At 36.4% G+C, this 72,089-nt stretch overlaps 2 protein-coding genes across 4 annotated transcripts; one reads left to right on the plus strand and one right to left on the minus strand.

The window, feature by feature from the left end:
- Positions 1 to 20,418: 20,418 nt before the first annotated feature.
- On the plus strand, positions 20,419 to 20,814 carry LOC116257654 (stigma-specific STIG1-like protein 1). The gene has a single exon (XM_031634602.1). The coding sequence runs from the start codon at positions 20,419 to 20,421 to the stop codon at positions 20,812 to 20,814; it is 396 nt and encodes a 131-aa protein (XP_031490462.1).
- Positions 20,815 to 28,335: 7,521 nt separating this feature from the next.
- LOC116257733 (pentatricopeptide repeat-containing protein At1g11290, chloroplastic-like) lies at positions 28,336 to 40,051 on the minus strand. Of its 3 annotated transcripts, none has more exons than XM_031634700.2 (5): positions 39,684 to 40,051; positions 39,448 to 39,593; positions 31,662 to 31,690; positions 31,260 to 31,474; positions 28,336 to 31,171 (listed from the first exon to the last, which is right to left on the minus strand). In XM_031634700.2, the coding sequence occupies exon 5, from the start codon at positions 31,058 to 31,060 to the stop codon at positions 28,610 to 28,612; it is 2,451 nt and encodes an 816-aa protein (XP_031490560.1). In that variant the 5' UTR covers positions 31,061 to 31,171; positions 31,260 to 31,474; positions 31,662 to 31,690; positions 39,448 to 39,593; positions 39,684 to 40,051; the 3' UTR covers positions 28,336 to 28,609. The 3 variants fall into 3 exon arrangements, with proteins under 3 accessions (XP_031490560.1, XP_031490559.1, XP_031490561.1); XM_031634699.2 differs by having other exon boundaries at positions 31,260 to 31,479; XM_031634701.2 differs by lacking the exons at positions 31,260 to 31,474; positions 31,662 to 31,690; positions 39,448 to 39,593; positions 39,684 to 40,051 and having other exon boundaries at positions 28,336 to 30,446; positions 30,538 to 30,690.
- Between the last annotated feature and the right edge of the window lie 32,038 nt (positions 40,052 to 72,089).

The following is a 72,089-nucleotide window of genomic DNA, read 5'->3' on the forward strand; positions in this document are numbered from 1 at the left end:
TGAGTAGTTAGTTTAAGGATGAACAACAATAATATGGAATAAGGTTGTTTCATGCACATCCAAGGTAGGAGATTGTAGATGACTAACAAAACCTATCATATGCTATAAATTGAGGTCATAGTTCCAAATGGATTGAAACTATCGCTTGTTAAACCAAGTTGTACTTTGTGAGCATATGCTGCAAAAGATAAATTCATTTTATCAAATACCTTCATGCAAATCCATCTGTTAGGTGTCTTAGCACTCCATCTTCAACATAAGCATCAAAATGACATGTCATCTGTTGTGCAATATTTGACATTAAGAACATTCTCTTCAGCTGTGGTGCAATCAAGAAATGATACAAAGTCTTCATTTGTGTATACTTTTAGATGCTTTTGTGGAAGATTAATTGTCGATGTCTTTCCAACGTAAGACGCCACATTTATCGCATGTATCTTTTCATGTGGACTTGTTTCTATTTAATTTGAAGTTATGAGCACATATATATATTTTCTCACTGCATATCCCCAGTGTTGTGATGTTTTTTTTGTCTTGTACATAGTTATAAGTAACTGCACTTCATTAAGAAAAACTTTATCCAATAGATCAAGTAGCATGCTGAAGTTTTTGTTGATCCACCCACATATAATCTTGATATGAAACAGACAGACTAAAAAGTTCATTTATGTATGTCTACTACAGCCTAGATAAAGTTCCTCTTCTGCATCTCTACTACTTTTCATATATGTCATTCTCTCTTTCTTCTTCAAAAACATTGTTGTTAGCCCTAGCTAAAGCTGGTGCATCTTCATGAATGTCAAAACAATGTCTATCATAGAACATTTTCAAATTATATATCTGGTAGTTGGTTAATTGCCATAATAGTTGGCGAAATTGATTCCCCATGATAATTCTACTGAACATATGAGTGAATGAATCAATGACAGACAATTTGACATAATGCATCAAGCACCTTTTGAGACCTAAAGTTATTGCATTTCAAACATGAACTTCTGATTCTTCTATTGATAATAACATTAATAGTACAAGCAAAATCAAAGAATTTGTCCACACCATTCAATTATTCTGCACTATGTCTTCTCTTCACCATCCAATTTTGATCTCCCATATTATGAGAGCTTCAGTCTAGCACAAAAACTTGAGAGATGCTCACCATTAAATGGAATATATAATAAATTAGAGCAGCACACTTAGCTTCGGCTGGGACAAGCTGAAATCTAAGTAACTAACATTGAGCAAAGCATGATCATGCTATAGTAGATAGCCAGGCATTCAAACGGGCCCTAAGGCTGTGTTTAATAAACTAAGGATTTCAAATCATAAGTGATCTGAGATCCTTTGGGGAACTTAAATCCATGATTTTGAAGTCAAACATGGGGAGGTAATCCATGAACTTGAGGTCACACAAGGGAAGGTATGGCCTCAAATTCATGGATCTAAAAACGCCAAGGATCTCAGATCACTTATGATTTGAAATCCTTAGTTTATTAAGCACAGCCTTAGGGCCCGTTTGAATGCCTGGCTATCTACTATAGTGGAAGAAATCAAATTCAAATGTTAACAAATAAGGCCTCCTAGAGCCCCGCACGAGCCAATATATAGGTCCGTCAAATTCAAATGTTAACAAATAAGGCCTCCTAGAGCCCCGCACGAGCCAATATATAGGTCCGTCACTAGCTCAAACCTCCATGCAGCTCAGCCATGATGTACGGTGCTTTCTACTTGAATAATCATTCGAAGTAAATTGTCTTCAAGAGCAAGAAATTTCTGACTCAGCCAACATAGCTATATATATTCTTTTAAGTTTATATATGTATATATATATATATATATATATATATATAAACTTAAAAGCTTTATAAAATATTTAAAAAAATATAGATGGATTTGGTCATTACTTATGTTTCACAAGAATTGAACTTTTCGTGTTAGCTTTAACTAGCTGATGAAGAGGTGGACGAGGCTGTTGTTCCCTTGCACCTATCTCCATTTTTTGTCTATCACAAGCTCTAAAAAGCGATGCATGCGTGACGTTCAACATGCTGGGGCTGTGGTTTTAATTAATTGAAGACTTGGATTTCATCCTAGAGGCCTTCGTAGGGGTTGTGGTTTGTGTTTATGTCCTCATGGTGCCTACTGGCACAAACCATATGACTCGACTTAGGTACAGCTTCACACTCACAGAAAGTTGCCCACACGGGTCCACATGTGGCTCAACCACTGCTAACACGCTATAAAGCTTAATCTCCTTTGATAAGTTTTGATTATAAATGCGTACAGTCTAGGTCTATGGATTTAAGATTAGAACTCCCTTTTCTAATTAGAAATCAAACTTTCAGAGCAGTTAAGTTCAATAGTAAATTTTAAGCCCCACTTAAGATCTTCAGTTCCATGAACTTTGAATTTTAGCTTAAAATTTTTTGTGAGCACATGAGCAACGACATACTACATCTAAGAGGAAAATTAAACAGAGGCCCTTTTTAGCATTACAAATGAGCTAAAACTGATAGAAATGTTAATAACTTTTCTACTGTAGCGGGTTTCATTTCAACCTTGCTTAATGTACCATGAGTGTGACCATTGACAGAACCAGCCCAAAGACCAATACTGGTTCCCATGGAAAGAAAAGAGGCTCGACATGTGTGACCCAAAAACTTTCATTTTGCAGCAGGGAATTGAACGAAGTCCAAAATAAAACCCTTAGCGTCCCTATTTTCCTTTTTCACAAAAGAAGAACTCTGTTTCTCTGTTGGTGGGTATATGAATTGAACTAGCGAATCAATGTAGCCACAGATACAAAACAAGTTACCGAGGGATATATCTAAGAAATTCCCCAAAGCAAATCTTTACTTCCCAGTGAAGGAGGGTGCGAGCGTCGTCCACAGTGGCCGTGGTAGGTGGGTCGCCCTGCTTCCTTGCCTGCGGTAGCAAAGGGGGAAGGGAAAGGGGGAAGGAGAAAAGAAAAATATGGGTGAACAAAAAAAAAGGTTAACCTTCACTGTCTGGATGAGAAACCGTCAGTGACAACACTTTCACGGACCGCAAAGATACACCATCACTAAAAAGAGGGAATATCGTTACTGATTCTCCCAATAATTAGTGACGCAGGAGGAGTTTGTCAGTGATATTCCTAATAATGGATTGTCCCAACCGTCTGTAAAAATTGAGTTTCAACACAGTACGAACGTGACAACTGGCCGTCAGTAAATATGAGATCTTTACTAACGAAAATATAAATGTTTTTTGATGACCTTCCGGCACCATCACTAAAAAAAGCTATTTACTGGCAGCTCTTGGACTTCGTCAGTCAAACTTTCTTTAACAGCACTTGTAAAAAGCTAATTCATCCATATGTTGCCACTTCGTCAGTTAAACTCTCTATGGATTAAATAAACTCCATAGATAGGGAAATTAACTTTTTTATATTCATATTAATTTTATAATAACCCACTTAACAAATGATCCGCTTCCTTCTCATCTACTATGCCCATATGATGGGCATGACTCATGGCCATAACCCGACATATTCTTGTTCAGGTTTAGTTAGGGATGTCAATATATCTTATTTAGATTGGATATTCAATCGAGCTGATGTGAAAAAATCAGTTATGAAAAAAATTTAATATTCGATTAAAAAATCAGATCACATTCAGATTTAAGAAATGATATCTGATCATATTTGGGTTCGGATTCTAAGATACATAAATATCCGATTCAATTTGGATATGGATTCTGATTGGATTTATTTTTAAACAAATATCTTATATCTAATGCTTTTACATTTTGGAAATTGGAAAAATTCGGTTCAAAATTCAGATTCGGATAGTAAAAACTGGATTTTGGATTTGATTTCAAATGTGACATTTTTTTCAAATCCTAATATATGAATATCTCAAGAAGTGCATATGGTTAAGGGTATATCCAACTGGAATTCAATCTGTTGACATCCTTAGGTTTAGTGTTTACCATGGGGATGAGAGTTTGTGGGACATTCTAGGGCTTACACATCTGATTAAAATGATGAAAGCACATTTTGCTTGCCATAGTCGATTTTGATTGCCATAGATTTGGCACAGAACTACCTAATTTACGGACATTGGCTGGTTTATCGTCATGTTGATTTCCTGATTATGGTAAGTGTGGTTGAGGACATTGCTGCAGGTTATTAGCTTCAGAAAAAGCACGACAATGTGAAGTAAAGCCGTGGTTATTTCCACTCCCATTGTTATGACAGCCACATCTTTTTTTTTTTTTTTTTTTTTTTCAATCTTTGGGTATAAAATGCCACATTTTTTTTTTCAATCTTTGGGTATAAAATGCCACATTTTGGCTGGCGGTGGTGCTAATAGGAATCGTTTTTTTTTTTATGAGAAAATTTAGTTGTACCAAAAGATGCATTGGACGCTACAGGATGAACTTCGAAGATAGACTGGAACAGGCTTTCATGCCATAACAAGAAACAGAGCCAATATTAAAAAATAATATCTTGTCGTAATGGAAAATAATAATAAAATCGACTGTTTCTAGGAACTTAATATTAACAAACATAATTTAATTTCCTTGACTCATAAGCTCTAATCTAGGCATAACAAATTTTGTGTGTGTTTTTTTATTCCTCCTTTTTTGAACATTCATCTATGTGATTAAGGTCAAGCTTCTATCTAATGATACAAGTTTGTATATGTCTTTACTTTCAAACCAACTTATTTTTTTTTAAACTATTGGGCATATATTTTTTTATTTTTAAAACAGTTTACATTGCTCTAAATTTGTGGATCACTACAAACTTTACTTGGGCGATGGCTCCCAAAAGGATAACTCCTGAAACCTGATAATTAGAACTAGTTTAGAAACAAATATTTTAATAAATGAAAAATTATTTAAAGGGGGTTGGTCCAATGGGATTGAAAAGGGCTGGCAAGCGACCAGCCTTCAGTTCCATTACCCGATGGTTAATTTTCTGTGCTGCAAACGAGGGCTATGACACACAAGTTAAAGCATGGCAGGAGTGACATCTTAAGGCACCTAGGTAGGCCCTGTACCATGAGTGATGAAGGGTTGGATCGGGACTTCGTTTTTTTTCGGGCAGTAGGTCAAACCTCGCTCACCTGAAGAGAAGATAGCTAAAATAAAGAGATCTAAGAATATTAGAAGGATCTGAAAAACAACGCCTTTGCACTCTTGACGGTTTTACACAATCAAATTAGTTTGCCATCTATGATCTATTTAATTTGTACCAAATAGAGCCCAGTACAGCAAAAAATGACAAAAAAAAAGGGTAAATAGGAGACACAATATCTTGTCTAGAAGTTTTGAGTTTTTCACATTTTGAATCTTTTAACTGTCCACAATTACCAAAATCAACCAGAATTGTAAATCTCATCCTTCTCATCTATGACTGCTCAACTTTACTTTAACTGCACTTATTCTCTTTCCTACACTTAGTGTGAAGGTGGTGGTTCCTATATTTTTGTTGTACTGCAGGTAATAATAATGTCAATTATATATGTCAAGGGAAGAGGAGCTGAACTAGTACTGCCGACTCTATTGGCAAATAATTTCATTTTGGACCCCTTGGGTTACGGGAGTATGCAAGGACGCCAAAAGATTAAAATGAATATAGTTTTATTGAAATCGGGTATACATCATATGACACATGAAAGTTCAAATGGGTAAGCTCAAAACCAGTACCACTAAAAGGAAAGCTGACTTATCGACAAAGTAGACCTAGTAAACTAATTTGGAACGCTCAACGGAATGGCAGGGTTAGTTCATAAGGTGGTTGGCACAATGGGCAAGGTGAGGTTGGTAGGCAGCCATTCAATTTCAAACTCTCATAGCATCAATTTTTTGTATTGTAAAAAGGAGAACATATATGCAAACTGAAGCACAGCAGGAGTGTCATCCAAGGTACTGAAAGCAACTCTATAGAGATGGGGAGAAGGAGAAGGACTTCAGCCTTTACTTGGGTGGTAGAATTTCCTCTCGGCCAATCATCTAAAAAAAAAAAAAGGAATGGTAGCGATAAAGCATTTTCCAACAGCCTCATATGCTCTTAGAAAAGGAAAAGAAAGAGAAATGATGAATAAGCTGATAGAGACCAAACTATAGAAAGCGCTAAATAATGGTCCTTTGTTCTTGGCGCTTTTAAGCTTGTGAATATTACAGAATATTTAAAAGGAACAAAAGCCAGCCACAGATACAAATAGTCGGATGATGACTTCAACTTTATGGCTTCTATGTTTGCTGCAATTTGCGTGGGTCATGAGCAAGTCTTGCATGATTTTCCATGAAAAATTAGGCCATGATTTTGTAACCACAAGAGCAAACCCCTTTTCCCAGATTCCAACATGGTCTAGAGGAGAAAAGCGAGGAAATTTCTTTGCCACTGGACAAAGCAACAGAGGTCGAGTATAGATTCCTCTCTCTTAGAGTCAAACAAATATATTTTCCCTCTCTTTTTTTATCAAACTTTCCCCTCTTTTTAGATATAGTTTTATCATGCTCATCGTAACCAATTAGTAGTACTTTAAAATAGTTTGCCTTTTGATTTATGCCTAAACAAGGCTTTCTAAAAAGTCTTATTTAGGAAGTTTTCTTACGGAGATGTTTACTGCAATATTAACAACTTCAATCCAAAAATTCTTCTGAATTATTATGCTTTCAATGATTTCATTTGGTTCTGGTCGTTTTTGTAGCTGCTAACTATGTTTTAGCTTTGCGTTTCCTATAGTAGTTCTAAAATTTATTTGATGGAAACTCCCTAATTCATTCTACTATCAAGAATTTTTAATTTGAACTCTTATTTTTTGTGTATGATACTTAAATTATAAGGAAGGTTTTTGTCATATGAATAATATAATTATTCATAAAAAAAATAACACATACTTCTTATCATTATGAGACTCGCCGTGGGTATTGTCAATAAATACGTCCCGAAACCATCTCAAATTGACATTTTGTCGTTCATTAAAGGTCTGAAAATAGCAGTCTATGAAACTTTTCAACATGGATTTTCACATATTTTTTATTCATCATTGATATTTGGCAGCACTATCACAATCTTCTTAGTTTTGTTTCACTTAAAACTTTTATAATTTAATTGACCAACTCTTAACCATCAACGCCTTTATATTATTTATATTAAAGGCCTGCTTTTGTGTGGATTGATCTCAGCGGAAAACCTTTATTGAAACCATTTTCTGCATGATCTCATATTCATCATTGTTGAAGTGACTTGCATATCCCTTTTTAGCTCTCATCTGCTTTATCTCACATTCATCTTTGTTGAAGTGACTTGCATATCCCTTTTTGTGCAACATTTAAATGGCTTTCTGCCCAATCAAGAATATAAATAACTATATATCCTAGTTTAATTCACTTATTTTTGTCCTCACAACAACGACTTTATTGCCTTCAATTATTTGACATCTTCTATCTCTTATCCTTAACTTTGATTGGATTTATTCATCCAACCTTTGAAAAAAACCAATTGTCAATGTTATAGTTGCTACAACTATTGTATAGACATTAAATATCACGTGATTCTTGATAAACATTTAAGCATGAAAAGAACAAATGATCATTTTGTTTGGAATTTACCTCATTATGCTTAGACAAATTACAAGTATTTTAAAAATGATCTTGAATTGCAGTAGAACAGGATTGTCGAGAAAATTTGGTCACTTAGATGTTCTATTTCATAGGAATTCATTGACTACAGAGTAAGAATTTACAATGGAAAACCTCCTGTTCATTGTAAGATCACCAAAGAGAATGTTGGTCACAAAGTTGGAGAGTTTGCTGGCAACGTACACTTTTTTTTGGGTTGTGTACTACGTCCCAGTGGGAAATGCATTTGGACGTGCAACCTGTTGACTTATTCAAGGCTTTTTTGCTCAAAATTGTATTCCCTTGTTATATCTTGAGCTCAAAATTGTTATGCTTCTTCCTTGCCCCTTCGATGGTCTTTGAGGTTAATTTGCCAGCTATTCCATATTGTATCATTTGAAACCTTTTCTCTTTTCAACATTTAGATGAGATTGTAATGTTTGTTTGAAATTCTTTGGCTCAAACTTGGATATCTATCTTTCATGTGATTTTAAAGAACTTATTAGTCCATGCATTAATAATATAGATAAATATTTTGTTTTTTAAATTGAGCAGCTACATAATTCTATTTAGACTGTAAGCTGTGTAAATCATTTTCAATAATATTTATATATTTGATATTATCATCAAAACTTCTAATTTAATTTATAATTTTTGCAACCTATGAAAAAAAAATTATGCATTTGTTTGTCCTCCTATTCGTCTACAATATATCAAATTCTCTCCCAAGAAATAGGTGTTTGATTGGTATGATACTATAATGACATTTAATTTTTTTAAGACAGTTCGTGCTTCTTTGCTTTAGGTGCATTCATGAAATGAGAAAGGATCGATTCATTTAACCTGGTTAGATGTGATATGAGCAAAATTTTCATTTAGAAAGTATTTTTAAAATCCTAGCTTTTATCATCACTTATTAGTACGTGATTGAACAAAATGCAGGCATAGGTTTAGTAGCTCTTCATGTTATAGAATTGTGGAAACATATACCTTTCTTAGGCAAAACTATTGAAATAATAGAAGTATTGTGAGGAAATAATTGGAAAAGGTAGAATTTGGTAAAATAATGAATGATATTGTTTTAAAAAAATATATAAAATTAATCAATTTGAGAACAGGAGGAGGAATTGTAGAAAGAGTAGTGAACTTTTTTATTTTTATTTTATTTCAATTTCTCAGTCGATAGCGAAAAGGCCTTCATATATGTCTATATGCCGGGTGGAGTCCAAGGTTCTTATATCATTTCCGGATGCCTAGGAATTCACAATTTCTAATTGCATTTTATAATTGTGTTTGTGTATTAGTAATCAAAGTAGTTGTCCAACTTCTTGACCAAGTTTTTTTTGGTCAACAACTAGATACGGCTGTGTTATTTCTACCTAACTTGTACTTAAATTATGATACACAAACAAATTGCTTCAAGATACTGGAGATACGTCAAAGTTCTCTAAGGTTACGTCTGATCTAAAAAGTGTGTTTTGGGAGATCCTGATCTCAGTAGTATTGATTATAGGGCCGGATTTCTTTTATTTTTTTGAGAGGAGGGAGGAGGTGGGCAGCTTCGGATCTTAAATCCATGGATCTGCGGATCTCAGATCCACGTTGAAACAAACATAACCTAACCTAAAGGAAAACAGAAGGTGCATCAACTTGGTAGATCGAACAACCGACTCTCCTGACCTAGAGAATATTCCTAGAATTATTGAAACTACAAGAAAAAAAAGAGAGAGAGAGAGATTTGAATTAGTCAACAAATTCCAATAATGTTTTCCACCAATAATCATCAAGAGCTACACATATACTTCTAGATTTCTTTCATAAAAAAATGTTGTATTTTTTGTACAATATTTGAAAACTTGCATAACTGTCCAAAATACTACAATATTTGAAAACTTGCATAACTGTCCAAAATACTCCTTGAGGTCCTCCCAACTCACAAAAACAAGTTGATGGCGTCTATGGTTGTTGTCACCAGATCATAGAAGGAGCCCATGAGTAACCAGTTGTTGATATACTAAATGTGTTAGAATCAACAAAGCGTTCATTTGCAAAGTTGGGGTCCAGAAGGTTCCCAGAATATTGCACCAATTAAAGATGCTAGAAACCCTAACAATGAAAACATAATCATTCATTCACAAACTTTTTATTTGTTCTTGAAAGAAAATATTTTCATCCCTATTCTTAAGACTGAAGTCAATACGTCGAAGGTTTATTTCATTATGAGGTAGTGAACTTCTATAAAAATGTTTGTAGGTACCGAATCCAACTGAGAAAGAAAAGGAGTTCCTTTGGCTTCAACAACATGCATTTGTTGTTTTTCTCTACCGCTTCTCCTTTTTATATATTTTTCTGATCTTCAGTCTTTCTTTACATTGGATCAAATCTAGAATGTTTTTATGGGTTGTGCATATCATAGCAGGGTTCCAACATTTTTCAGCCTGCATAAAATTGAAGATCAACAACCTCTGATTTTTCACCTCATCTTTTCATTCGAGGCCTTCATCAACACATAGTAGTCAGCTAAGGAAAAGTCATTGTAGATAAACTTCTAACTAGGATCATGTAGGGTAGATAACGCTCCATCTTTTAACGTTGAATGTGAATTAGTCGTGCATATATTTCAGAGCATAGAAGTTTTGGCGATTAGATGTGAAATTAAGAGGTCGGAGTGAACAAACCAGATCATCAATCATTTCTATTTCTAACTCTTTTCTAAATGCACACAGACTATTTCGTCCAAGAAGAAAAATCAAAACTCTTAATAGATTATCAAAGAATTTCTGTGCAATATGATCTTATAAATGTGAACTTAAGAGTGATTTCATAAGAAAATATATTAAGTACCAGTCAATCATTTATTGAGATTAAATGAATTCTTTTGATCAGAAAAGGATGGGCCGTTATAACATCAAGTTTTTTATGGTAGAACATCGATATATTCATAGGAACAACTTGAACTAAAGCATGCTTTATATATATATATATATATATATATATATATATATATATATATATATATATATATTATCAGTCAGCTATCTTTGTGGCCATATCATTATTTTTTATTTTGTATTGCTAAAGATGCATTTGTGATTGTTAGTTGCTTGGCCATGGTTTTTAGCAATGGAATGCTCCTTTTGTGATCATTTTTAATAACACAAATAATGAATTACTACTCGGCAATGGAGGTAGCAGACTGATTTCAATTTTCTGATATATATGTATATATATATATATTTTTAAATATATATATATATATATTTACATTTATTTATTTAATTATACACACACATATATATTTTAGTATGCATCTTGTCCGAAAATAATTTTTAACAAGAATTTAAGTAATCTGATTTTTTGTCTTTGACTTAAGTGGTCTAGATATTCCATCTCTCTCTCTCTCTCTCTCTCTCTATATATATATATATATATATATATATATATATATATATATATATATATATATATATATATATATATATATATTCAGCAACGTTGAGTATGTTTGATTCCACTCTTCCATCAACTACTTTTTCGCCTCATTTATTATTCCACGGTGTCTGTCGGATGAAGGAAAAGACAAAAACAGTTGTCTAAAGTATCTGAAACAGTAGTTGCCAAGATCTACTGCCGTTATGCATGTATAGTTGAGTACATTTGATCTATATTGCTAACTACTATTCAAAAAAAAAAACATAAACCCCATTTTGATCTTAGAAAGAAAATAAAAATGTTGGGTTTAAACAATAAACGATTGCAGAAACTAATTCAAGGAAGCACTGTTTGATTCCACTCTTCCATCAACTACTTTTTCGCCTCATTTATTATTCCACGGTGTCTGTCGGATGAAGGAAAAGACAAAAACAGTTGTCTAAAGTATCTGAAACAGTAGTTGCCAAGATCTACTGCCGTTATGCATGTATAGTTGAGTACATTTGATCTATATTGCTAACTACTATTCAAAAAAAAAAACATAAACCCCATTTTGATCTTAGAAAGAAAATAAAAATGTTGGGTTTAAACAATAAACGATTGCAGAAACTAATTCAAGGAAGCACTGTTTGATTCTATCCTTCCATCAACTACTTTTTCGCCTCATTTATTATTCCACGGTGTCTGTCGGATGAAAGAAAAGACAAAAACAGTTGTCTAAAGTATCTGAAACAGTAGTTGCCAAGATCTACTGCCGTTATGCATGTATAGTTGAGTACATTTGATATATATTGCTAACTACTATTCAAAAAAAAAAAAAAAAACATAAACCCCATTTTGATCGTAGAAAGAAAATAAAAATGTTGGGTTTAAACAATAAACGATTGCAGAAACTAATTCAAGGAAGCACTGTTTGATTCCACCCTTCCATCAACTACTTTTTCGCCTCATTTATTATTCCACAGTGTCTGTCGGATGAAGGAAAAGACAAAAACAGTTGTCTAAAGTATCTGAAACAGTAGTTGCCAAGATCTACTGCCGTTATCCATGTATAGTTGAGTACATTTGATCCATATTGCTAACTACTATTCAAAAAAAAAAAAAACATAAACCCCATTTTGATCGTAAAAAGAAAATAAAAATGTTGGGTTTAAACAATAAACGATTGCAGAAACTAATTCGCACTGGAAGTCCGCATGCAATATCTCAATACACGGTGGAGGAATAATTGTAGAACGGGTTGAAAAGGTTAAGAATTTGGCTTAATGTGGACCCATATTCCTTCCTATTGCAATTCACCATTATTGGGGTCAAACTAGTTGTCCTAATCCACTCTACGTTACAGCCCACCTCACATGTGCCCATTACCCCTTCTTTAACTTCCTACCCACGGCAGCTGAACCTGAAAGAGATCCACTTCTCTAGCTACTTCTTCTTCCTCAAGCTCTTTCACAGGAGGGCTGTAGCACAATTTCGCCCCCAAAATGAGTGGGCTTCTCAGGTGGAACAGGAGTTCCTGGTTGTTGCTTCTTGTGTTTCTATTTGTTGCCTCACGGAGATTCACCACGGAGGGTGCAGTCACAGAGAAGCTTGACGGCTCCCCATCACCTCCGGCAGTCTTGAAGCCTGACTGCGTCCCCTGCTCCGGCTGCGAAAATCCCTGTGGACAAGTTTCACCTCCACCGCCGCCACCGCCTCCACCGCCACCAAAGAAACCAACCTCTTATTGCCCGCCGCCGCCGCCGCCGCCGCCGTCTTGCTGTTACCAGTTCCCGCAGACGTCTTGCTGTTACCAGTTCGCGCAGCCGTCTTGCTGTTACCAGTTCACGGAGCCGGGTTCGTTGTACCCCTATAAACAGTATGACTACATGTTTGGTGGTTCACAAAGGCAGGTGCGGGGACTGCCTCTGGCCATGGTATTATTGATCGTCTCCTTCTTGTCATATTTGTGCATGTAGAATGGCTGTCAAAGGTGACTCTTATTATTATTATTCTTCTAATAGTCTTGATCTCCATTCTCCCTTCGTTTCTTCACAGTTTTGGAACAGGAATGTCAAGTTTAGACGACGATAGTTATAACCTGGTTTTGTAGCAACTGTGATCATTGATCTTGTGCATGATGAAAACAATTAGAAGTGTGTTATATCATAGTTGCAATTCTTCAACCACTAAAGAAACAAATCCGCCCACTATTTCTTTGACTTGTCAAGTTGCGGAAAAACTGTAAGTTGTAAACGTTTTGAACATGGTAGAAATATGTTCCTTAATTTAGAGCAGAAGTGGTGCAAGATTATTTCCAACCAGAAGGCCAATAGGCAAACTAAATCATGTGTTTGACTGAATCTAATACCCCAATCTGCTTCCTAGAATTCAGAGCGAGACTTGACTACCAAACTTTATGAGGTAAAATGATTTAAGAAAAAAAGAAAGGTCTCCTATTTGATACCCTTGAGATTCCCATCTTACCGCCTTTAAACACACCACCTGCCATGATCTATTTGACCCCAATTATCATCTCATAGAAGTATGAATCACTTACGGGGCAATGAAAAAGGACATTATTTAATATTGTTTATATCACATTAATGGTGACTGAAAGCAACCAAATGGAAATGTTTCTTTTGGAATTGCGCGGTTGGAAGATTTCCTGGTCGCTCACTTGATAATACCAACATCAAGAAAGTATCTATATTTGAATGGGGTAATTGCTTTGGTGGATCAATAGTGGATAATAATTTCGAACATTCTAAAGCAGCAAGAATAATTTATTAAATGGCCAAAGATAAAACTTGATCACGGGTTTTATTCTTAAATGGCCAAAGATAAAACTTGATCACGGGTTTTATTCTGGGTGAGTAGGAGGTTTACAGCCCATCACTCAGGAAAGAAGCCCATAGGGCCCTCCAAATATTTTTTATATTTTTGAGGCTTTGAGCTGCTTCCACGTCAACAATGACAACAGTGCACTCTTCAACTTGAAAAATACGCCCCATCGCTTAAGACACAAGGAAAACTTACATAACAAAACCATTTTAAACGTATCCCTATCCCAAACAACCACACTATAATCCTTGAAGCCATCACGGGGTTCTACTTGTAAGTGATGAGTAGAGCGAAAATGTGGTAGTTCAACTAAACAGGTTTTACTTTGGAAAGTTGGAATAACTGGGGAAAAAGCTTGCGATCGAATTCCTTGCTGCAGGATGCTAAGGAGCAGCAAGAAAGAAGCCGCCATAGATGTAGGCCGTTTCAGGCCATGTATTTTGAACCTATCAAGAATACTGTGCTGTCAACAGTAGTTTTTTTCCTAAAAAAGTTTACAAAATATCAACGACTAAAAGGTGGAAGTGTCCTTGTGCTTGTGCTTCTTAATTGATTGCTAGCTCGTTGAAAAACCAAAAGCATAGTGGGCGGTGGGGCAACTCATAAAGGTAGGTAGTTTAGATGGTCCTCTGGTTTTATGATAGTTGAAAGACGTAAGCGTCGGCTCTGATCAAAATAGTTTATCTGGAAAAAGGTTGGTTGGTTTTAATATTCATTTTACAAAGAAAGATTGCATACATCCACAGTAGCTTGCGTCTATATATATATATATATATATATATATATATATATATATATATATTTATAGACAGATAATTCGATTCTGGAACTTCATTTTCTTGTCTTTTGAGCAAACTGTTTGTCTTTTGAGCAAACTGTGTGCAGTTACTAGAGTATTCAAATGATGGTTAGGTGGCTGAAGGTAAGTGCTAGAACGAACACATTAATAATAGCCAGTCATATCCAGCAGCCCTATTGAACATTGCCCAACAGTATGCTGCAATCCGGAAAAAGATTTTAAAGGCTAATTGGTTATTTTACCATGCATTTGAAAAAGCATGGTTGTTATTAATTTAGTGTGTGTTGTAAATTAAATTAAACTTATGAATGTTTTGTTTTTGGTGTATATATAAAGGCCAAATTTATGGCATATTTTTTGTGAAAAAGCAGTAAGCTTTTCACAAGAAGGCGTTGAAAAAGCTCTTCAAAAAGATAAATTTGCAATTGATCTTAGGAGAGGAAAAAGAGCATTATGAAGAGTGGCGGAAGAGAATAAAAGAAAATCAAAAGAAGAGGACATGTACCTACCATAGGGACTTTATGTCCTGCATGAAAAAGTTGATTTTTTTTTTGTTTTTTGGCTATGCTTGAATGGTGCCGACAGGGGTGGAGTTAAGAAGTTTTGTGTAGGGACGGAACTATAGTTTTAAAATTTTAACAGGGGATGAAATATAATTTTTTCAAATCTGTTTTATATAAGTTAAACTAAAATTTTAAGTATTACATATAAAATTTTGAATTTTTAAAAACCTGAGGAAAGACCATAATCCCTATGCCCCTACGGCTCTACCTCCGGCCCTGGGTGCATAACAAAGATTTAACATTTTGATGGTAGAATCAAGGAAGAAGCTAAACGGATTCAATTGGAGGCAAATGAACACCAAGAACCAGATGCATCTCATTAAACTTGAAAATATATTTCTTTTTCATCAAACTGAGAAATAAATTTCTCAGTCATCACACACACATCAAAATGGGAATCAAAAAGATTTTTCTCATTCTATTTTTTTAGGAAATATATTTTTGAAAATATATTTCCAATTCCAGATTTCCAGCCATCAAACAGGCTCTAATAGATTATGCAAAATACTTCGGATATGCAATTAGTAGATCCAGACTTGCCAAGCAAGTCCAAGGACTCATGATCCAGATGCAAGTCCAGGCTCAGGACAAGCTAAGGCACAAGGGAGATGGTCCACTCGAGTGACCAAATGGCAAAGCAGGAAGCTCAATCATTGAAGACCTGCACAATAAAAACAAAAGGGGATTTGTGACCTTGGAGGACGAAAACTGAAGTGTCGTTCTTGCAACGAGAAATTTGGACATTCAACAAAAGATGGTATGATTGAAGAACATTGACTAAAGCCGCAGATCGCGTTAATCTACGGCAAATATGCATCACCGTCACCTTAACCAAATACAAACACTGGGGACTGGAACTACCTCAACTTGGAGGTTCCCTTTAGCCAGGGGCAGATTCACTATGAGCGGAAAAATTCTTTTATTTTTATATTGGCATTCATAAGTAACTTTTCTTATTTACACATTAATACCCTTTAAAAATTTAAAATCTAATTTAAAATCTTATATATAGTGGATCTAGAGTCACAACTAACTTGTTCATATAGTCACAAATAACGTTTCGAAGTTTTAAACAGTAAGGTTTTTCTTTTACTATTAATACTAATACAGTGAGCTTGAAAAAAAGAGAAAAGTTTGATAAAGTTTTAAAAATTTTAAAAAACAAAAAATGAGAAAAAAACTAAAATAAGTGAGAAACTAATAACACAAACATTAAAAGATAAGTAGATTTGCAACAAATAAAAAAAATAAAAAATGAAAACAAAATGTTTGGCATTAAAATAATTGAAAAAAATGAAAAGGTGAAAAAAAATGTGTTAAAAATGGGTCAAAACGCGTTTTTTTTCGTTTTTTAATGTTTTTTCAAAAAAACTCTTTTTTAAACAGGTTTAAACGACCGTCTAATTTATCGTGTTTTTTTCGATTTTGTTTTAAAAAAACGTGTGTTTTACGTTCTTAACCAACACTTTTTAGTTATACCCCTGTGGTTAGCCAGACGGCCCAGCCCTTCCTTTTTGGTAAACAGTCTTTTACCAAGGTCACCATCACCAGGCGGGAGGAGGTTCCGTCGGGTTGTGTGCTCCACCGTGTTTGCTAAGGCGTCCACTGTACCAACTTCCAAAGGATGGATGCCAAGCAACTTGATTTATAGGTGGGATTGGTGTTTTAAATTTCAGTAAAGTTGGTTATATGCATCATCCCCAATCAGAAAACTTGGTTATATGCAACATCCCCAATCCGAGTTTCCTTGATGTTTAATTTACTTTTTCTGCGTTAATATGATTAATAACTAAAATACCAAGGAAAACTTTTTGTAAGGATAAAATTTAAAAAAAAAAAAGTAAAAAGACTATAAACAATATTTTTTTAATAAATTATCAAATATCTTTCCACCGCCTCCAAGGTGTGCCCGAGGTAACTTTCACTCGTCAAAGGAAGGCAACCCTATGATTACACTAATCAATCTGGGCCACTAGTAGCCACAAGAGACCGGCCACGTGACCCGACCCGCTATTGAATGGATGGACCACTAGTAGCCACAAGAGACCGGCCACGTGACCCGACCCTCTTTTGAATGGATGGTGACAGCCAGCTCTACCGGAATACACCCTATGCATGACCAAGTAGGGTTGGGCTCCGGCAGAGGCCAGTACCGGGCCCGGCCCAATGGGCCCACACGAATCGGCCCCGATTAACTTTTAAATTTATTTATTATTAATAATAATATATATTTTACTATTAAAATATATTTTATATTTAAAAAAAATATTTTTATATTTTTGAAAAATAAATTTTTATTTGAATTGGGTCGGGCCAGGCCAACCCGATGCCCACCCCATCATCAACCAGTGTAGGAGAGGAGTAGGATCCAGCCCCTGTCTGAGATTAATCAATCTTGGCCACGGCCCTCATCCTGGGTCTAGATCCATTTTTGGGACTAAAATCCAATATGGGAACCCAAAAAGGGGCTTATGTCTTGATTTAGGCGATTCCAAACGTAGTTTAGGACCCAAACCTCTTTGAGGCACAAGCCGGGGACCAGAACTAGTGTGCCCGGACTTCAATGCTGAACCATGGCCATACTGAGATCCTGGCCCAATTCAAACCTTTTCTTTTTTGTCCTAACGCAAATCCAAATACCTACGCCTAACTAAATCAAACCCAACGAGAGCCCCAATTTAGACTTGAGTTGGCCAAAAACAAGGTGCACATGTTGGATCTAAAGCAGATCTTGACTAGACCCGTATTTCGCAACACCTAAGTCTTTAGGTCCCACATATTCCGTGCCTCATCCAACGATTCATTAGAGACCAATCTGGTTAAGTTACTACTAAATTAAAACTAGTTGTCTATTATGACTACCTAAGACTAGCATATTCTCCCTAATCCTACGAGACTTTTGTAACAACTAACAACTACATTTTCCTCACATTCCCATTCTAGGCCTACAATAACGTCCTGCAACCCGCAGGTCTTGATCCTCTCACAAATTTTAAAAACTTCAAAAATTTATATGTAAATTTCAAAAATTTAAGTTTAGCATATATTTAAAAAATAAAAATTATTATTTTTGTCCCTATTAAATTTTTGAAACTATAGTTCAGTCCCTAGAACGAAACATTTCTACATTCGCCCTTGCATCGGAGCAACCCTCATGCTCACATCTAAAAAGTTAAGAAAAGATATGGTGGACAAGGATGCAGAAGACTCAAGAGCAATAGGAATAAGGCAAAGTTGAGAACTGAGAGGTGATGAAGAGAGACTGAAGAGTGCCAAATTTCAATTTACTGATCACGCACAACATGCCTTGACCCACTACATGCAATTGCATCAAGGGACACAAACCATGCAGGATTACATACTTTGTCGCCTTTCTTATTTCCAAATGCAAATTAAAAGCAAAACCTCCAACAGGGTGGTTCAAGAATGAAAAAGAGAGACTAATGGTACTTAACCAATAGCAAAGCAAAACAACAAGTAGTATTTGGTAGTAGGAACACCTTTCAATCTAAACCAAAAATTGGAGTATGCTCATAAAACAGTAGTTCTAATATCCCATGAATCTGCGTCAATTCTTTAGACAGATTTATGAGGCACTCACAAGATGTCTTTGTTGCCAAACAACCTCACAGTAGTTCTAATGTCCCATGAATCTGCTTCAATTTTTCATATAGATTCATGAGACACATACAAGATGTCTTTGTTGCCAAACAACCTCTTATTGTACATTAAACTACTGCCAAAATGTTGCAGAAAACCAAAAGAATATAAAGGAATGCAGAACATACTTCTGTTTGGGTTGACACTAATTTAGTCAGGTTTAATTTGACTTTAGCAGCACTGGCACATAGAATTATATAGAGTTCACAGGATCTTTATATAGGTTAATGATGACGCCTAGTGCAGTAGTGCTGTATAAATGCTTTGTTTATGGTGTGGTTGTGGTAATTGGTTAAGATGGTTGGCCTCCTTTTCACAAGATTAATCCAACAACCTTTGGACTCACAGGCGGATGGCTTTCGAACATCTTGACAGGAGAATGTCTCTATCAATAGAATCATCCAATCAACTGGAACTTGATTGTCAAATATCTGAACTCCCAATTGGAAGACAAAGCGGATCAAAGCAACAAACACAAGAAAGCTTGTCCAAAATATTCGTGTTTGCTTTTTATATATCCTAAGTTCAATGAAAAGCAACGTAGCTAAAATGCGCATCACCTAAAGTTTGTTTCCTTTTGCATTTTCTTCCCTTGCCAATTGCTTTTAAAGTATTTTCCCGACCACCAAAACTCCAGAATTCGATAAATTTCAAAGAAAGGAGGGAAAAGAAATTTAGAAAGAAAAGGAATGAGAACATAAGATAATTACGTGATTTCCTTTACTGTTCTCATCTCTGATTTGGCAAATCAGAGGATACTCATTATGCATAATTTCCTTGTATGTCGCCGTGCATAAAGAAATAAAATCGGCAGAAATTTCCATATTATAGGAAACCACTACTATGGACTGTTTTGTTTCCATGCATAGAAAAACCATGTCAATTTTTGGAAATGATCTTCAATGCTTCTTCTTTCTTCGCCTCTCTCCCATACATAAAATAAATAACATAAAATCACACACATCTATGTATACGTAATAATGAATTTGTAACATAATTTTTACGTACATAATCAAGAATTATATAAGTATATTGCGTGTATATTTGTGCATTTATATAAATAAATAAATAAAACAAAGTTAAATCAAACAAGGTAGTCAAATGGATTTATGGATTAGTTGGAAATGTTGAATAATATTCATTCTCTCTTCGTCTCTCTCGCATATATAAAATAAAAAAGGAAAAATCTCATATTTATAATTAGATATATTCAAAAACTTGTAACGGAATTGTTAAATATATATATATAATAAGAAATTATATAAGTACGTTGAGTTTACATACGTGTGTGCACTTATGCACATAAAGAAAGCAAAAGTAAATCAAACATGGCAATAAATGCGGGCAACCCCCTCATCCTCTAAATATGTAAACTTGAGAAAACGGGATCTTCCGTTTCTTAACGATTCAAGACAACTAAAAGCCTATATAAATCCCGGCCAGTACCTAAACGGAGTCATAACAATTAAAGTATCAGAATCTCTAGTAATTTCTTCTGCGTCACTTCTCCACTTCCTGCCCACCAACATGAGGCCCTCTGTACTCGCGCTCATGATCTGCTTGGCCATTGGCACCCTGACTGCAGCTCACACCACCAGAGAGCTCAGCACCCATACATTGGATGCTAGACCCAGTGAGTTTCTAGCCAGGTCCGTTGGGGAGGCATGGAGCTGTAATTCCTGGCCGGGCACCTGTCGATTGCTCCGTGGCTCCGCCGGCCCGGACTGCTGCCATGGCGCCTGCGTCAGCATGCAACGCGATGCGCGGCACTGCGGCGTCTGTGGGAAGAAGTGCAGGCACTTGGAGGCGTGTTGCCATGGAAAATGTGTGAACCTGATGTTTGATGCACACCACTGCGGAAGCTGCAACAAGAAGTGCAAGAGTGGTGCTCGCTGTTCGTATGGGATGTGCGATTATGCGTAGGAATTCTCTCGCAGGCGCTTAAATCTCTTAAGCAGTAACTGTTATTCCTGCGTTGATTTTGCTTTGTTCTGAGTCAATTTCTTTTTGGTAGAAGGCTTTCATGGTTCAACGTTCTAATAATAAATCACGCTTGTGAATCCTGTCATCTTCATCCTCCTCCTCTCTGCTGTTGAAGAACTCTTAATTGGTGTCTCGGTTACTGAAAGGATCTGAACTGGCCAAAACAACGAAAATCTCGTTTTGAGAAACTCAGTTTGGACGCGATCCAACTGTGCCGTCGATACTAGTTCATTTTTTTGAATTACCGGTTTCTCTCTCTCTCTCTCTCTCTCTCATATATATATATATATATATGAACCATTGCCAAAAAAGCTAAAACTTTGCCTACATGGCGCAGTGGCATTAGTGACTTGTGACGCTTTTGAGGATGGTTCTGAACATTGTTAAAAGCTTTAGCAACGTCCAGTTTTTTTCATGTGGCTAAAATATGGTTTAGTTCATGAGCATGAGCGGTTGCTGTTTGTTTTTGGCAATCGTAACTACATCGGGACGATTAAAATCTAGAGCGCGGCAGAGAGCTTAGCATTTTGAAACTATTGTGAACACTTTTCATATTGAACACCAGAAAAGTCTAGCGGGTTTCTTAACACATTTTCAGAAATATCAACGTGTATCAAACATGAATTAGCGGCAGGTCAATGCGATGGTAAAACCTTTTTGTACATTTTATAATAGTTTGAAATCTAACTGGTTAACCATTGATTAAAACGGTCAAATAACTGCAGAGTAAGGGAAGAGCGTGGTCTCCATTAGTACTAGCATAGGTCTTGTGGGTGATACAATGATGATGCACAACTCAATTCTTTCCGATCTGGTGGCCCATTCCACATGTCATTTTTCACGATTATTGTTTTTCAAAAATAAACTTGTAGATATGTTCAGCCGATTTACAATCGACTCAAACGACATTTTAAGGTGTCAACACATCCTATTTCGGCCAAGCTTGGTCTCTGCTGTGCATTTCCAATTTCCATGGTTTAAATGCTTATATAAGTCTGTACTTAAAAGGAGAGCGGTTCCGATCCCAGTAAGTTCAGGATCAATAAAATAGCCTCTAAGGAGGAAATGAAAAGTGTACATTACAAGCGCATGCCCTATCCCGTGCTTATAATAATATTTTTATTTAATTTTTAAGATATTATTTTAAAGTATTAGTATTATTAAGTTTTTATTTTGGCTATCCTAAGTTATTATTATCTAAAGTGCTCATCCTTCATATTTACTTTAAATAAAAATACATTTTTTCATTAATGCAGTTCACAAGCAATTCCAATACGGATTCACCCGATTTGGTGGACCATAAGTTACCCCTTTCGATTTAACAATACTTTGATAATGTTGGATGGAGCAGCTAAATAACGCATGGAATATTGGAAAGATATTAAGATCAAAATTAGAAACCTTTCAAACTACATTTTTGGTAAACAAACAGCAATACCTTTAAAAAGAAGAAACACAAGATACATGGTGGTCGTGGTCCTCGTGGAAGCAAATCCACCATTAAAGAGAGTGGTCAGTGCCGAGTATTGACCGCAATCAAGGTGAAGGGTGCGCTGATAAGCAAGCATATGATAAAAGGAATAAAGGAACATTATATATTCTGGAAACTAATGTTCCAAGGTACTTTGCAAATCTCATTTTTTGTCATCCAAACAAAATCATGGTTTCAAAGACTAAAAACCTGGTCTCTGTCATGTCATCGAAACACAAACCAGATTCTCACAACTCATTACAAAGAAGTGGCTTTCACAAAGGTTATTGCAAAAAAACCTTTTTTCAAGGTGTCATCCAAATGCAACCTTAAGTTTGCATTATAAAAATTACATTCAAATTAGTTTCATTCATCAACTGATCTGCTGCGGGTTGCAGCTATCTTCCAGTAGGGCAGACTGTTCCTTGGTCTGTTTCTCAAGAGCAAAGAGCTCAGCGATACCAGTTCCAGCTTGCAAGTGTTTAAAAAAATAAAAAGAAAAAGATGATTTCATAAAATAAAGTACGTGGGAGAAAAATATTCTTCTATTATATTTGGTGGGAGGAATATATCTTGCCCTAAAAAAGCTGCATAGATACATACAATTAGGGGGGAAAACAAAAACAAAAACAAGCTAAACCAAAAGGATAAACACAAAAAAGAATCTATTTTGTAAACAAAAAATCATCGACACCTTCGTATCACCCAGTTGACGTGAACTATATGTTAAAAGAAGTGGCACTGGGTACAAAATGTAATCATTTCTCAACTGAATTCACCAGAACCAAGGAACACCTAACTTCAGGTTGAACAGAAAAACTCAAACTACTTAGCAGAAATGACTAGCATGAGACAATAGAACTTAAATGCAGAGAATATACACTTGAGAAGCAGACGCTAAGATGACCAGAGATCCTTGCACGATTGGGGAATACGTCCATCAGCTTATATTATAAGAAAAGCTCACAGCTAGAAAGGAAAGGTAGTGGCAGTCTAGAATGTAGAAACATTTAAGACAAGACATGAAGTCTGCAAGGAAGCTAGAGATTGCTTAACAAGTGCCTTAAAATATTAGTTAAAATCAGATCATTAGTGGAAATAAATATAGGAGCATAAAAACATTAATTAATATAAGACAATATACATGAAAATAAGCAAGTCCTCTGAATATCTGTGAATCGCTAGCAGATGAGGAAATGAGAACTGTTTATAAACTGATGATCAGGTCGTAATACTACAAGAGTCAGAAGGTCGGCAGACTTCAACACCCTAAATTTCTAATGCCAATACCTAATTCAAAATGAAGAGTCATTTCAGATCAATCAAAACAAACTGCCAGAAACTATAGGGAAAAATGACTACTTCGCAAGAACACAAGAAGGTCCTCCAGTACTCCATCTCTCCTTACACATTATGGCCAAACTATTGACGTCTAACTGGGGTCCAACAGATACATCATCTTTAGTCATGAGTTGCAGAAAGTACTTCAGAAATTCTACTACATTAAGAACTTTCAAAAGAATTTGCTAACCTGGTTTATCACCATTCCAACATCTCTCGCTTCCTCAACAGTGTCATGTCTTAGTCCCCTTGATAGTTGTATATCAGCATCTCCACATAATATTATTCTTAAGTTCCTCTTGTTCCATATCAAAAAGTATGTAAAAGAAGCTGCATTTCGTAGAGTAGCAACTTGTTGAGGCTATGACACAACTCAGAAGAATAAAGTAGAAAAAATACAAATCAATCATGGTAAAAGACAGAACGCAGGAACTTCAATCTACAGCCAGAAGCTGCCATGTTAAAGTTGAAAATATAAGCCATAGGTTGTAGTTTGAGTGACAGCATGTTATTATTTGGTTGAGCTTGGCATAATGGTCTGAATTAATCACTCCTGTTTGTTTGTGGTCAGAGAGAAAAAATAAATCCTCCTCGTAAGCAGTTGACATAGTACCTTGGGAGTTGGACCTGCAGAGTTCTCACGACAACCAGAATTTGGAAAATCAAAAGCAGTCTTTCAGTATCGAAGGCATCTGACTCAAGACAAACAATAATAAGGTCAGATCAAAACAGTGACATAATGAGAGAAGATTTGCATAGTCCTCATTCCTCAAGTCAAAGTCATCACATGATACACATGTCCCTTGTAACTGAATTTACTAACACCCCATAGGACAAAAGCAGCCCCTTCTAACTCACTGTACCCGATGTCCGTGCCGTGTCTTACGTGTGTCCATACCTGTGCCCATGTCCACCCAAGTTGACACCGACATTTCATGTGCACAGCTGCACCCGTGTATCAGAGTAGATAATAGATACACACAATCACACACACACACACACACACACACACACACACATATATATATATATATAAAGTAGCCACAGACACTGTATCTGGTTTCCACTACTGAGGGTTTTCCTTTTTTTGACAAAAGTTGTTTTCTTCTGGGAAAATCTCAGGCAAAATCTCAGAGAATTTTTAAAAAATAAATAATTCACAATATTAGGTAAAATAAATAAATGACAAACTAATAAGAAAACATACCATATATCTAGTTAAAATGATAAAATAATAAGCATCATATTACATCTAAGAGGTCAAGTTAAATACCTAAGGAAAGAGGAAATAAAAACAAAAGTCGAAAAAAATAGAGACAAAATAATGATCGGAATAAAAACGTGATAAATTTATTTTGAATATTTTTTTCAAAATGTCATGTATTATTCCCCTTTGTTTGTTTTTTTTCATTTTTCATTAATATCATGATATTTTCTAAAATATGGTGATATCTATGGATATATGTTAGCCACTGCCAACAAGGACTGCCCCTTTACAAGAGAAACCCAACAATGCATGCACACACACTCAGCCTAATCCCCGATCAGGGTTCTCCCTCACCAGAGGGGTCAAACACTCGATACCTGTAATAATTCTCAACTCAGATCCTTCGACCATATATATAAGCACTACTGGATCAGTCCCGTGGGGATCCAATCCAATCTTATACTTGATGCCTAACGATACTCCCCCCTTGAGAAACACCTTGTCCTCAAGGTGTAAATGAAAATGGTATCGGACTGGGAAGAGCCTTTCCTTGCACCCAGAGATGCATTCCAAGCCTCTGTTTGCAATGACTTCCCAATCACCTAACTTAATGCATTTCTTTATAAGCTCCTGCAGCAACCCCATGGCACCCAACAGAAATAGAAAATCTTTGCTTCCATTAAGTTGATAGCAGGTCCTTCTACCCATCAGAATTCAGGTCCATCGCTGGGGTTTCCTCATGGGCATTTCCAATACATCTACCAAAATATGAACCTTGATCTCCTCGATAATTCTTGTGTCTGAGCTAGTTCCATAAGCATTGATTTAGATCTCTCGATTGCTTCCCTCTCCTCATTTCCAGGTAAGTAACCCCGCCTGCTTCCTTGAATACTTGTTTTTGGTGGGTAAAGGATGATGAGGACCTTGCAAACAATGCATTGACCGCAAATGAAAGATGTGAACCATGACGTACACCTGAGTCAAATTCCATGGTGAGGTCTCTTTGGTCAGTGATTAGAGATTTGAAGCTGTGTTTGTTTTACAGGTCATCTCAAGCATGTGGCCAGGGGTAGTTCTTCATAGAACGGCCCACTGGAATGAATTTGCGCTATGGCAAAATCTTTTCCCTTCTGTACAACTACAACAGCTGCTACCATTCCTTCAATATTAATTGTGTAATTACCCTTTTCGGAAATGAGAAAAACGTCTTTGGTAAAAGGTAGATCCACTGGGGTCCAACTTTTAACATCTACCAGAATACAACACCAATGGTTCTTAAATTTTCTAGCAATTTCACCCAATGTTACTCTATTGTTGAAATTAATCTAAGTGCCTGTTAGACGCGTTTGCTGTGACTGGTAGGAAATGAGTCATCAAGAATGTGTCACTCACGAGATTGAGAAAGGTGTCCATTTCTGAAGGTTGAATCATCTCTTCAATTCTCTAGTTGGGAGACTTCGTGACAATCTGGTCAGCAGATACCTCTTTAATGTTTTGGAAATGCCCCAACTGTGATGTACAAGCCTCTACCTGCTTAGTACTCCTTGGGACCTGTGATCCTATAAAAGCGAATGCACCATTTCTTTTACTACTTCCCATTCTTTTCAGATTTATTAACGCCTTCAGTCTCATTCCCCTCCTGACAGATTCAAGGCTTGTACCCATTTGGTCCCCTAAATGCCCCCAACTCATTTCTGCTTGGATCATTCTTGTAGTTAACACTACCATCACCCTTTCAGTGGTTGCATCGTACGCCTATTACTTCCCCATAAAGCTTCCATGGCAGCTACAAGATCTTTAGGTGCAACCTTTCTTAAAATTGTCGGATTCAAGAGTGTAGACACTCTGAATGGAAAGGCAGTCTCCAATCCTCCTTGTTCACAAAAAAGACTATGCTCATTTCTCATATGTGACTATCCCCATTAAGTTGCCAACATCATTAGAAGATTCCACAAGACTCCCACCCATTAGGCCGCCTGCCACCTAGCGCCTCCTTAACATTTGCACATATATGTCATTTCCATAAACACACTGGTTAATTGGTAGGAGACGACTAAACCCCATAGGTTGAACAGCCTCATTTGGCTTCTCGACAATTAGCAAGGTGTTTATCAAACCGTGCACCCTTTCAAGATCAAACCGACAATTAGGAGCAACAATTCCCCTATAATCCTTCAGCCTGCAGACATAAAGATAAGGTTGTTGTTCTTTTGTAAACGGTTCTGTGTAGACGACCTCCTCCAAGAACACCTGGAAGTTGCTACCTGGAATAGGAAAGGCGACCTCCAATGCATTTAATGGTTCATTTCTACAATTTATGTATAAAAGGCAGATAAGCTAACCACACTTTATGTGCAAAAATTTCCATGCTTCTGTCTTCCATAGTTATGAGAGAACAAAAAAATGTGTGCAAACAGCACTCTGTAACGCAAAAACTCCTCTCGACATCCACACTGAAATAAACATAATGAAATCAGACTTCTGCCCTAATTTTCACAATACTAATTGGTTCTCAACCCCCAGCCCAAACTTTACGCTAACCACAAATCAGGATAAAAAAAAAGTTTAGTATCTTCCCTAGAAATCCTAAAACCATAGCAACAGGAAACCAAAACTTGGTGACAGCACAGGCAAAATAAAAAGCGGAAAAATCTCAACAAAACACCTCATCCAACATATATGTTTGCTATCAATTGAAGAACCCTGCCCAATGCAGATGAATCAAGCAGAATCCACAAACTCTAAAAGAAAAAAAAAATCAAAATTCCTGACCATTCACCTAAAAACACACAACACGATATCCGACTGTGTGTGTGTGTGAGAGAGAGAGAGAGAGCCAACAAAGTACCTGTGTCCGGGACACAGCAGGTCAGACTATCTGCCTTAATCCTCCCACTCCAGCAACTTCCCAGGGACGGTTCTCCCCCAGCACCATAGCATGGTAGAAAACAATCACAGCACTGCAATCATTGCCACCACTATCAAGTATCAACGACTCCTTCAGTATCCATGCATAGAGTCTACATGCTCAGATTCACCTGCAGCCATTGGGACAGGAGGGAAGGGGAACGCAAATTTTTTACTAGCTCAACTATGTTCTTTCTCATCCACTCTCTCTTATCAAGTAGAAATGACCAATCTGTGGCCTCTTTTCTCCTTTATTATTATTACTTGGGAAATGGGTCCACAAATGCAGACCCATCCCCATTAAGGTGTAGGCACGTACTGTTGCTACAAATGATATTTGGCGTAGTGAGCTAAAGCTAACATCTTCTAAATTATTTAAAAAGCAACAAACAGCCAGAGTTACAAACTGAAGCCATACATAAACTCTAATGAACTAGAAGGATAGGAATGCTATTTTATACTGATTATACTCACAGTTCATTAAAGTTTAATTAACTCTGGCAACCTTTTAGCAATCATTGTACTATTAAAGAGATTTACAAATACTTCAGAACTTAAATAAGAATTTATAAGTACTTTGGAGTTAAGGAAACATTTACAACCATTCGAGTTCCCCAAGATTAGTGATACACATGTTATTACTCTGGGCGAAATGTAAAACAATCTTGGAAAGTCATAAAACACATTGACTGCAATGTCAGTAAAGCAGGTTATAAATGAAATAGTTTTCGCTGAATGCTTCTTCTCATCCACCATTAAGGAGTAAGACAGCACACTATGGGTCCCTTAAAATGCTTAATGTATGACCTTCAATTTCTAACCTCAATGCAACTCCATCCAGGAGTTCTTATTAAGCCACCCAGCTCCACAACACATCTAACATCCGCAACATTGTTCCATCTACCTGTAGCAGCATATAAGTTTGACAGTAATACTCGGTAGCCACTGTTTTTTGGTTCCAATCTCATTATCTCATCAGCTGCTACCTCTCCTAACTTTACCTGCCCATGAATCCGGCAGGCACTTAATAAGGCACCCCAAACTGCTGCATCAGGTTTAATAGATGCTGTGGCAGCCATTGACCTTATCAACAAATATGCCTCATACACACAGCCATGTCGACCGAGAAGATCAACAATGCAAGCATAATGTCGACTTGATGGCAAAATCTTGTATATGCTTTTCATAGACTTGAAGTATGAAAGCCCTTCTTTCAACAACCCTGCATGACTGCAAGCAGAGAGTATCTCAAGGAAGGTGATATCACTTGGGGTGATGTCACTTTCTTGTTTCATCCTATCAAAGAGAAATACTGCATCTCGACCTAAACCATTGATGCCATAGCCTGCAATCATGGCAGTCCAAGATGTACAGTCCTTATGAAGCATCCTCTCAAAGATAGACCATGCATCTTCCACAATACCACACTTGGAATACATTGTAATGGTAGCATTTGCTACAGTGGTATTTCTCAAGAATTCCCTCTTCACTACATAAGCATGCAACTGTCTACCATGTTCCAAAGATCCTGAATGTGCAACAGCAGAAACAACAGATGCCAACGTGATAAAATCTGGAAGAAGTGTATAACTTTCATCTGCATTCATGCTATTGAAAAGTGCCAACGCTTCATCCATAAGACCATGCTGACTGTATCCTGCAACCATGGCATTCCATGTCACCACATCTCTGTCGGGCATCTCTTCGAACATCTGATACGCAGAGCCAATTTCACCACATTTTGTGTACATGTCGACTAAAGCAGTTCCAACAAAATTATCACATGTTAATGCTAATTTGGTGGCAAAAGCATGAACACAGAGCCCACTCATCATAGCTCCATTGCATGCAAATACTTTCAAAACACTAGAAAGAGTGACTGAATCAGGAGCAATAGATGCAGACAACATATTGCTGAATATCCTGAGAACGTGATTGGGATATCCATTGTCCAAGTAGCCACGTATCATGCAATTCCAGGAAACTGAATCTCCTTCATCTTTCACAGTACAAAACAAGGATTCCATGTCCTGGAGTTCTCCTACCGTAGCATAAAAATCCAGAAAAGAATTTATAGTGTCAACTTCCAAGTCTAAACCAACCTTGACAGCATAACCATGGATGCATTTACCAAAAAAGTTAGCTGCTACCAGAGAAGCTGACGACAATAAACTCCTTATTGAAATAAAATCAGGAGTTAAACCACTATATTTTAACTCATGAAAGAGCATAACTGCAACCTGGAGATTCCCTTCTTGAGCATACCAGTGCATGATTGAATTCCAGACTACCAAATTTCTTGTGGTCATATGATCAAAGATGGTATGTGCAACACTCAACAATCCACAACTGGAATACATATTGATCAACCCTGAGCCGACATACTCATCACACTCTAAGCCAGTTTTTACAGTAAAGCAATGGACCAACATTCCCAGTTCCATGTGACCACTATGAGCACATGCAGATAACATATCAACCAGTGTAAATGAATCCGGCTTCACATCGAATTCTCGCATCCTACTCATTATCAAAACCGCGTCAGCCAGATGGCCGCTCTTAGCTAATCCAGAAACCATCACCAACCAGGAAACTGTGTTCTTATCTTCCAACCTGTTGAAGAAGTAGATCGCTCCCTCAACATCCCTGCACTTAAGATACATGTCAACAAGTGAAGTGCCCACCAGAGAATGGGATTCCAATCCCAATTTAACAACAAAGGCATGAACACACTCACCATCTCCAAGATGCCGACATGCTGGGACCAAGCTAATCATGGTCACAGCGTTAGGGATCACCCCACCTTCCCGTAGCATGAGCCTAAACAAAGCAAATGCATCCTCAAGCTGCCCAATCTGTGCATATCCCTGAATAATTATCGACCAGGAGATGACATTTCTTCGAGGCATTTCAACAAACACTTGGTGAGCTTCATCCATGCGGCCACAGACAGCATACATGTGCAGGGTTGTGGAGGCTACAAATGGATCAAACCCGCAGCCCAATTTGCAGGCGAAGGCATGGATGGTTTGGCCAAGTCGAGCAGTTAAGAGACGTGCACAGGAGCAAAGTGCAGAAGGGAAGGTGGAGGCATTTGGGTGTACACCGGCAGAAAGCATGTCCCGGAAGAGGGAAAGCACGACTTCTTGCTGGCCAGTGGATGAAATGTCCTGCAAAAGAAAGTTCCATCGCACCACACTCTGTTGAGGGTCGGGAATGGTGGCTCGCTTGCTGCCATTTACAAATAAGTGGCGAAGCATCCTTGAGCGTCTGTTTGATGACCAAAAATAAAACTTCCAAGGTGTTTTCTTCGAGAAATAAGAACATGGAGAAAAGGGAATAGACAAAAGTCTCTACCCTGTACTTTTAACCTGCGTGTGATGGTAAGAAATTAATTCCTAGAAAAAGCTAACCACTGTATGATGAGAAGAAAAAGGATTCTGGAATGAAACCACTTACTGATGTTTAACTGATTTGTAAATATGACCATTGTCAACTCAATAAACTGTGCATCCCAGTTTTTCCAAAGCACTATATCATCCTCTGCATTGAATATGTTTCTTCCACTTTTTCGGCTCTCCATCAAGGTACATTGGGCTCAAAGGGATATGGTATCCAAACTAATGCCAGTTTCTAGTGGTTTATCCATAGCAGCCACAAGCTGCTATGCAATTCTTTTCTAACCAAAAAGTAACAACACATTGACATCAAAAGGTTGTATATCAACAAAAAGGATCACAAAACAGTAAAGGGAATTGGTGCATATACTTCTTTAAATCATCTCATTAAACATGCAGACAAGTTCAACAAACAATGTACAAAAGTGGGGTAAAGCAGCTAGAATGAATGTGTTGCAATTACCACTTTCTATGTCCTAGCACTCCATAAACCTGCAAAAGCAAGTCGACAGCATTAGCATAGCATAAAAGCTCAAATAGTTATCGCTCTTTGGCTAAGCAACAATACCAGCAAGAACCTTTTATTGAAACCTACAAGAAAAGTTCAACAAAAGAAACCCCTTGACCAGACTATGCAGATGAAATAATATGACAAACTCTCCATCCTTGTCTATGTTAAATTAGAAGACTTTAAGTTTTTAGGTGGTCCTTTGCAATATTTGTTAGTTAGGAGTTCTCTTTAAATGTTTCTCTACTTTCGGTTGATGTTATTTATAAGTCTCTACCGCTGCCCTAATCTCTTTATTAGTGAGATTAGGGTTAGTTAATAAGATGATTTTCTCTCTCTAGGACTGCTGGCTGTAACATGGTATCAGACCCGGCGAAATCCACCCTTCTCCGCCGGCGACTGACATGACTTTCCGGTGACCTCTTCTCCTTCTCTTCTCTCTTCCATCTCTTCTTACCGTTGTTCTTCCTCTACCTTTCCTTTCTCCTTTTTCTTTGCTGATCAGGAGATAGTGGAGCAGCGTGGAAGGAGAACCTAATCACACGTGAGAGGTATGTGTGATTAGGTTCCCAACGTGGATGTAGTGGAGCGTGAGCAACCGCGTGGGAGTTGCGTTAGCAAGTTCTACGTCAGATCTGGGCTCGTGGAAGGGTGGTTGTACGTGGACCATATTCTTATTAGATTTTTTCTTTGACTGATTGTGGAAAAGTGGTCACAAGTTCGGTATACTCTTATCAGATTGATTGTCTTTCTTACCTGTATATGTGGATTCTAGTAAGCAACGTATGAAGCCTACTACGTGGGAGTTTGGTAGACTGATTTACTGAACAGCAAGTTGATAAACTTTTTTAAGTACTTTTATTAATGTTGAGAAATTCTGCGGCCCAGATCCTTTCAAGTTGATTGTTGTGATTGGTGGACTGATTTACTCAACAGCAAGTTGATAGATATATATTTTTTATGTACTTTTATAGATGCTGAAAAATTCTGCTGCCTAAATCCTCTCAAGTTGATTGATGTATGTTATACTCTTGATTTTATCAACGTGCAACTAGATCAAGGTCATATTGTCTAGTCTCGCATTATGGCTGATGAAAGCATGACAGAGATGCAGTATGAGGCTATAAGCATAAGAACACAAGAAATCCCTTTTCTTATAGCTCTATTGTAAAGTTAGATGGATGTAATTATAAGATTTGGTTCTGTGTGTTTATGATGTCTATGATGGGACATCAGAAGGAACATGTTATAAAAAAAAATAAGTCTATGGTGAAGATTGAAAAATATAATACATGAAAGGAAGATAATAATATTGTCATGTCATAGATTATGAATAGTGTACAACCACATATTACATCCTACTATTGCATACTACACCTTTGCCAAACGGATGTGAGATTTTTTGAAACAAACGTACTCTGAGTCTAATGACAAGAATGTTAGCAAGATCTTGCAAGTGGAGGAGGAATTACTTAATTTGCGACAAGGGTGATCAATGTTTTGCTCAATACTTCACTTCCATCAAGTCAATCTATGAAAGACTAAAAGTTCTACATCCTCCATGTCCCACATGCCACAAGACTCATGGTGAACATTGTATGGTGGCAAAGTTTCTAGAGGGGCTCTCTCTCAAATATGCAATAGCAAAGGCACAGATGTTGACTAGAGTAGAAATCCCTGACCTAGTTGAGGTTTACAACAGTCTCAACAGTCTTGCTGTGACCCTTTCTCAACCTTCCATGGATGCTCGTCCATCTGCTTGGTGGCTTCAAGAGGCCGTGGGGTAGTTTCTCCAAGTGGAGGGGCACAAGCCGAGGGTCAGGAGGAGGTCGTGAGAGATTCCAGTGCGAGAAAATAGGGCATTTTCAACTGCATCCCTAGGCAGAGGTGTTGCATCTAAGCATAGCAAGAATTCATCACAGTCTCCTATTAGATCTGTCCAAGCAGCTTCATCAGTAGTAAATGGGTCTTCGTCTTCTTCCTATCCTGAGACTATGACACTGAATATCAGCAAGTCAAAGTAATGAGCAGTTCTTAACACACAGATCTATTTAGCCATCAGCCTCCACAATTATGATAGACAATGCTATGTTTGCCAATACTACTCACATGATACAGGTGCTACTTGGATTATTGATTCAGGGGAATCGAGGCACTTTCGTAGTAGACCTTCATTGTTTACCTTGCTCCACACATTTTCTCATACTCGTCATGTGAAACTTGCAAATAGAAAATGCCTCCTATTATGGGTTATGGAGATGTTAAGATTTTCCAGTCTGACAATTAACCAATGACTTACATTGTCGTCTTACATTTGACTCTGGTTTATGTTCATTTCAGGACTTGCAAACTGGGAAGACGATTGGTGGAGGTTATAAGCAAGGAAGCATCTACATCCTATTTGATTCTGTGGGTTTTGTAGCCTCCTCGACTTTTTCATTGTCCTCCTCCTTCCAGTGGCATCTCTGACTAGATCATCCATCTATCTTCAAGCTTCTCACATACTGCCTCATCTATCAGTACCCGAGTCATTTCATGTGAAGCTTGTCAACTTGCTAAGCACACCCGTAGCAGTTATTCATCAAGTCTTAGTCCATCTAGTTGTGGACTATTTGATGTTTTTCATGTTAATGTGTAGAGTCTTAGCAGAGTTGTTAGTAGGTCTAGATTGCGTTATTTTCTTGTCACTGGTGATAATTATTCTCAAGTCACTTGGGTTTTCCTTTTAAAAGAAAGGTCTGAAATCATATGTACTCTCAAGAACCTTATTATTGAAATGAAGACCCAATTTGGTATTCTTGTAAAAAACATTCACATAAATCCTCCTCATGATTGTGACATTGTTGCCTTCAAGCTGGTATTCACCGTGAAATATCATTCTGATGGTTATGTAGAAAGATATAAAGCTAGGTTGGTTGCTAAGGGCTTCACACAAACCTACGGTGTTGATTTCTTTGAGACTTTTTCTCCAGTTGCCCTGGTGGGAATCATCTCTGTGGTCGTACACCATGAATCAAAAATGTCTTTTTGTATAGTGATCTTGATGAGACTGCGTATATGCAATAGCCACTAGGGTTTGAATGACAAGGGGAGTGTGGAAATTTGTGCAAACTGAAGAAGGCTATATATGGACTCAAGCTAAGTTCTCGTGTGTGGTTCCACAAGTTCTCTGAGGTGGTATCAACATGTGGATTTGTGAGATCCTCCCTTGATCATTTTCTTTTTATCAAGAAGAATTCTAGGGGTATGACCATTTTAGTAGTTTATGTTGATGATATTATCCCGACAAGTGACTTTGATCAAGAAATTTTTGATACAAAGTTGTTCCTCCAAAAACAATTGGTGACAAAAGATTTTGGTTAACTATGGCATTCCTAAGAATAGAAGTTGCTCGCAATAGGAAAGGTGTACTTCTATCCCAACTGAAGTATGTTCTTTATTTATTGCAAGACACTAGGATGATAGGAGCTAAATCGACCACTCTACCTATGAATCCATGCACATCTTCATAAAGACCAATCAGAATTACTGGTACAAATCCCTTATTAAGAAGCACCTCTATGTTATTGTGACCAAACCAGACATTAGCTTTGCAGGGGGGAAGTTAAGTTAATTCATAAAAAGACCAAGGAAAGTTTATTGGGATGCAACATTAATGGTGATCAAATGTTTGAAATCATCTCCAGGTAAAGGGCTTTTGTTCACAAAAGGCAAGTCCTTGGAAGTGGAAGTCTATAGTGATGTTAACTATGTTGGCTCAGTCTAAGATAGGAAGTCTACCATAGGATTTTATGTTCTGTGGGAGGCAACCTTACATCCTAGAGAAGCAAAAAGCAAGGTGTGGTGTAAGATATAGTACAAAATCTGAGTACAGTGCTATGGTTCAAATTCCTGTTGAAATTACTTGGGTTAAATTCATGCTATCTAGCCTAAGTGTGTCAATTCTTCTTCATGTGAGGATGCATTGTGACAATAGGGCAGCCACATACATTGCAAAACAATCCAGTTTTCCATGAGAGGTGGACTGTCATTACATTCGAGACCTTATTCAAGGAGAAACCAGAGCCACCATTCATGTATCATCTGAAGATCAACAGATGTCTTCACCAAAGCTCTTCTTATTGGTAATTCCTCTAGATGTTGTGACAAGATGAGCATGATTAATATGTATGCTCCAGCTTCAGGGGAAGTGTTTAGTTATAAGACTTTAAGTTTCTACGTGGTCCTTTGCACTATATAATAGTTGAGAACTTTGTCGCATGGGTACTGCTTTAAAGGTTGTACCCGTATCGGTTGGGTACGACACCACTACTGGTACTGTCCAAGATACTTCTTGGCTATCGGTCAAACAATACCAGATATGGTCAATGTACTTAGGACCATTGTCACATTAAACGGGTACGGGTATTATACGGCGAAGAAAAAAACGGGTATAATACGGCAAAGTTATATATCTCGGAAATAAAACGGGAAAAAGACGGCAAATTTTTAAAAAATAAATAAAAAATCCTGATAATTATATAAAAAGAAAGTAAATGAAAAATAAAAAAAAAAACAGAGAAATTGACTAGATAAGCAACAAATTAAAATTAGATAATGAAAACTAACACTCTAACAAATGCATAAGCATAACTAACAAATGCATAACTAACAAAATGACTAGATAAGCAACATGCATTGATGCATACGGCAACAAGAAAAATGCAGGGGAAATAACTTAAAGTCTTAAAAAGAAAAAAAAACAAACCAAAATAGCTAAATCAAACATGGAAAGAGAACCTGCCTCCGTTCGAATGAAAAAGAGACTTCAACCGAATGAAAACGACATGGAGACAAAGGAAGTCGAATCTCGAATGCCCTCCTCTTCAGCCGGATGAAAACGAGAAGAAGACGATCAGACCAGACGAAACCAGCCGAATGTCGAATGCCCTGCTCTTTAGAGTTCAGATTCTTCAGAATAATCTCGAACGCCTCTCTGTCTCGAACGGTCGAAGAGAAGACTCACGAACGAAAGAAGCACTCAGAACGTCGAAGACTCACGAAGAAAACTCGTTGATTTCACGTTTTTAACCCTAAGCCCTCTTTTGCTATGTGAAAATACTCTTTTGCCACTAAAAGGTCGAACAAGTTTGAAAAAAAACAAATGTTTTAAACAATATTACAACTGTGCCATTTTCATTCTTGGACCATTAAAGGAAAACGCGAGATGCGTTTTATACGCGTTTTTTAAAATTTGCCGTTTTTTTTAAAAAGACGCGTTTTATTCCCGTTTTTTTCGGCTGAAGCGTTTTTAGCATATAATACGCGTTTTTTTCAATATAACGCCGTTTTTTGTGACAATGCTTAGGACCGTATCTGTCTGATTTAGGATTTGGTCAAAGTTGACTGAGTCCTTTCCTAACCAAAATTTAGGATTTCTGTGTTTTTTCTGTACACCATTTACACTCAGGAAATGCATACATAGCTGCATTTTCATATTTTGTTCAAATATCTTTTTAGAATCTACAAATTTTGAATCATGTCATGAATATGTTATTTTGTTTGTTTGAATTCTTATTTCATGTTATATATACACACACAACACACACAGCCATACCCCGTTACCCAAGTTTTTTTAAAATAGTCCGAACCTGTACCTGTACCAGCATCTATACTGGTACCCGTACCTGTACCTATGTGACAGACTTCTCTTTAAACATTTCTCTACTTTTGGATGATGTTATTTGTAAGTCACTACTGCTGCCCTAATCTCTTTATTAATTAGATTAGGGTTAGTTAATAAGCTGATTTTCTCTCTCTAAGACTGTCAGCTGTAATAGTCTACAAGTGTAAGTTGGAAAACCTTTTGCCAAAAATGAAAGAATTGTGACAAACAACAACAAAGAGATTCATAAAAAAGCAAAAGAAAAAAAGGTACATTGAATCGCTATCACCAATTCCTTTCACTAGTTTATGAGGAACGGTTTCCTAAGAAATTTTATCTCATGTACCTAAGGAAGGATACATAGACTATTACACTTGTGTCCATTTTGAGGGGTATTTGAGAAAGCTACAAAAAATGAAATGAATTGTTCAAAAAATATTGTAAAAGAATGGGTCGATTTTCAAAAACTTTCTTTTTAGAAGTTGAGGATTTTGATAGCAGATCTTGTATGATTAAAATATTTATTATATCTATATTCTCTTGTGAATAATTAGCAAGTTCTTATGTAAGAGGAATTTATTTTGGGTTAATGGAACATCTTTACTATTTGAGTTATAATTGACTACTGAAGAAGAGCAGTTAAAATTGCAACAGGTTCTCTGAGTTTAGTTGAATATCTAAGTGAGCAGATTTAGTATAACTAAACCTATTGCTCATTGTGAAATTGTTAAATTGTATGATTGACTTTCCATGATTATCAATTATTTAGAGTCACCCTTACTTGGTGGGGTCACCACGTTATACATAATACGTTATATCAGAAAGATGATTATGAGTCTATTCAAAAGAAGCTATCCTAATTAGTTTTCCACATTTATGGTTGATCTTCGCTTAGAAAGTAGATTATTGTGTACTATCTTATAGTTTCATCCATATATTCCAAATTCCTGCTAGAGAAGACATATAATGATAGAAACGAGAATATATACTATATAGTTGGAAGTTGATTAAACCTCCTAACACTCCTCTGAGTCTAGAAATTGGAGGTGAATGATTGATAAATTTCTTAACAGTCCTTGAAAGCCTAGAAACTAGAAGTATGTAAATGCTATGCCTCTTAATACTTTCCTAGAGTCTAGAAATTAGAGGTGTATGAATGTCAAGACCTCCTAACACTCCTTAGAGTCCAAAAACTAGAGATGATTAAACATGAGTCCTCTTAACATTCCTTGGAGTCTACAAGTTAGAGATGAACGGATCCTATCTACAGTTCAACACAAAGGCACACAACTTTAAAAAATGACTACTACATATGGAAAGTGAATTGCTGTTAAGCTGATATGATAATCTAAATGAAGTAATAATCTAAGGTAACAAGGTTTCTATCAAAGAGAGATTATAAAAATCAAGAGCAAAATACAAGTTTATTCATATTGTGCTTACCTTTTTTTTTTGCATAGTGTGATGCTTCCTTGTTTAGATTATGCTGTAATTGCATTTGAGTCTACGTTCTTTTGTGAACTGTTCATTGAGTCACTAGGAATTATAGTTTATGTGTTCCTTTCCCCCTTTTTAGTAGAAGGTGATAAGGCCTGGGTGTCAGCACAGATTCAAGATAGAGCAGTCACCTGAGTTTCACTGTCAGATCATCGATTTTGTAGTTCTTTTTATATTTTGTTTTGCATGGCATATAGAAGAATGTTTGCGTTCTCTCTGTAATAAAAAAGGAGTGCTTGTAAATGACAATTTTTTTGGGTAGATGAATGCAGAATGACCGTTACATTTTGAGTTTTTTATTATTGTTACGTTAGAGTTTGAATTTTCGTTACAAATTCACCTTTAGATTTTGAAATCTACATTGTAAGTTACAGGTTTCTCTTCACTCCATACTCCATGGCATTGGGAGTGACATAAAACTCTTACCTAAGGCTAAAGAAAAAGACTGTTGACTCCCCAGACGAACGTAACGCATGGAGAAAAGGGCAAATTAACCGAAGGAGAATATAGGCAGGGCAATCAAACTCCACAAAGAAAAAAAAAAAGAAATAACAAAAATGAGGATAACTATTGAAAGGAGAAGAAGAGAAAGGTGCATACCTAATGTGGATGAATCTGGAAAGCCGAAGGAAACAATCATTCACAAAAGCGATCCTTCTGGGCAGAGAGGATCGCCTAGAAGCAGAGGAAAAAGAAACGTGGTGGCAGTAGGAACTGTCGTCGCTGCTGTCGCGTGTACGTTGCAGCTGCAAGAGAAGGCAGACATGGAGATTATTGGAACATCCAAACCCAAACCCAATGAGACAAGCAGAAAACCTCGATGAAAAGACGCTTACGAAATCCTCGCCTGGACGAAGGGGAAGGCGCTGCGCCCTGTTGCAGAGAGAGACGCCGCTGATTCCTGGTGCAAGGGGAACGTCTGCTCGCTGCTGCGGCGGGGGAGGTCCCTCTCTCACTGCTGCTGCAAGGACCGACTGCTCGATGCTGCTCGCAATGAACGATGCTGGGGAGCGCTGCAAGGAGCGTCTTGCTGCCGCTGGTAACGAAGCACGATGCCCGGACGGAAGAACGGAGCGGGACCATTTAGATGAATCAAAAGCGCAGAGCCCGGCGCAGTTTCCCCTGTGACAATGCCGCCAACCTTCTTCAGTCAGGTTGGGTGGGACGTAAACCCGCAGCCTGTGCGTTCGATGATGTCCCGAGGGACGTGGATTATAATCATCAGATTGATTCATTCGACTGTTCGGTTCGGATCTGTAAAATATTATTAATAAGCGCCCTTGTTGGGACTTTTAATTTTGGATTTTTAAAATCTTATAGACATTGCCCAATTGGAGTCGGCATATAAGAGGAATGATCAAAGAGTTATATGTCAAAACCCAAGGGGGAAAGCAAAAATGATAGAACGTAAACAAGGCGATGGTCCTGATAGATGGAGAGGTTGCCAGGATGGGGGTAGCAGATTGGGAAGGCTGGATGGGAGAGAGCCAATGGAGGCAAAAAAGAAAAAGAAATAATCAGCGTGATCATGCCTCAGACATCATATGATTGCATGTGTGCTTTGAAGGCTATAGCCCGACCGTCCTCCAACCACTATGCGTTGAGGGACAGGAGGATAGAAAGTAAGAGGTTAAGATTATTGAAGTCGTGTGGACTGTCTTTGAAGCTAGGGAAATCATTGGTTAGGAATGGAGGAGACACTAGGAGGGTTGCCCTAGCATTAAAATCCAGTGTAGATTGAAGAAGATTAACAAAAGACTTAGGTTATGGAACAAGGAATCATTTGGGAAGATAGGTGAAAGAGCTCAGAGATTATAGGTGAAGAGCTCAGAGGTTAATGAGGGAGCTAGACTAAATTTGGCAAGGAGTTGAAAGAGGTAATATGTAATGTATAAACCGGGAGATGGAAGTGACACATGAGTTTAAACATATTCACCACCTAGAAGAATTTATTGGAGGAATAAAGCGAATGTGAATTGGATATCCGATGGTAATGAAGTACAAAATACTTCCAAATGATTGCTAAGAGAATTGACACCAGGAATAGGCTAGAGAAGTTGATTGTAGGAGGTATTTGTTATGAAAGGAAAGAGGATTTCAAATTGATGCTTTATATAGTATTTTCAAGCATTCATGAATAAGGAAGAGGCGAGTGGGCAATCTTTTGTAGCTGCAAATATGCGAATAAGGAAGAGAATGAGAACCATAGTCTTATGAAAGAAATCTCCATAGAGGAGGTCTGACAGGCTATCTTTGGCCTTGACAAGGATAGTGCTGCAGGACTTGATGGATTTCCCCATTATTTTTTCTAGGTGATGTGGAAAAGGTGGGTGATGATGTGCATAAGGCAGTGGTCTCGTTTTTCAAGTTAGAGAGAATAGCGAGGAGTGTAAAACTATACCAATTCAATGTTGCTTACAAAGCACATGGATGATGTCAAGATTGAAGAGTATAGGCCTATCTCTATGCAATAGCTTATACAAGATTATTATAAAGATAATGGTGTTGAGAGTGAGCATGTGATTGAGAAGATAATTGAATCAGGGAGCATTCCTAAAAGGTGAAACATTCATGATCAGTATCTGTTGGCACATGAATTGATTTATTGGTTCAGTAGTCATGAGCAAGAAGTTGTTTGTTTCAAAATGGACAGCTCTAATGCATAAGATCGGGTGTCCTGCAATTTTCGAGAAAATAGCATACTTTGCCTTGGTTTTGATGTAGTGTGGGTGGAGAGAGTGATGGCTTGCATGAACGTAGTATCTTATTCTGCTTTGGGTAAATGGTTTTAAAGAGAAATGGTTAGTAGTGAGAGAATAAGTCAAGGAGATCATATGCCCCCTTATTTGTTTATATTAGTCATGGAAGTGGTAATGAGGGGCTATGGAGCACATTGTAGATTGTAAGATTATGGTTCTTAGGTATCCAATTCATCAAATGGAGTTGGAAAGAGTGATGTTTGCAGGTGATGTGATCATATTTAATAGAAATTCAATCCCTGCAGTAAGGAACATCAAAAGATTTCTCACCAAACTGGAGAATAGTGCAGGTTTTAAGGATAATAAAGATAAGTCCATGATATTTCTCATTTATGTTAAGGAGGAAAGGGGCAAGAGGTTGACATCTACTCTGACATGAAATTAAGGTAATCTTCCAACTTTGTAGTTGGGTATTCCTTTGTTTGCTAGAAGCTTGGCGTGTAGACCTTTAATAGATACAATGGAAAAGAAGTTGACTAGCTGGAAGGCATGTTAACTTTCATAATTAGGTCGATTGTGTTTAATTAAACATAATATGGCCTCAATTGCAGTGTACTGAATCTTTTCTCGAAAGTAGAGAGACAGTTGATGAGATTTGTGTGGCAAAGGAGCAAGGAATCAACCACAGGATGCACCTCATATCTTGGAAGGGGCTTTGTAGATTGAAGGGTGTAGGTGGTGTAGGATTTAAGAAGCTCAGAAAACAAGGCTCTCTTAGCTAGTATGGTCTGTCATATTTAATAGCAAACTAGCTTTTAAAAGGTGGACCTTGAGGTACCTTAACAACAGTAGGAGCTTGTGGAGAGAGGGTAGGTGTGCAACCTAATAAAAAACCATGTAAGTTGGCAGGTGGGTAATGAAGAGATGACTAGGATGTAGGTGAATAGGTGGTGTGAGAGAATTTTGGTGAATGAAGTGGAGGGTAGGGTTTTTTAGTGTATTCAACCAGATCTAGAGATGAGCATTTAAACAAGGCTTGTGAAAGTACACAAAGAATGCGAAAGTCAATCAGGAGGTTCTCTCTATTGTAGGAGAGGTGGTTGTCTTTGATATGAAAGATAAATTGGTTTGGATGTCGGAGAGGAATAAGGAATTAAGGGCAAGTGTGTTCCTTGAAGCTCTTAGGGATAGGAAATTTGGAGGAATAATATTTGGAAATGCAAAGCTCCTATGACGGCCCAATGGTTTAGAAAGATGGGGAGGCTGGAAAGCTTCCCACCCATGACCGGTTTGGAAAGATGGGGATAGTTGTGCAAGTGTTTGTGTCATATGCAAGAAAGAGAGCAACCATCACCTTTTGGGTGCCTCTTAGCTAAGGAGGTCCGAAGGATTGTGTTGAGCTGGTTTGGAAGGATGAGAGGGCCCTAACAGGAATCTAGCTTGGAGTGACAGACCTAAAACAAAGCTAGATTTAAACTAAAATGCTAGTAGAGGTGTTGGGGTGCAGTGTTCCATATTGTTTGCTAGAAAATTTGGTGGGCTATGAATCAAGTGGTCCATGGAAAAAGGAGCTATGAGGATGCTCGAAGGCTTCCTTCACTGGTATGGAGGTCTTTCAAGGACTCTTTTTTGGCCATGGATTTGGAGGACTCAGATAAGAGGCTGTCCAAATTTGGCTGCAATTAGGTATATGCTGTAAATCAGAGCAAAAGTATGTGATAGGAAATCATTGTGTATATGTGGTGGGGTTAGTGAAGAAGGAAATGAAGGAGGTGATTTCGGTATGTAGAAGGAAAGATGAACAAGAATGGGTGTGGGGAAGGAGGCAAGAAGGTCGAGTAATGGATGAAGCAGAGAATGTGCTGCTCAAATGGAACCTGAATCAGCTCAATGGGGAAGATGGGAATGTCCATATCTATTCTAATAGGTGGGACTAGCTTCAACACTTGGAAGGAGTTAAAGAGGGTATAAGGATGTGGGGCTGTACAGGTGGCTATTGGAAGACAAATGCACCTATGTAACGAGTTTCTTCTTGTGCATATAGGAAAAAGGTTCTAAGGTACAAAGAGACTAACAATTGATATGAGTATAGCTAATGGGTGAGTAATAGCTTGGGACTGTGTTGTAGATTTTGGATAGAGATGGCAACGTTGCATCTATTGGAGCTTTTATGCTAAGTTGCCTGAGTATTAAAGTGTATGAGTTTTTGTTTTTCTTGGTTTTGTTTTTGTTCATTCTTTTTGTACATAAAATGTTTTGCAATAAAATCAAGGAGTAATACTCCCAACTTCTTTTCATTAGAACTGATGAGGGTGGGTGTATGAGAAAACTTGAGCAATTAAAATTGGTGTCAAGGCCTTAAACTTGATATTCTTCAGTCTACTAAATGACTAATTAACTTATTCTTTAGTAATGATAAATAAATATATGAAATGAATATGGGATTGCATTTAAGATGCATAGGCGAACATTAAAACATAACTCCAAAAGATTAAAGTATAGTTTGATCCTTTGGAATTGTGGAATTGGAATGAAGTTTCCAAGATATTCATTCTGGAAGTTGGTTGAATGAGAACTTTGCTCCTTATTTCATTTTTTTCATCGTGTGTGATAGAATAAGATTTTCATTCTAGGTAATATTTTTTCCTTTTTGATGGAATGAGAATCAGTTGATGGGAACAAGTGTTATGATAGCCTTTTTTTCTTTTTAATTTGTGTCTATGGCAAGTAGTTTACCTCAGAGCAATGCAGTGTGGTATCTTCAATCCACATACAAAAAAGCTAGGAAATAAAAAAGCAAACATAGTGGTTTTTTTCAGGTGGAGACCATGTATAAAATTGATTCATGATCAATTTCATGAAATTTGGTAGATTACCCAAGTCAAATTGGCAAATGTGCATTATATACAAATAAAAAAAAAAGAAATTGTTGAATCTTATCCTTGCATGATTATAAAAATATGCAATATATAATCAAACTAACCACATTGTCTTAACTGTCATTTGCTACTAAATATGAAGTACATACAGGTAGGAAAAGAAATTGTTGAGTCTATTCCCTACTCAAACCAAAAAGGAAAAAAAAGAAAAAGATAGAAAAGAAAATGGTAACTAACTTGCATACTTTAAACATCAATACAAACCTTTATTAAGAAAATACATTATATTAGAATAGTTAGTTAAAGTCTTGACAAAGTAACAGAACATCCAAGTTTATAAAGTAGCTGACAATCATAATTGTTAGTTAGTCAATGAGTCAAGTACAAATCCAATATATTAGAACCAAATTAGCAAAGACACAATGATTAATGCATAAACACACTTCCAACTATTGATTGATTTATTCCTTGTCTTCTTGTCAATCTTCAAATATCTCTTCTCCTCTTCAAGTGTGTTTACACCTTTCATAATAAATTTATTGACTATTTTTCTACAAATGTTCGAGTGTGTATCTACTTCTCTAAGTATGTTGAATGGTTAATATACTGTTCTTGGATATCAATCAACCTGCAGTTGATAATCTTCCCAATTGGTAAATTTGCCTCATAATCGGCCCTTGAACACAACATAATACTTTTGTTGGGGCTTCATTGTTGTTTTCCTATGAAAATAAATAATATTATGATAACCACAATTTACTACTTATAGAAAGATCATCTGTTATATGAAAAAATTATCACAATTGTTTAACATTGAGAAAAGAAAAAGAAGAGTATAATGTGTCACCCATAACACAAAAATCAATATAGGTTCACTTCCCATACACTTACTATTTTGAAAATCCATGAACATGTAAGATGTCATGGAAGCACACAATCCGTATTGGTTAAGTTAAAGCAGTTTGTATTGCAACTTCATGTCACCTAAGAAAGGTCTATCGATAGTTGTATCGTATGATGGACCCTCGCCAACATCAAACTATTGTGCATTAGGATTATGTTTTAAAATGAAATTATGTAAAAATGTAGCTAACCCGGTAGGAACTTGTTTTCAATATCTAAAATCAAATTATGTAAAACCCAAGGAACTAACACAATTGGAACTTGTTTTTTGATAAGGATATGGCACTTGTGCATTAAGTATAGAGAACCACCATTTCAATAATCCAAAAGATCATTCAACTGTTAATCTTAATGATGGGTATTGATGATTAAACAGTTCTTTTAGAGTTGTGATACATCGCAACCCCTGGATGTCAAATTTATATAGATGATAATGACAATATCAATGTGGAGTTAGCAAGCCCAAAAGGTTTAATATATCCTCCATCAACAAGATATATTCTTATTAACTATCAATCAGCTAACACATTTTGAACACTCTATTAGACATACATGCAATACTAAATATTGTATTCACTTGGAGGAATGACGAAAGGGTTGTTTCCATTATCAAATACATTGTATAATACTTTGGAGTCAATTATAATTCCTTCTTATGCCACCATAACGTAGTCGATCACGTTCTGAATGCAGTTATAATCAGCACATTCTATTAAAAAAATAATTTCCTATTATGATGCCTCAATTGTTTTGTTGTTGGTGCCTAGGTAGTGTATGAGTGTCATGTAGTGCCCCTAAGCAATCCTATATATATTGGGAGAAAGCTAGATGCATTGTACTTTTACTTTGTAAAAGTATACATAAACATGCTTACTTTAAAGTATGGATATAATAAAAGATTGAGTTGAATTTTTGAAGGATTGCCATTGTTCAGTCATTCGATGTAATCTTTCCCAATTGACAATGCACATAGGACAAGAGTAGCATACTTGCTAACTACTTGACCTGAATATTGAAATGTATTTTGATAGACATAATTGTACCCATTATGGCTAACAATTAATAGAAACATAGTGACTTGTTATTCTATGTGGATTTCTTGAGCATCATCTAATAAATTTCTAACTCTTAAAATATTATAGTATTAATATATGTTTTGTAATATATGTGTAGTAGATTGAGGCAATTGTTTAGATACCCATTAATGATGTTACCGAGGATTGACTCCCAACATCTCTATAAGGATGAACTATTTGCTCATATTGATAAGGTGTGTCTAAAAAAGAGATCAAGAAAACAAACACAACTTTCATCAACATGTACTCTCTTTCGCCGTCCAACATCATGACTGTGACATTGTGTAGCGCATAATTGATAAGTTTATTCATGACACACCACACCATTGACATGCATGTTGTAGTTAAAATATGCGAATGAGAGAAGAATCACTGGAAAACAAACCTTTAACAAAGTTCATAATCAACATGCAAGTGCAACATATAATAACATATTCAAACATGAATAGAAGAAAAATTGCAATGATAATCACGAACAATATAGAAGTAAGAAACATGAAATATTTATTATTGTTTGTCAATATTCTCAAGCAAGAACTTGTTCCTAAGGCCCAAGGTTAAGGAAGATGAGCATCTTGTCTCCTTGTTCCATTAGGCTCAGGCATTTTTACTGCAACCTCCTATCTATCTCTCATGAGTTGAGCATTTCATGCAATAGCTTGCACACTTTTTAAGAATTGAGCTAGAAGTGTTTTTCATAGTTCAAAAGTTGTCAGCAATATCATGAAAAAATAATATGTGGGCCTAATCGATTGTAGATAATCTTGTTTTTTTGTTCGATGATTGGATGTTCCTACTATTTGATGCACTAGGCTGTGAAGCTGGTTGTGCCTGTTGTAGAAATGGTATGGAAAATTGCTATTTTAACACTTGTATAAATGGTCGAGTTTCACCAAAGTGCATATTTTTGAGTTGTGGAATGTTAGGGACATGGTCTATTTCAAACTCTTCACTCATCATAAACGAACTACAAGTGTCTTTAGAACAATCTATGGCGCTTGAGTTGCCAAATACTTCATGTAACTCCTCATAGTATTTCCGTTTTTGTGTGCCTTTGCATTTTTTCTTATTTGAGAATCTCTGCAATTTGTTTTGAAGTCTCGTATTAAATCACTTAGAAGTCATAATACATATGATAGATACAAAGTAGCCATACTTACTTGGATGTAGGTACTTCAAACCTCAAGTTGAACATGCACACACTTATTCCTTGGGTCCCAAACAAAGTCACTTGTTTTTAAAATTTCCTTCCAGGTATGGTAATCTGATTCTGTACCCTCAATTTGTTCTTGATTTGTTCTTTTGTGAATTATCACCCATACTTTTCCATCATCTTTTGTTCAATCATTCTATAAGCTTTTGAGTTTAAGTTGCCCCTTGACTTCATACCAGGTCACTGTGATTGCTCAACTAGAAGTAGTATTAGAGAATCTACTTGAGCAATAAAAGCACATAAGATGTCACTCCTTGAGTTGCTTGAACCTTCCATAACTACTAAGATTCAATTTGATTAATTGTAGTAATGTACATAATACTAAGAACCAAAAAAACAATTTCATCTGAAATTCAAGTAAACATTATAGGTGATGTACAACAAGTGCAATTTATGTGTGTGTGTAAGTATATATATATATATATATATATATATATATATATATATATATATATATATATATATATATATATATATATATATATATATATATATATATATATATATATATGTATGTATGTATGTATGTATGTATGTATGTATGTATGTATATAGATACTAATCAATAAAGGTGATACCCAAGACAAGAGCTGACAGACCCATGTGACATATGCATCTTCATGTATGTGACTGATATTACCAGATTTCATGTGTGCGGGACATGGTCATTCATTAACTACTTGTTCAAGTAGAAGCTAAATGATCCCTTTTGCTGCTTTTATTAGGTACACTAAATTTGGAAATAGGATGAAAGTCAAGAGTAAAAATTATTGAAAGTTACTGCTAAATAGACAAGAATCGAAAGAGGTAAAGCAGCACAATGACGATACATTTAGCAAGAATTGAAAGAGGTAAAGGTGCACAATTACAATACTGGTTAATGCAGATAAGCTTGATTCAGATTCTCTAAGGGGGCGTTTGATACGCCAGAAATCTCCTGTAGCAAAGGAGAAAAATTTCAAATATTTGAAATTTTCTGATTTCATCAAATGGGGAGATATTTTTTTTACCGTTGGAGGTGGAAACCGAAAAAAATTTCCAGAAATTTTTTTCCAGGCAGAGGGGTGGAAAAATTTTTCTGGAAATTTTTTTTTACCGTTGGAGGAAGGAAGGAAGGGAAGGAAGAAGAAGGGAAGGAGAAGAAGGGAGGAGGAAGGGAAGGGAAGGAAGAAGAAGGGAGGAAGAAGAAGGGAGGAAGAAGAAGGGAAGAAGGGAAGGAGAAGAAGGGAGGAGAAAGGAAGGAGGAAGGAGGAAGAAGGGAAGGAGAAGAGGGGAAGAGGGCACGGCTAGGAGGGAAGGAGAAGAGGGGAAGAAGGGGAAGAGGGCACGGCGAGGAGGGAAGGAGAAGAGGGGAAGAGGGGAAGAAGGGGAGGAGGGCACGGCGAGGAGGGAAGGAGAAGAGGGGAAGAAGGGAGGAGGGCACGGCGAGGAGGGAAGGAGAAGAGGGGAAGAAGGGGAGGAGGGCACGGCGAAGAGGGAAGGAGAAGAGGGGAAGAAGGGGAGGAGGGCACGGCGAGGAGGGAAGGAGAAGAGGGGAAGAAGGGGAAGAGGACAAAAGGAAAGGAAAGAGGAAAGAGTGATGGAGTAAAAGCACACCCGTGGATGACCAAAGCTTCCCGACAGATAACCAGAGCCCACCGCCGAACGTCTGGGCCCCGTTTGCAGCACACACAGGGCAGTGACAGAGAAAGAAAGAGGGGCGAGGGCTGCCGGATGGGTAGAGAGAAGAGCCAGCGGTGCTCAATCTTGAGAAAGAGGGAGAGAGCTCTCACCTATGGGAAGTAGAAACTTTTTTCCAATTCCTTTTTTCCAGGAAACTTATTTCCAGCAAAATGTCTCCAATTCTTGATTTCCATTGCATGAAACGCCCCCTAAAAGAATTAAGGGGATAAGAAATATGGTGGACTAAGATCATAAATACAAAGCTGATTGAATTATGATCCAACATGTATTTCATTCTCTTATTGTGTGTGTACAAATATATATATATATATATATATAGAGAGAGAGAGAGAGAGAAAGTGAGTGAGGTGGTTAGAATTCTCTTTTTCTCAATTAGAGCAAGAGGAAGTTATGCCCCTTTCACTTGAAAACAACAGCTTCCAGCTGAAGGACAAGGAATTTTGAAACTGCACTATTCTAGGCAACCTAACTTGCACCAGGCCACACCGTGAACCATCAATATAGGCAAGCATTGGCTTTTAGATAAACCCCTGTGACAGGGTTACAATTCAATGGCTTGACCACCATTATCGGAATAAAAACCAAACCATTAAAAGAATATACTTCCTCTTAATGTATCTTCACAACTTTATGTAAAAGCAAAGATACTTAGCAACCACTTTCTCAAATTGCCCATCAATAACATTCTAGCAGTAATATGTGACACCTTTTTATCTAACTTGCCTTACTTTCTTTATGATGTTTCACGTTCTTTTGGTTGTTTCATGGATTGCATTGAAGTATGTTAATAGATTTTAATTCCTACCCCATCACAGGCAGGTCCATCATGGAAAAAAAACCTCAAATCTTTCCAGCAGGATGTATTTGTGAACCAAGAATTGTTGTACATATGCTCATGTTATATGTAAATTACAAGTTGATTCTTAAACAAACAAGTGAGCTTGATCATGTCTCATTCAATTCAAAACCTTGAAGATATTGTACTTAGGTTCTTAACAGGTTTTAGTTAAAAAGTCAAAGTAAAACAAGTTTCTTAGTTCCAACGAATTATAACAAGTACAAAACTAATCGTAATATATAAGTGATGTTTAAGCCTAAGCGAATAACATTCTTATCGCTATTCTGTTTTCAATATCCTTGGTAGATATGTTCCCTCTTCTTTCCTATTATTGTACAATTAGTTCATTCAAATAGTTGTTTTTTTTAATTGGTTTTTTGTTAGGAAAACATTGTAGCAATGACTCTGCTATATGAACATGATGTTGTCAAGTATATACGTCTAGTAAAATCCAAAGGAGATTCGTAAAAGAGTAGACAATAAAAAGATTGTACCAAATGTAGAAAATTATCGATGTTTACTATAACCTGCATAAAAATTTTTAGAGTTATGTATCGTTTCATTCTTGGCCCTTTTTGGGTCTCTAAAAATTTGATACATGTATATCCTAGACCAAGATAGACTTTCTGTTGGCAGTATTTCATGGGATATCAATGAAGAAACCCTAAGATCACTTCAAGATGTATGATGATGTGATTGACTCTATCATCATAAGGGACAGTGTCTAGGGAGCCATCTTCTTCCATGTTCATATTTTGTTGAAGAAAAACTATTGAAGTGATCAGTTTTCTATTTGTTAGATGTTTGATTTAGGTAGAAGTGAAAAAAAACAATAGCTAGAGGGGAGCATAAGAATGATACAAATATAACAAATAGAGGTAACAATAACAATGCACGAACAATATAATAACAACTCTAGTAGTCTTATAAATAAAAAAACTAAACATCATGAAGCGATATTTATCCCCACTACGAAGCAAAAACCATTTTGTGCAATATAAAGAGAAAGCACATGATAAGAGGAATTTGGTCAAATTCTACTGGAGCAAGAACGTGGGAAGGAGAACATCCCACCAATTTGATGACAATAGGTATCCTACACAGGAAGGTAGAACATGAGAGAGGGCAAGAGCCATTGGGGGGAGGGGGGGGGGTGGTGGGGGGAGGGAAGAGAGAGAGAGAGAGAGAGAAAGAGCACCTTGCTTTGTTGTAGCTGGAAGATGGTGCTCGTGGCCAGAAAATTGGGTGAAACTAAGCCAAAAAGGGCAATGGAAGAGGTAACAACATCAGCACTATGGCGGAGTGGCTGCAGTGCTATAGTGACAAGGGAAGAGATGATGACGATGGAGCTATAGTTCTTGTTTTTGGCATTCAGATATCACTAGTGAAGAAGAAAAATTCGTGGGCTTCATCTCCAAGAGTTCATTTGTGCATTTCTTCTCCCTAAAGACATCTTGCGGGCTTGTTGAGGTGGTTGAAGCTCACATATGATTTGTTTTTCCCATAGGCTCTCTTTCTTGATACCGTTGGTCCACATTTAAAACAAATTCTTCCTTCATCAATGCCATTTTGTGTTCACTGTCAATGGATGAGTTTCAATGCTCCAACCAGTTTCCTTGGTGGTTGAAGAAGAGCAGCCATGTTAACGGAGCACCAATAATGATGGCAATGCCAAGTCTTGTGCATCAATGTCCTCACAAGCTACGATGTGCTCTGGGTGTCAAAGCATTACCCCATCTTGGCATTGTGGTTAGGGTGCATGGAAGATGCTCTAATCCATTCAGCAACGTCAGACCCCTACATCGGAGGCACAACCCCATCTTTAAAGTGGTTAGTGTATATTTTTTTAAGGTGGAGTGTGATAGTGACTTGGAGATAAGCCATGATGAGGAAGGCTTTCCGAGATTTCTTTTTGTTTCATGAGTGTAAAACAAACAAGGGTTGGACTGAACAACACTGAAATGGATGGTGTTGCTTGAGGACGGAGAAGGTAGGACTCTCGTATTGTTCCTCATCCTTGCCCACCTCTGTTTCTCGTTGAGAGATTGAACATCCTCAACTAGATGGTGTCTTTGAGTTTTTCATGAGGTATACTGTCCCAATCGTAGTCTCATTTTATGTTCCTTTTTCTGTTTATGAGATGGTTTTGGGCTTATTTTTCATCTTTTCCTTATTTTTGTATGCTCTATTTCTTCGGCGAATGTGGTGGTCTTTTGTGGCTAATTATTATAAGCATTGTGACTTTGTGAATTAGAAAAGCAAACTGGTTGATCAATTTGAAAATCTTATTAAATTGTTCTTTTCTGCCATATAATTATTATTCCAATTATGATCGTCTGCTACGTTTTTTGAAGATTAGAGGCGATATCTTTTGTGAAAGGTTTCTTATAGATAGCTCAAAAGACTATGCTCTCTTCTTCACCTTACTGATGGTTTGTTCTGTCAATCATCATGCTATTTTCATGTAAGTTTTAAAATATATTGAACTTAGTTTGATATGCTAATTCGAACATTATTTACCAGAACTAAGTAATTAACCATTTGATAATCTGTTATTGATTAGGCCACTTGGTGCAAAAGTTGGAAATTGTGAAATGGATGGATTACATTTACTATTCCAGTTACCATTACAATTGAATTAGTTAGATGTTTAGAGTTCATCTGTCATAGTGGACAAAGTATTTAGGATATTGGAAGCGCTTCGCCAGGTTCATGTAATTCTAAACTTAGATTTATATGAAAATAATGCATGCATGTTTAATGACTTTTTATCCTTGGACCAGAACTAGGCTCTACGAGACTGGGTAGGTCATCTGACCCAATCAGTTTAAGGGGCATGCCAAGTTTGATGAAAAATCCCACAATTTACTCTTAGAAAATCACATTTTCAAAATTGACCAAGCTGAAATTAACCTTATAACAAAAATGTGAGGATAAAGTGGAAAACAAAAATTTGGGCTTGTGTATTAGAAATGAATACATTGGTACTCTCCTCGAATGATAATGCATCTATCTGTGTACTTAGATTAAAGTTGGTATTCCAGATCTTCCGATAATTATTTAACACATTACTAATGTCAATGTCCAGACATGGACAATCCATGAGTGATTGGAAAACTATAATTTTATTTAATATGAAATATGATTGTTTGAGCTGATAGTAGGAATAGTTATATCCAACACTAATGATTATTATCCTAGTTCAATTTGAGCTGACTCAAACAAATCAGGCAGAAATGATGATCAGTCATGCAAAAATGAGGAAATGGGATACTATTTCTTAGAAATTGTTGTTCTAACACTAGAATTCAAGCTTAAAAAGCTAGAGATGCAATTGAAAATGCTCTAATGATACTTGAGAGAGCCTATTATTGGTCTAGAAAGGCTTGTAGGTATTCTGATTATGAGAAATAGTGAAAAAATAAGGGAAATAGGCCATTTCTAAACTATTTTTTCTCTTTCTTGGTGATTTGTAGAGATGAAAATAACTCTGATTAATCTAATTGGGTAAAACAATTCTCGAAATTTTCATGATTTTTTTTTGTAAAATTAGAACAAAAATGGGGTAAAATAAAGACAATTAGGGGCAAAATAATCAATTTTTTAAGCGGTGACATCCTAAATGATCTAGGTCATGGTGTCAGATTTCTTCTGATGTGGTTCATGGCCCCTACATTGACATCATTTTGAAAAAAATCTCATTTATGAGGGGTAAAATCATTATGTTTGCTTGTAAAAATTTGGGATGCCTGTAGTTGCCCTTCTTTGCTACTAAGTCGGTACAAAGTGATGCTTAATGGCAATGATAAGACACACCAAATAAAGTAAAAAACCTTAATATGAGGGAAACTTCTTGGTATGTATAAAAACTGAAAATTAATGTTCATAAATATTCCTGGTTTTAGAAACCTTTGATGACTTGTGAAAGAACGATGACAATAACCACTACTGTTCTTGAAAAACAATGATGCCTAAGTTTGAGAACTGAGAAAACATTGTGAAAGACTCATTTTGCATTCAATAAGAAAGAGTTCCAACTATCGTGCATCTATGATAGACAAGTTCTAAGCATTGTGCATATGTTAGGATGAGTTCTTGAGAAAATTCATCATCTTATAAGTTATAACAAAGTTATGCTCGTCATGAACTTAACTTCTATTTTAGAGAACTGTTATGATGATTTGACATCTTTGAAAGTTAGGGCTTTTTCTAATCATACTTTTTGGCTCTTTAAAGCAAGTTCATCTTCATTGTCATACATGATCTTTTGAAATATGTGTTCCCTAACTCATAGAGGGCCTTTAAAGGAGAAATCATTAGTCTAGTGGTTTCCAAACCATGAGGAATTTCACATCATTTGTAGAACTTTTGATATGAATAGTTCTTGTCTCTCATGCAAGCACTTTTATTCACTTTCTTTCATTGTTTATTTTTGCTTTGGCCACTTGGACTCTTGTTCTCTCTTCTTTTGTTTTCTTTTGCTCTTTGCATTTGTTTCTTTCTTTTATCTGGCTCACTTCACCTGTAGAAAAAATATCTCACTAACCCATAGGCTATTAGGGAGCCCCAATGGTTTGATGGTTATGTGTAGTTCTATCATATACAATGTCATGTTTATCAAGTTTTCTATTAAACCATTGTAAAGTGCTTTCAGATTGGTAGCTTCCAAATCAGTTAGCCATGGGTACCAAGTCCACGTTTGTCTTGCTTGCTTGAATTAAGAAAGCTTTAGGAGATATAACTTGACAGAAGTTTATAGATCACATAATTTGATAAAAGAGACACAAATCAAGGTGTATGCTTACATAGTACTCTCAAATATTGACCAAAAGAACAACTGTACTTGCCCCAAGCTCATCTCTCAACACTCAGATTTTCCTATGCCAGATCAGAGCCCAATAAGGCTCACACAAGGTCTGAGACAGTAAAGTCCTATAATTTCAAACGAAAACAATTAAATATAAAAATGTAACATATATATATATATATATATATATATATATATATATATATTATCTACTTATTTTTATGAAATATTGGGACCAATCAATGTAAGTACTAAATCTGTAGTTATCATTACAGGGGTGGTTGAGTAGAATGTTAGGACTACTAGAAAAAGTAAATAAGATATTAAATAGGGGTGGGAGAAGCCAAAGAGTCACCTTTTTTCTTTTGGGTAACGTCAAATTTGGATGAGAATTTTGGGGCTATCAAAAAGGGCTTATCAAGCTTGAATAGATAGCATTTTAGCCTTTTACTTGCTGCTATCATAGTGGGAAAGGCTCCTGTAGCAAAACTATTGGAGAGAGAAGGAGATACCTTTCATTTTCTTGTCGCATCCTTGGTTGAAGTTTAAGTTGGTGATAATGACTTACTCTCCTATCATCTCAGCCATGAAGTCTTAGAGAAGGAAGCTAGTGGGCTGCTGATTTAGATTCAAGTGATCTCAGTTCAGTTAGGTGCCCTACTTAGTTTGGGTTGGCAATCCTGAATGCATATATATGTATATGTGTAAAATGCTATGTTTTAATCTGGACGTATATGATTATGTATGTGTAGTGCAAGGAAGGAGAAGGAACTGATTAGTCACAGTGAACCAGAACTCCCTATGTCCACAAATTTCTCAAGTACTTAATTGGACAAAAATAAGACTATGCTTGGACATCTATGCAGTTTTAAATGAGTAATTTATGATCTGATTGTAAATATATACACATATATTTGTTGCATGGGTGTAGAGCAAGAGCAAGTGCAGCAACTATCGTAAACCAGAGTGTTGGTGGACTACGCCTAAAGTACACAAACTCCATAGGCAGATTGAGTGAGAAGATCTTACATTTTTTAGGTATGGGATATCCACCCATGAGTGAAACATGTAGTTTATGTATTTTATGTTGTGTGCATATGAATATAAAACACATGTAAATATATATATATGAATCTATGCAAACAAATATATGTAATGATGTATGTGTGAAATATGAGTACTTTCATACTAGAATATATTACTGTATAATCATCTTGAGAGTAATAGCACACAATGAGACCGTCCGACAGTAAGAGACTAGACCTATTAGAAAACTATATATATTTAGACCTAAATGCAGCATATAGTTCTTGTATGTTGTCGTGTTTAGATGTATACAAAGATATCTGAATGCTTATATATATATATATATATATATATAATGATGTTGTTTATATCATGTTATGATAAAACTGACGTAGTGCATAATTCTATGAGACATGTCTACTAGCTTAAAGATTGCTCTTATATGAATATATATGACAACCATGTGGAAATATCAAAGATGATATAATATTGTTCGTTTATCAATACATATGACAATCATATGATGAGATAATATTGTTGTTATATGTATGTATATGACAATCATATGCATCAGAAATGCAATAGTGTTGTCCTTACATGTATATATATGGCAACCATATGGACATATCAGAGATGTGATAATATTGTTCTTATATGTATATATATAGAACAATCATATAGGTATATCGGAGATAAGATAATATTGTTCTTACATGCATATATATGACAACCATGTGGATATATCAGGGTTGACCTTATTTGGTGGTTGTTAGACTATTGATGTATCTTTGCAATTCCATAAGAAATTGTCTTACTATATTTGTGGTAGTAAATTTAGCCTTGGCATGGTTAAAGTTTTCAGCCCATAGGTGGTGGTCTTGAGCTACATACTAACTTTTTGTTTGAGATAATTATACATTTATTTTGCCAAACTATGCTCTACCTATGGTTGGATATCTCCATACTCAGAGGAATCTGAACCATTTTCCCTTCTATCTCTATAGGTAGTTCTTGATTGGCTGTTGGCTTTTGGATGAACTCCCTCAACTCGACGGACTAGCATTGGCGATCTAGGAATTGAATCAAGTTTGAGACTTTTGCGACTATTTTTTCATCGAATCATTGTAGTTTTTTGTTTGGGCTCTACATGGGTCCTTGGGAGATTGTTCTCCTTGTTGGATCTGTTTTTGCTTTGGTCATTACTCAATATTTGATTTGACTTTTAAGACTTGATGTTCATTCTACAAGACATTTGTATTTTCCTCTTCATATCTATAGAAAGGAAGAAAAATTGTGTCAAAACTTGGGTCATGACAAAGAAAGCCTAAAACTGAATTCAACCATGTTCAAACCTAGCTGATCCTACTTGACCAAAACTGAACACAATTTAACTGGAGCACAGTTTGACCTGTGTAGCTGAGTGTAGACCTAAATCAAGCCCAAGTCCACCTACAGAAGCTCACAAGACCGACAATGAGCCTAGTTTGGACACCTAATCGTATATCCTTGATTCAGATCACAATATCAGAAGTCAGATCTGAGATATGATTTGATTTAGTTCTAAATTCTAATTATTGTCATCTAGACTAAATCTCTCAATCCAAATTTCGATGTAGACTTTTGATCCAAATCATAGATCAAAATTCTTATTTAGACCTCAATCCAGATCTCTTTAAATCCATATCACTACTTGAATCTAAATACAAATGCAATGTTCAAGTTCAAATTAATTAAGTGTTGGCACATGTCAGCGATGACACGTGTCACCAATGTAACTTTTTAAAATGTTGACACTTGTCAAATTTCTAACTTCAGAATTTTGACACTGGTCAAAATCCTAGAGTCTCCATATTTTGGAATCTCTAATTCTCTATTAAATAGAGAAGCCCTAGAAGGGAACATCACACATCACATCTGGGCTATCCATGCTCTCCTATGATCTCCTACTTTGGTTTATGCACACTTGTGCTTCATCTCTTTTATTTTTTCTATTTTAATTCTACTTTTTAGACATAGACATGTTTGCAGTGATGATTTGCAAGGTACATTATTATCCAAATTAGAGTGGTATTGTTTTATAGTTTAAAGACGAAGCTTTTTAAGTTCAAACTAAAATCGGATCTGCAAAAAACCCAGAGTTTTGCTTGATTTTGGGAAGATATACCTCTATAATCATAAATCGTATTGAGAATATCTAAAAATCTCCTACATGCCTAGTTTGTTTTCCTTAAATTTTGTCAAATTCTAAGCTTGGTTGGCCCTACATTTGGTCATTTTTTCAATGTCTATTTTCTACAACTTCTAAACTATATAAATCGGATCATAAAATTTGCCTAAATTGTGAACTTCGTAACTTTTATTTGGAAACTCCGTTGTGTAGTGCAATGCTTGACTGGCATGAACTATTTCAGATCATCATTCTTGTACAAATTCCATTAGATTCCTATAGCCTTTCAACCATCCAAATCACTTATATATCCCACATTTCATTTCTTTCTATGCCATTAAGCTTCTCTTTCTTGGTCCATCTCATGATTTTGTCAAAATCCATCTCTTTGTTTCCTTCAAGCAACGGTTAGAAATTGTTCCTCTTGAAAAACGTTAAGATTTCATAAACAAAACCCATTTGGGATACTTGGTTCAAAATTTGCACAGTGCTTTGTTATCAAATGCTGGGGTGGTCTTGTAATTGTGTCGAAGCACACTTAAGTGTGAGTACTAATGTGCTCATATGTTCTATATGCACACGAGTGCAAGTTTTGATGTGCTCACATTTCATATATGCATGTGAGTACAAGTTTGAACATGCAAAAGTTCAGTTAGTTATAAGGCGAATTCCAAGGGATCATGAAAGATGAGCGTTGATGGCACTGAAGTGCCGAGGGCCTTATGGTGGGGCTTCTGTCCAATGCAATATGACTTCTATGGGGTACACCATATACTACATGAGCTTGGTGCATTCATGCATTTATGTATGCATGTGAGTGTGAATTTATTGTGTGCAAAGCAAGTGTTCACTATGCAAGTGTACTAGTTCTATGTATTGCAAATATTGTTCAAGACTTGATAGGGTGAGCTCGGTGTATTTACATGTTCTTGTATGCATGTGGGTGCGAGTTCTAGTGTGTCGAAGTATGAATTAGAAGGATTTTGTGTTTTTGTGTTATTATATGCACATGAGCATGAGTTCCATGTGCATCACATGGGTTCTAGTTCACATGAGTTTTCAAAGGGTGCACCAAAGTACGAGGTCCCTGCATTATATGCAGGTGTTTGGGTGGCTGTGCACCAAAGCATGAAGACCATGCATTGGGTGTGGGTGTTCATGCACAATAACATAAAGTGCATGCACTCGGATGCTTCTATACTTGTAAAAGGTTTTGTGCTTATAAATGCTTGTAAAATTTATGCATTGAAGTCCATGTGCTTATATGCTTGTGTGTGCTAGAGCACGAAAAATGTCACATCAATATGCAAGTGCTTGTATATTTATAAATCTCATACCAGAGCATGAGTTCTTGTATGCTTGTGGATCTCATGCAAAAATACATGTATTTGTATGCTTGTGGATCTCATACAAAAGTTCGAATGCTTATATGCTTGTGAATCTTGTACAGTAGTACGAGTGCTTGTATACTTGTGGATTTCATATAAAAGTACAAGTACTTTGGTGATTGTGAATCTCATATGAAAGTATGAGCACTTGTTTTCTTGTAAAATTCACATACCAATGCATATGTGCTCAGATGTGAATGCTTGCATGGTGCTTCTAAATTCTGGTAAGTGTTTGTGTACATTTTCATTTAAGTAATTGTAAACCTTGAAAAATTTTGAAAACAAACATTTCGGAAACCTCTTCAATTTTTTGTGGCTGTCTTCATTTATCTGAAAGATGTGCTAGTGCAAGGCAGTAACTGAAATGCTGGGATCATGAGAAATATCTATGTGTGGCCACCAAAGAATAGACATGTTGGACATAAAAATGAGACACATTTGACTCGAAGAAAAACCAACTTTATTTTGATCCCCATGCACGAAAAAAAGAAGAAAAAAAGCAATAACAAGTTCCACAATAACTTCAACGTTTTTCAAAGGTATCGCCTCTTGAACCAGAAGCCCCTTGTCTCTGCAGCCTTGCATGATGGGCTTGAGCGGAATGCATTCTTTAGTGTTGTGGGCAACGACTCTTATGAAATTTACAAAATTGATATTTGTATTTTCCTTTCACCTTAGGGGGATCTTCCATCTTTGGGAGTTTGCAAAGGTTCTGAGATAACAACAGCTCTAGAAGCTCCTCTTTGTTTTCTTCTATGAGAGTAAATTTTCTGTCTCTCGTCCACTCAGGCATATTATGCTATCTTCCTTGGATGCTATGTATTGTTATTCTTGTCATTGTGCTTCTTTTCCTATAGCTTGATCTAGTATCTACTTTGAGTTGTGTTGGCCTGAGCAAAAGATAGTCGTGGACTTGAGACTAAGTCAACTTCTTGTCATCAAACAATTAAGCCAAAAGAAGGTAAAAAAGTTCCATTTTTTTCAAATGCTGAAACAAAAAAATGTTTTTTTTTTGCATTTTTTTTGTTTTATCATTTAGACATTTTTAATGTTTTTTAGTGTCAACCACTTGTTTCAATTTTCTAATTTTTGTTTGTTTCTTATTCATGTATTTTTTAATGGTGTCTTATTAGTTTCTCATATATATTTTCCTAATTGTTAGGATTTTTAAAAATTGCCACATTTTCTTGGCTTTTTTCGAGCTCATTGTATTATCCCCAAGAAAAACCTCATTATTTAAAATGTGAAAATGATATTTGTGACTATGGTTCAAAGTAATGTTTAAGGATTTGTTTAATGCATGGGAGCTTTTGAAGTGAGGAGATGTGTGAGGGTGTCTATCCATCAATATGATCATCTCATGCTCCTTCTCCTCAGCCACTTAAGTAGCGACCACAGGTGACCTTGAACGATCTCCCTTGTGATTCTTGGCAGCTATTCTCAGACCAGGGATTATGTGATAGATGTCATTGTTGTCACCCTCTATAAGGGCGTCATTGCAACTTGCTCATGCAGACACAATGATAGTAGATCTAGGGTTTACGATTTTTCTTTTTGTAAGGGAAGGTTTCCCTCCTAAAAGGCAATCCTCACTACTACCATCAACGAATGAATCAGAGCTCCATCTCCAAAACGAGGCTCATGAGACTTTGGACCCCTAGCTTGATTGGCAAGCATTAATGAAGGAAAAACAATAAAGGGGGCCTTAGATATGAAATCACCAAGGTTAGTGATGGTTAGGGTTTTGCAATAGTGTGTTCTCCAAAACTGTTCTACCTTGGCCTGCACCATTATATTGGAAATATTAAATTTGTACGATATGGATCGGGTCACCTAACCCAAGCCATTTGATCCACATGAAAAACATCATGGGTGGTGGCATACTTGTAATTCTTAATGTTATTTTGTGTATCTTGTTTTGTACCCTAAATTGTGATTTGTATATAGCGATAACTAGAGGCAGAAGTCAAAGTCGCTGCCCTCTTTCTTCTCTCTCTTTCTTGCATGTGCAGCCTATTTTTCTCTATCTCCTCTTGCATCTAACTTCATCTCGTGGTTTGGTATAAGATATCAAAATCTTAAAGGGTATCAGAGCAGGGTTTTGCCACTGAGAATGTCCGATAAGAATCTCTAATTTCTATTTTTCTACCCTAATCCTCAAATCACTGTTTTCTGCCCAAATCCCCAATCTGCTCTAACCCTAATCCCTCTCGTCTGCCCTAATCACCATATTTCTGCCCTAATTGCCCTAATCCCCAAATTTCAGCCCTAATCTACTTGCCTTAATCCCTATCGTCTGCCTTAATATTCCTCTTTTACCCTAATTCTTATCAGCCACCTAACATACCTCAAAATTTCCATTTTCCCTTGTTTTCCTTATTGCTGCAACTATGGATCCCCATCACAATTCTAGCATTTTGTCGTCCAATTTTCTCTCCCAACTCATCTCACAAAAGCTAAATCATACCAACTATTTAACACGAAAATGTCAAACACTCCCGTTCATCAAGAGTCACCGTCTCTATGGACATCTCAATGGCACCACACCTGCACCACCTGATTGGATCATTCGAGAGGTGAAGAATGTTATAGGGCAAGTTCAAGAAACCATTGCAGAAATCAATCCTGAATATGAGACCTGGATGGATCATGATCAATCCCCAACGATCTAGTTTGAAATCCCTTTTTCATTTCAAAACACAACAGGTGATAGAGATTTACAACTCATGTGTCCTTTTGAGTCTTTTACCCATAACTAAGGACAATACAATCATTTCCCCTTCAATGATATCATTTTGCAGTCGGGTTATATGTCATATATACCCAGGTTTATAATATTTGAAGCATCAATTATAATCCCTTTATCAACATTTTGTAGATCACTCATCACATCAAATATCCATTTTCTACCACATTAGTATTGTCGTCCAGATCTTCTATATGGAATTCTGATACAAATCACCTACCACATCAAATATCCATTTTCTAGAACTTTCACTAGATTCATACTTTTATCTGAATCTCAAAACCATACCCTGGATATATTTTCTAGATTTTTTGGATTCAGATCTTGATATGAATCTCAGAACCATGTCCTAGTAGAAGTCTATATACATAAAATGTGCTTATATGTAAGAAATGTCATACTTAATTTCGTGGAATAAGCCAGATGTCAATCTTGAACAAATGGCCAAGACATGCAGAATTCTGATATGAGCACTCTAGTTTAGATAGAATCAGAATGTGTGTTCATTTCGCTCTGAAACAAATATTTTTTGGTTTTCATTCAAGTGTAATATAAAGTTTTAAATTTTTATCATATCGTTTGTTTAAAGACCCTTCACCCAAGAAAGTTTAGTACTGTTTCTAAAGTTAGAGAGAAGTCTACCCTGGCCACCATAAATACCCATCTAGAACGGGGGTTTCTAAAATGCAAATTCCAAGATAATCTTGCATAAGAGTTGGAAAATTCCTAACAAATGCTTTTAAAAAGTTATACCTTGGTAAAAATGGTCTTCTGGCCAAAACTTTTTCGTCAATATGTCCGAGTTCGAGTTAGGTTTCTGATGCAGTGTTGGGTAGGGCCAAGCCTGACTTTCAAAGCACAGTTTGTGAGACCAATCATGCTGAGCAGAAGGGCACAGGTAAGAGGATGTCAGCATCTAGGTAGTTTCTTTTTCCTCCCTCTTTCTCTTTTCTTATTTACAATTTAGTTCTTTGCTTTCTTAGTTTTCTTAGAAGCATGCTTAGGTTTTTTTTTTCTACAATTGCTTGCTTATGTTAGTTTACTTCTTCTTTAGAAATTACATTTGTTTATTTATCCAAGCATGCCTTAATTTAGTTAATTTTTTTAAAAAATACGTTTAGGTCTTGATGTGAAGCAGAGAAAAATGAGGAAGGAAAATGGTATGTGGATTCTAGTGTCACAGCTCATGTAACTGGTGAAGCTTTCTAGTGCTCTCTTTTATTTAACTAAAGGCTTAGTTGTCATAGGAGATGGTTCCCACCACAAAATATCACATATTGAAAATGCACACTTATCCATGGTTCATTCCTACATACCTTTAAAGAATGTTCTTGTTGTTCCAAATATAAAGAAAAATATCATTTATGTGTCAAAGCTTATTGATGATACTCATTCCTCTCTTGAGTTTACTCCTTCTTCCGTTTATGTCAAAGATGCTCCAACCAAGAAGACATTCGCTGAGGGTGTTCGCAAAGGAGACATGTACGTCATTGAAGAAGCTTCGTGTTTAAGTCTTGTGTTTCAGATTCATCCTTCCCGAGTCATAGTGAAGTCAATATAAAAGAGTATGATATGTCATCTCTTTGGCATGGTTGTTTAGCACTTTGTAGTCGGTCTTTCATTCAAAGTTTTGTTGCAGACGGACTATTACAAAAGTCCAGTATAAGTCATGTCAATGAGTCTAGCATGTGCTCAACTTGTCACATTTGTAAGAGCTATGCCCTTCCTTTTTCAATCAATAAACAAGGGAGCTTCAAAGTTATTTGACACCATATATTTTGATGTTTGGGGGCCTGCTCCTATTTATTCTTCTTCCAAGAGTAGATATTATATTGTTTACATTGATTCTTATTCTCATTACACTTGGATTCACTTCATGAAAAGCAAATCGGAAGTTTTTCGCTTGTTCACTCAATTCCACACCTTGGTCCAAAAACAAATACTCTATTAATATCGTGCATTTTCAATGTCATGGTGGTGGTGAGTTCATTTCAAATGAATTTACTGAGTATTTACTAAATCATGGGATCAATAGACAGATTTCCTCTCCAGACAAACCAGAACAGAATGGTATTGCACAAAGAAAACACAAACACATAGTTGAAAGTGCTTTAATTATGATGCATAACACAGATGTGCCCATGACTTTGTGAACTGAAGCCTTCCATGCTGTTGTTCATGTTATTAATCGATTGCTACGATCCATACTTGAAGGAAAATCTCAATTCTTTATTTTACATCAAAACAACTAAATTATGATGAGTTGTGTATTTTTGGATGCATTTGTTATGTTCATGTTAATGTTTCTTTGAGAAACAAGTTTCAAGATCGAGTTGTCATGTGTAGATTTGTGGGTTACAATCCAAACACTGGACGTGTGCATATTTCACATGTTGTTTTTCATGAGCTTAGGTTGAAGGATTTAAAGGACTCACATGCAACACTTAATGTAAAAAATAATGTATATGACTCATGGCTGAATGCTAAAATATTAGGCCAAGGAGCTGATACACACCACACACAAAGTGACAGGATTATTGATGAACCCGAGACAGCCAAATGCAATCAGATGGACAGAATACCTGCATCTACTCAGCCCAACAACATGAACATGACTTCACCTAATCGATTTTCAAGAGAGGTGGATAATTGACTATCAGTTCCAGCAACTGATCAGAAATTACCACTACATGTCCACGTAGATCATGACGCGTATGTCAGCCTATTGATAGATGGGTCACTTATGATAATTTCTCATTAGATTTTCAGCTTTTCATGACAGAATTGAAGAAAAAGGTGGAGCTCAAATGCTATGAGTGCGCGTGCAAAAGCAAAAATTGAATCGGGGCCATGAATGAAGAAATGACTGCCCTAAATGAATGTCAAACTTGGGAGATTGTTCATCATCTAGATGGTAAGAATGTAGTGGGCTCAAAATGGGTTCACAAACTCAAGTATAAACCTGATAAAAGCATTGATAGATATAAGGCTTGACTCATGGCTAGAGGGTTCACTCAGTAGTACAGAGAAGATTATGATGAGACTTTCAGTCCAATCATCAAGATGGGAACGATCTGGGTTATCATATCTCTTGTCGTCTCATATGAATGAAATTTATATCAGTTGGATGTTAAAAATACTTTTCTTCATTGCTTTCTAAAGGAAGAAGTATACATGGAACAACCTCCAAGTTATGCTATCAGTGATCCAGCCAAATGGGTGTGCAAATTACAAAAATCGTTGTATTGGCTTAAGCAATCATCTCAGTCATGGTTCAATAGATTTTCCCTTTATATACAGCAAGTTGGTTTTCTCAGAAGTTCACTCGATCATTTCTTATTTATCTATCATTCAGGTGAAGTTACCACTTGGCTACTCATATATGTATATGACATAGTTCTTACTGGAAATTCTTCATGTCATACATCCCATGTTAAGGAGGTATTGCAACAAGAATTCAAGATGAAGGATCTCGGTGAACTACGGTATTTCTTGGGTATTGAGCTTGATAGAAAAGGTAACACATTAACTCTTACACAACATAAATATACTCTTGATATTTTGGACAGAGCAAGTATAACGAACTGCAAACCCATAAATACACCTAGTGTTATCAACACAAAATTAAATGCCTTTGATGACAGTGATGCATACTCAAATCCTAGTTTCTATTGGAGTAAAGTTGGCATGTTGCAATATCTCACTTTTACATGCTCAGACATAGTGTATTCAATGAATCAAGTATCTCAGTTTATGCACGCACACATAGAGGGGCATATGGATGCTACCAAATGGATTTTGTGTTACCTTAAGCCTATTCTTGGTGATGGACTCGTCTACACAAAACAACCAACAGTTTTGCATGGCCACAACATTTCTACCTGTACTGACGCAGATTGGGCAAGTGATCCAGACGATAGACGATCAGTTTTCAGTTATTGTCTCTTCCTTGATTCCAACCATATTTGTTGGAGTAACAGGAAACAACGTGCAATTGTAAGATCTAGCACAAAGGCAGAATATAGGGGATGGCTGCAGGCACAACTGAAGCTTCATGGTTACGTCATATGCTTGAGGAACTCTCCCTTCCCATTGCTTAGTGATCTCTATTTTGTGACAACCAAAGTGCGATCAAGATTGCCTTCAATTCTGTTCTACACAATCGCAATAAGCATGTAGAGATTGATCAACACTTCATTCGTCAAAAGGTTGCGGAATACGAGATTGTTTCCACTTATATAGTCACATCTCAACATGTCGTTGATCTTTTTACCAAGGGATTCACAAGGCACCATTTCTGAGAATTGATGAACATTTTGTGCATGATCAAACCCCATGTACAACTTGAGGGGGCTATTAAATTTTACGATATGGATCGGGTCACCTAGACCTGACCGATTTGATCCACACGTCCACACATCATGGGTGGTGGCATACTTGCCATTCTTAATGTTGTTTTGTGTATTTTGTTGTACCCTAAATTGTGATTAGTATATAATGATAACTAGAGGAAGACGTCAAAGTCGTTGCCCTCTTTCTTCTCTTTTTTTCTTGCAGGTGTAGCCTATTTCTCTCTTCCTCCTCTTGCATCTAACTTCATTTGGTGGTTTGGTATAAGATATCAAAATCTTAAAGGAAATAGACACCTGACTTTTAGGTCTGTGATAAGATCCCACTCGCCTGGTTGTTTCCCTAATCAAGATCATGACCGTCAGTTGTTTGATTAATGATAACTACATATGTTGATCCATCTCAGTTAGCCTCTAACCAAGTTCCCTAACATTGTGTTCAACATATTCCAAGTGCTCAATCATTAATGCATGTTGAGTTTCCTATGTCAGCCTGATTTAATTCTCAAGAATCAACAGTACTTCATTAGAATCACGAGTCTCATCTCTCTTGGATGGCATCCTTCCTCCATGATCGCCAGCCTTGATACCGAATTACTATGTCGTCATGACCGTTACAAGGAAACCCCAAAAGAATTCACACACGCTCTCACCCTAATCCAATTATCAGAAGGAAATATATTGTAATGACATGTAGTAACCCAAACTTAGGCTTTCAAACCCTCATACTGTCACTACTAGGTCTGCCCCATGGTCTCAACTACAATCTATTACCAATGTCTATCATAATGCAATTAGATGTCCACCCCAGAAGTCAGATCTACATGTGTCATTTCTTCCAAATAAAGTTCAGTCGATTCCAAGTTGATTTGACCTATGAATAGGTGATTTAGTTGAAACTATTTTTTTGCAAATTTTTCTATAGAATTTTGCATAATTGTATTTTCATCAAATTTCTAATGTCATTTCTTCCTCTCTAAGAAACCATTTCCAAAACTTTCAACTCCTATTGATTCTCTAACATCCTGAGATTATGTTTCAAAAGTTTTAGCCCAAAAGCATGTCTCTAACCTAGTCAAATCCCATCATGAAGTTAACTATTTTACTTTTTCTGTGACTTTAGTGCATTTGTATTTATGCTTAAACTTTATTAGATCATAAATTTTTTGTACGTGCATGTTCTCTAATTCTATAATTTTTTGTCGATTTTCTGTTATGCATACAATCTATAGACCAATTTTCAATCCAAGCCAAGTTGATTTGATACTATTTTTATCGTTTCAAATGTGGTCAGAGGGTCAGTAAAACAATTATGTTTCTGGTATTTTCTGTGTTATTCGAGTTTCTGCCCTAAGTTTCTGACATCACAACTCTTTACCCATTGCATGTTTTCTTGATCTGTAACTCAAGTTGATTCTTTGTAAGGCAGAGAGCTTACAGACCAATTTTCATATCAATTGAAGTTGATTTGGTAAGGTCTTAGCTAGACCAAATGTTACTGTTCAATTAATTTGACATGCTCTATTTTTGCAATTTCAGATTTATATCATAGGTTCCCAGTCCTATATCTTTTATATCCAAAGGGTTTTTCAAATCTGTCACTTGGAGTTGATTGTCCCATGTATAGAGAGTTGCTTTGCCAAATTTTGTGTCAATCTAAAATGGTAACCTAGTTTTTGAAGTTGGCAAATTCAGCCATTGAGTCATGTTGTCATGTTTTTTAGACCTAGCCAATTTTTTATGTTTCAGCTTGTTAGCCTAAGTCCAATCCGATTTTAGTGTCTAGTCTTAATTTCTCTTGGGTTTTAAACATAGTTTGGGTTTGTTTAGGGTATCTTAATGTGCCATAACTCTAGTCTAAGGTGTCTAGGTGTGCAAATCTTAATTAGATGTGTTAGTTTATATTCTTGTTATTATGAATATTAATTTTTATTTTCATTAATTTATTGCATCATTTGGTTTTCAAGCTTGCATTCAAATTCACTAAGGAACAAGAGCTAGTTCATCACATGACTCGTGGCAATAGTCCTTGCATGTGTATGCTTGATCTAGCTTGGCCCCTGGGTAATTCAACTTTTAAAATCATACATGTTATAATGAGATATTGTGTGATGTTTTGTTATGTTTGACAGGTATTCATATAGTTTGCTTTTGCTTGGCATCACACATTCGATTTTAAACCATGCACTTAGGATTAGGTTCGAGTGAGAATCAGGCTGAGTTCATCAAATACATCATGCGACAATAGTCCTTGCATGCACTCAGTCCAAAATGACTTTTATGTGAATACAAATTTCAAAAACATGTTCATATTTTCAAAATTCTACATGTTTACAAGCTTGTTTTTAGACACACTTGGTTAAAACATGACTTAAATCTAACTCTTAGATCCAACCTGCCTAAACCAAGCTAGGCTCACTTCATTTCTTAACCCAGGTCAGACATCCAGCTCACCACAATGAGCCCAACCGGAGCCCGTTGGAGCTTAGCTGAAACCCTGATCCTAGCTAGATTTACCTAAGTCAAACCCTTTGAACCTAGATAGATTTTCTGAACCTAGAAGGGATCTATATTTCATGATTTGGATCACATATCTTTGAATTTGAACTTGATCAGATCTTGGATCTAGTTTAGTGAATTGGATTTTCATTTGGACATCATGTTGGGAACTTTGGATTTAGATTCTAATGAGTTAGGATTATGATCTCATGTCTTATCAAGGCTTGGATTCCAATTTGGATTTTAGATCTCAACTTTGGATCAAGATCTCAGATCTTACAAACTTAGATTTCAGAATTGAACCCATATCTCAACCTTAGTTGCCCCTAGGTCTAAATGCTAATTTCAAAATTCTAAATTTAGATCATTTCATTGGATCACAAAGATTAAATTTGGATTTTCTTAAATCAGATCTTGAGCTCAGATTTGGATTACAATCATTTGGATTTCAGATCATAGACTTCATTACGCCTACATTTCCAAAGCCCTAGAAACTGGATGCCAACTATGTATGGAGTTAATTTGTTCGTTTTCATATTATATCTAGGATTCGTTGCATGGATCGTGATGATAGAGATCATGAAATGCATCCTTGAGTGCCAAACATACTTTCTTTTTGTTCATGTACTCTAATTCTGATGATCCACTTAGATTTTTTTCAAAATGTCATTTTTCAAATTAGGGCATGCTAGGTTCAAGTTAACCATCATAACGTAGAATCTACAACGTTTAGTCTAGATCTTGATCTAATTACCCTCAGTAAAGGGATTAAGAACAGTCATATCTAATACTGACAGTTGGTCATGACTATCTTGATTTCCCACAATACAAACGTGAGTATGTTTTTGAAGTGTTTGTTATATGAATGGGTCATATGCAAGATTACAAAACTTTGCATGCAAAACGAGTACATACAACTACATGGTTTAAGCACCCCATTTTGTTTTAAATATTATCATATTGGCACATTTCTTGGAATTACATATAATTTCATGTGTCTACATTCTATGGTAATAAAATAAATTAGTAACTAATTCTATTGAATCAAGGACCCAAATACTCATAAGAAAAGTGAATAGTAGATTTATAGTAGCTCTCAAATTAAGCGTGTCATTAGCCATTCCTTCTCAAACTTGTTCAAACATAGAAAAGTGTTGTTAGAAGCCTGGTTTTATCACCATCAAGTAGCATTAAGTTTCTAAATAGGCTGCTCGTATACCAATTTCTTCTGTAACCATATACACACACAATTATAAAGGAACACTACACAGACTTCTTAACAATAGATATGTACTTCCATTAGTCTTATTAAGGCAAGTCCTATAATCAACTAGAAACAGCTACATTTTATGCCATTTATATTGGTTGCACACATAAACTGGATGCTCATACATCAGTTGTAGGTCAGTCACCATCCACCTATCATTGCTTGCCACTGTCAAGGCAACAAATGGAAATGATGCACAGATAGTATAAAAAGAACCAAATTTCAGAACACACCATTCAATTTGACCTGTAGTACAACAATTTTTTGGAACATGCTATGGTAATTTGCTTATTATTTTTCAAATAAATAAGAAACTTTAATGTGTTTATTTGACATTCAAGTCGCCATGGATAGCAAATAGTGGTGCATTTGCATTCTTATGGTTAAAGCAATGAGTTTAGTGCTGGATATTGACATTTATGAAGGCTCTTTATCTACAGCCCGTAGGTAATCCTATTTTGAACTTATCATATAAAGCAGAAATTTTGTTAGCAAGTATGTGTTTAATGTTTTTGAAATTTCACTATGGAACCTTAGGTATCAAATAAATTGAATCTTTAATGTGATTTCTTGTTGAATTATAATCACCTGCTTTTTGTTTATGAAGATTAGCATCTCTACTTACTTTATTATATAAATTTTCTGTCAATTTATGATGCTTAGTGTGCTTAATTGAAAGCTAAATGAGGTATGAAAAATGTCATCAATGGAACAATTTTGTTGATAAGGAAGCATTCTCTAATGCTAAAAATGCTTCTAAGCAAAAATTTGTTTCCTCCTTTGTGATGATTCCCTTCCTGACCCTGACATCTATATTGACGAAATCAATTGGGATTCGATTGGTGATGTGCATCCCAAGTTTTTATTGGTCTTGTAGCAACAAGCAGTGGTTGCTGAAGAAAACTTTAAAGGTGACTCAAGGAAGACTGAGCAACCAGGATCAATGGGCAACTACTAAAAAATGTGTTGTTCTTTTATCCCTTCAAGGAAATATTGCCTTCATTTATTCAGGATGAGGTGACAATGATGATTGAGTTCATGGTGCAAACAATTCTACTACAAATTCAAATAGATGGAAAGATCAAAGAATAATGGAAGACATGAGTTCATAACTCATGAGATGGTGAGGATTTTGCTCTCGGAAACAAGGTAGCACTTTGACTACAAGTTTAGGGTGGGATGATGGAGGCCCTTAGAATTGATCTATATGTAGTTGCGAAATTGATTATTACATCAATTCATGTAAATATCATGATTTGAATCATGAATTAATTGAGTTAAGCAGCTATGAGGTGGAAGGATAGGGTAAGAGGAATTAGGTTCTTAGTAACCATAATGGTTGAAAAAGAGAACAGAGTGGGCACTATGGATTTAGATACAAATGTTTTCAATATGTAGTCATCACTGGAAATGTATCCCTTGAAATAGATAGATAACATTTATTCCCAGATCCATGTTGACCACATCCTCTTTTTCAACCATTATTTACTTATGGCTCAATTCCTCATACCTTGCCCTACAACTCATAGCTGCTCAACAGAGTAAACCCACAATTCCAATCATGGAATTTCCATGAATTAACGTAATAATCATTTCCCCACCTACATGCAGGCATCCTACTCCAATCAAAATGTTATCTAAGAAACTGAAGATGGGTCATACTGGAGGAAGTTACCTATCAAGCCACGAAACTTAAAATGAA

This window comes from Nymphaea colorata, chromosome 7 (genome assembly GCF_008831285.2).
Source record: "Nymphaea colorata isolate Beijing-Zhang1983 chromosome 7, ASM883128v2, whole genome shotgun sequence".
NCBI classification, from domain to species: domain Eukaryota; kingdom Viridiplantae; phylum Streptophyta; class Magnoliopsida; order Nymphaeales; family Nymphaeaceae; genus Nymphaea; species Nymphaea colorata.

Excerpts from the sequence above, each read along its gene's own strand:
- LOC116257654 (XM_031634602.1), top strand. The coding sequence starts at position 20,419 with ATGAGGCCCTCTGTACTCGCGCTCATGATCTGCTTGGCCATTGGCACC.
- LOC116257733 (XM_031634700.2), bottom strand. The coding sequence starts at position 31,060 with ATGCTTCGCCACTTATTTGTAAATGGCAGCAAGCGAGCCACCATTCCC.